This window comes from Xenopus tropicalis, chromosome 3 (assembly GCF_000004195.4).
Source record: "Xenopus tropicalis strain Nigerian chromosome 3, UCB_Xtro_10.0, whole genome shotgun sequence".
NCBI lineage: Eukaryota > Metazoa > Chordata > Amphibia > Anura > Pipidae > Xenopus > Xenopus tropicalis.
This window is the reverse complement of record NC_030679.2, coordinates 43,030,141-43,102,229: the sequence shown is the minus strand read 5'-3', so window position 1 is coordinate 43,102,229 and position 72,089 is coordinate 43,030,141. Positions and strand designations below refer to the sequence as shown.

Sequence of the window (72,089 nt, the reverse complement as noted above, 5' to 3'; positions counted from 1 at the left end):
GAGCGTATTTTCGCCAATTTTTTCGGGCGCCTGCACGACATTTTCGTACGGCGCACTACTTTTTCGTACGCCGCACGACTTTTTCGGACGTTTGCACAAAAAAATCGGAAAGGTTTTACCGCTGTTTACAATTGTTCGGTACGAAAATTTCGTGACTTTCGGATCGCCAATACAATATTATCGTGACTAATACGATTTTATCGTAAGCATTTTCGTGATATTTGCAATCTTACGAAATTTTCGTTTCCAATACGATTTTTTCCCATTCGTGATTCGGATTCGTGGATTAGTAAATGTGCCCCTCAGTGTCAGTTATAATTGGTCCTTATTGATGTCACACCTTATTGATTGTGACACACTTATTGACATTGTGTATTATAACAAAAAAGTTACTTTATTTTATACTGTTATCAGTGCTGCACATATATTTTTCTACCCATGGGTTCCCTAGGGTGCCAGGACCAGTTGTAGCCACATCCTCTGCACATCCTGTAGTTTCAATTTTCCCTGCAAGATGGAAATGTGAAGCATGGCTGCCCAGCCATAAGCTCTCAGCTCACTTTGCTTAAGTGTTCAGTTGACTTTGGACATTGCAGTTTTCACAGTTAACTGGCCAACCCTGCTTACACGGCATACAAATGAAACAGTAGATTTCTTAGAACTGGGCATCCATCCCAAGGAGTTTGTAGTTCATCTAGCTTATTGTCTGCACTAACACAAAGAGAATAACACTCGAGCATTTAAAGTATTTCTTGTAAAATTAAGGGATCCAAGCTAAAACTTAATTTCTAGTAAAATTATTTTAATTATCCTTAATTTAAACAGAACCAACAAAATTGGCACAATGGTAGCTAGCACACACCACTAGTTTCATATCCCTCCTGCACTCCCACCTTTGCCTCCACACACAGACTTATGAGCTCTCTGGTAAGCAACCGTGCAGCATATACATTTTAAAGGCATTCATTTTACAGAGATTACAATTTCACAATGTTTGCTATTACCACACTTGACTATCAAGTATCATTAAGCTGCTATTAGTTGCTGCAGAATACTTATCTAAAATGTAAAAAATAGCCTCTGTAAGTTGAAAAAGCCATTCATGAACCTATCTTGACTGAGTCAACAAAAATCCAATTGCAGTGAGCCAACCACCAACCATCTCTTTTTTTTATTCTAGGTAACAACCCTCCATCCTATTACAGCATAGGATCCTCGTTAGGGTGGATTTTATTTTCATATTTACTTTAAGTAAGCATGTTATCCACAAGTTTAATGGGGACCCATCCCCTTTTACAAAATGAGACTCCTGGGAGCCTCAAAATCCTAATGACAAAGCCTAAATCAGTGACAGGATGTTGAAATGCCTGTCTTATGGCCTTCTTCCAAAGTCCTCTATGTTTAATTTTCACTCTAATATGGCAAGCAACTAAGCCAGTAACTTGAAAGGTGATGCAAAATACCTTCAGTAAATCATTACCAAATAGTTTAATTCATCATGCATGAATTTTTTTTCCTAAAATACTATCCCAATAATGAGGCTCTTAAAACCTGTACATGTCTTTTATCTGTTAAATACAAGAGCTGCTATCAAAATGTACCAGTACTAGATGAAAACTAAGAATTCTGTAACATATTTTGCACCGTCAGTACTCCCCCACAAAGCTGGTTGTCACAGTGATAAGCTGAGAGGTGATGGAGACAATGCTTGTAGTAACAGTAACAGCTGGTAAACTCAGAAACTCCCTAGGAACAATGCCCTATATCCAGCCGAGCAGAGCAAGAAGAAAATAAACTCCAACTTTGGCTTTCCATCTTTTAATGAAAGGTATATGGACAGTTACGAATCATTAAGAAAAAAAAATGGGAACTTTAATTTACTAATTGATATTAACATGGAAATTTTTTTTTTCAGAATCACTTATTTCAGTTTTTTAGGGATTACTGATTCAATAGGGTGTTAGAGCTTAGTACTGCCACTGAGCTTTAAAATCCATGGCACAAATGGCGTTCCCTGCTAGGAGCATGCAGGCTACATTAAGCTATAGAGCAGATTCACAGAGTATTGAACTGGGGAATATTTACGATTAGTCTTTATAGTTTGCTATAGCCCTTGGTAGACCTGAAAAAAAAGTCTGGTGACGCATAAGGCTGATGTCCCGTGGAGAGATTTAGTCACCCGTGATAGAACTCTGCTACCGCTGGCAACTAATCTCTCTGAAATACCTTTCCATTGGCAACAAAGGGAATCGCTGGTGGAAAGGCCTACACATTGATTTGGTTTTCTGCCTGACTTCGGAAAACCAAAGCGATTGGTAGGCGTTTCCACTAGAATTTCATATTGTTGCCGGTGGAAAGGCGTTTTGGAGAGATTAGTCACCTGCAGGAGCAGAGATCTATCAGAGGCAACTAAATCTCTTATCTCTATGAAAAATCAGCCTTAGAATTCATGTCATTTATTCAAAACTGTACAGAATATTCTCCAGTTATGCAGGTTTCAGGTCCCTGCCTATTGGCAACCTAATTATTGTGTGCCTGGAAACTGAATGTTCTACTCAACCCACCCTGTACTTAACCTTCACAGGACCCTGTATAGCAAAAAAATGGTGTTTGGTGGGCAGGTGTAAAAGGATTTAGTGAGTGGGTAGCATGTTACACAAGTGTCAACATTTTGAAGCCTCTCTATAAGAAGGATTCTATTCTTTTGTTTTAAAGCATGTGCCTTACATCTTTAGCTCTTGCCAATCTACAACTCACAGCCAATGACCCACAAAGCTGTCCTTTGGCATGGCATAGGTTAGTGGTTGAATTCATTAGTTAGTACCAAACCTTGCTTATCTATATAATTTTTCGAGTTGCACTCCAAACTCCAAACTGCTAGTCATTACTAATGCCTCACACCTACGCATAAAGGGATGGGCAGTTCATTGAAAATCTACTGTACACAATGAGGGTTGATCACCTAAATATACAGCCTACTGGAATCTCTCATTTGGAGATTTTCCACCTTGCACCAACCCTTTAGTTACTAATTTAGCAAAAGGCACCAGAATGACAGAGCTTAGTGTTTTCTCTACCCAGCTTCCCACGTTTCATTTATCTAAACAATAACAAAAAAGTATGGCAGTTCTTTTTGCCCTCACTTTTACTAGATATGCAGTAACCAAGGCAATATTGTCTGACCTTTAGATATATTATATAAATAAATAAAAATAAAATCCAGTGGTAAAAAAAACACATTACAGTACATACAGTATTTCTGTTCTATTTTAATGATGATACATTGAATGAAAAGGTACAGAAGGCTTAGTTATTTTAAATAGTAAGGTGCACAGAATGCTTTCTGCTTGTGAATGTGTTGGCTGAATAATCATGCTACAGTGCTCAGTGTACAGTAAGGATGGAAATAGCAGGGCTTATTTTAATGGGATTTTTGGCTCTGGGCCCCAGCTGTTCTGCACAGACCTGCTTTCCTCGCTCTGTGAGCCTCTCTTCGGTGTTCCCTCTCCAGTAATACATCTAATGCATTTCCTAACATGGGGTAAAACAGCATAGATGTTTGCTTTAAGACAGCACCAACCCTTGAACTACATGCAGGCAAGAGGATGTTGCTTGAAATACAAACCTCTATTTGCATTTGTAAATTATTAATGGCACGGTGATATAACACTTAGGTTGGTGAACTCATTATTGGCCTACTAGGGAAAGGTCACTCCTGAGAAACTATATCTATATAAATTGTTATAATGCTGTGTGTATTTTGTTGCCAGTTTTATCTATGTTTTTGTTTTGGCTAATTTGTATCCCTCAGTGGCAGTTACACAGTCATCACAAACACAAGGACACCCTGATGCAAAGCATGCAGTCACTCCTATGAAGAAAGCATCTGAAAATGAATTTGTGCTGCTTTATTTCTTTACGAGCAGTCGTGGTGCAGAGAAATTATGTTTCACATAAGTAACCTTGGCAAAAGTTAGTAGAAAAGTAAAAAGCATGGATAAACAAGTTCAGTTAGACTAGGTTAGCAATGATGCACTTCTATGCAAGCTGATGTGTACCATCACTGAATGAGAACAAATTGTGAACTGATGGCACATGCACTGGAAATGGCTGGGTGGTATTGACCATGTCCTGGCACAGGGCCAGTGGGACAGATATATTAAAGATTTTAGAGATGCCACCCTCCTGGCAAGAAGAGACTTGGAATTAGCAGTGAAAAAAGAGACTTAAAGTGAACTATGTAACTATGTAACCCATTATCCAGAAATCTCTGGAAAGGCCATCTCTCAAAGACTCCATTTAAAAAAAAAAAAAAAAAAAAAAAAGATTTCCTTTTTTTTTGTTATAATAAAACAGTACCTAGTACTTCATCCCATCTAATATATAATGAATCCATAGTGGAGGCGAAACAATTGTTTAAATGATTTTTAGCAGCGTATGGTGATCCAAATTACAGAAAGCAACAGTAACACCAAAAAGTGTTTTTAAGTCATTTAAATACAATGCACTGTTGCCCTGCACTAGTACAATTGGTGTCATTGCTTCAGAAACACTAATATAGTTTATATAAACAAGCTGCTGTGTAGCCGTGGGGGCAGCCATTCAAGCTGGAGAAAAGGCACAGGTTACATAGCAGATAACAGATATGCTTGGTAGAATATAATAGAGCTTTATCTGTTATCTGTTGTGTAACCTGTGTCTTTTCTCCTTTGAATGGCTGCCCCCATGGCTACACAGCAGCTTTGTTTATATAAACTATAGTAGTCTTTCTGAATAAAACATACCAGCTGTTCCAGTGCAGGGAACAATGCATTTTACTGTAATTACTTTTATACACTTTCATATTTTGGTGTTACTGTTCCTTTAAATGGACGAGATTGTTTGCTTTTCCATATGTTTGTATTGAGGCCCAGTTTAACCCGGGCTGGGATTAATGTCATTGTCTTCAAGTGTGGGGCTTCAAATCGGGGTAAAGGAATACAAGGCTTTAAAATGTATCAGTTGGTATAGTATGTAACAAACTCAGATTTGTATCTGGAAAGGCAGTATAAAGTTATGTTATCCCATATGATTTCCTTTGAACCAAAAGGCCTTGAATAGGGGGGAACAGATGGAAGGATTGTTTTAGTGAATAATTTTAATACTAGGTTCAGATCACCCAGGAAAGGTGAAGAACAGTTGGAAAAGTTGCACCCAAGAAGGTGCCTCTGCTGCCTATTCCTTGTTCTGGCTCTGATCCAAGGAGCAGTTCATTGGTCTGATATACTTTGATGTTATAATGCTGCAGGCAAATAAAATTGGGATATTGTGCTGACAATATTAAGTTCAAAAGCAAATTTGCCATTACAGTGCAAAATGTGCAGGAACCACCATTAATCAAGGTTTGAATTGGGAACATTTCGCCAGCATTTCTAGTTGGAGAAACAGAACTGTCACATTTATTATCTCTCCACCTTGTACAGAATTAATGTTGCTATTTCAAAACCTACATTTATATTTAAGCAAATGCCATCTGCTTGTGGTGCATGTTATTTAAAGCTAAGCAAAGAGGTAATTAAGGTTGTAATGAAAGGTAAAGTTGTGTGCAGGGCTGTAATCATAACATTATTCAGACAGACGTACCTTTTTTCTGAGTGTGTTTGTTTGTATATTAGCTGAAAAACAAAGTACAAGTGTGTTCTTTTTTAATCCCCTAGGAGATTTTAAAACCGTGTGTGGGGACCATAAACTTTTAGGGTGAGTTTACCATGATCATCTATAATTTTGCACAACAATAGAAAATGGTTACTTAAATAAAATGCATAATTAAATACATTATGTTTCCCACCAGCATTTGGCGCTTGGATGCGCCTGTGGCAGTACAGGCAGATAAAAAAGAATGAATTGCATTTCGGCCTTCACTCCCCTGCTGTGTAACAGAGGAGAAATCCACCACAGGGGAACACAGGACAAAATGCCTATGTTTAAGACACACAGAGATACTTAGCAGCAGCTACTGAATGCCTGAATATACCCTGCCATCGACAATACTGAGAATTGCTTCTGCTAAAACACACGTAGAGACAGTTATCAGTAAATGATCAGCATTGTCTATTTTTGTAGCTGTGACAAGTAGCTGCTACCAGTAGCTTATCTCTTCACCCCCTCTAAGGGCTCTGGCACACGGGGAGATTAGTCGCCCGCGGCAAAACTGCCTGTTCGCGGGCGACTAATCTCCCCGAGTTGCCTACCCCTGCCATCCCACCGGCGAACATGTAAGTCGCCGGCGGGATGGCAGACGCGGTGGCGCGATTTCAGAAAATCGCCGAAAAAGACTCGCAAAAAAGAATCTTGCAAACATTTCTCTACATCGAGGCCTGCCAAATGTCTCTAATTTTTCAGGAGGCAATTCTATTTATACCCCAGGAGAGGCAGAACAAGGGGTGTGGTGTGATTGTTGTACAGGTGTAAAGGGCTGCGGTCAGGATGTGTCATGAGAATGACCAAAAATCACCTGTACCAGTTTCCAGGACAATGATGTTTCTGCACTTGGCCTTATTGTTTTTTTTCCCACTGTTAGTAAAATGTGAAAAGAAAGCTATTTTTCCAATCTTTGATAAATCTGCCCCTTAATCTGAGTTCCCTGAGAAAAAGTTTAACAGAATCTGATACAATATTTTAGACAACATCTGACACTATGTTATTGCTGAGGGTCATTTTTAATAAGTAACAAGAAGAGCACCAACACAATAATAATGAATCCATATTGTTGCTATGAACAGTGGACTGACAACGTAACTGTGTAAGAATCGATAGCAGTGCTGATGGACAGGCTATCAAAGCAGCACCAAGGATCTTGGTGTTGGCATTGCTTAGTGTTGCTATAAGAGCTACCCATGTACTGTAATTGCTGACAGCAGTGCAAACATGCTCTAACATGAGTGCAGAACAGTGCTCATAGAAAGGCTATATATATTCATGTCAGAATGAGCAATTTGTAATTATATATATATTTATATATCACATTGGCACATATATCATTTTGTAATAGCTTATACTGTATATAAAAGCTCCAACATAAATCTTGTATCTCTAGCAGAGTGGCTAAGGATGTTTTTCTTTGGTTTTCATATGATACCTTAACACCAGTGATCTAAAAATAAAATCATCTACCCACAGCCTGTGACCTTCTAAGATCATTCCCTGGACAACAGTTCCACAATCATTTTCCATAGAGATATAAAACAAATGGACTGCTGCTCCTCTCTAAACCCCTATATAGTAATTTAATAGGAGATGTCAACAACCTTTTAAACTATATAGAACAGATAATGAGAGACAAAACTTGCACAGTGTGGGCAGAAATACTCTAATAACTATGTAGTATGCAGATACCCTTCACAAACTAGGGTTGCTTGTAAAAAGTGGGCAAAATTGCCAAGTTGCAAATTCATGTGCAACTGTATTCATTGTTCTACTAGCAGCTGGCTAAGAAAAAAACAGTCACTGATTGGTTGGGTTACAGCCTACATGCACACATGCCCAGTCTTGAATAGATGAGACACGCTGTCTTTATACCTTCTTCAGTTAAAATAAGTGCTATTAAGGATGCACATGCCTCTTGAACATCCTAATGACCTTACATCATACCACCCAATGGTCCCATTTTTTGTGGGATGGTGCTGAATTATGTACCTTGGGGGGCCTTGAGGAAAATGGGTGGGGAGGGGTTGTCAGAGATGTGCTAGGTCATCACTGGGCGTATTTTCTCATTTCAGAATTGTAATTGCAGGATTTATGTTATATCTACCACTACTTATATCTATCACTACAATTACCTGAATTGTAACTTCATTGAAAGGCACTGAACATGAATGTGCATGTGTTCTCCCAACATATTACAGTTAGTTTCAGTTTCTATATATGCTCAGTTACCCTCCTGTGCTGCATGACATCTTGAGAGGCGATATGTCCCTATCTTCCACCCTTCTAGGATTGGCTGTGCTAGTGGCCCCTTAGCCATGCAATTGGCTTTCTTTTATCTGTCACAAAGTAGTGCAAAGGCTTCCAAAGGACAATCCAAAACTGGAGAGAGGAATGGGGCAGAATGTTAATAGCATGACAGTGGCGTAGCGTGGGCTTTCGTCGCCTGGGGCCGACCGGAAATTTGCCGCCCCTCTATTTAGTTATTCTTAAAAAAAATAGACAAAATAAAAAAAGCAGCATTAAATTTTTTTTTTTTTGATTGAATTTGAAATGCGGTGCGCATGTCATAATTGGCAAAAGTGGATTCAGCTGTGCGTCCGTGGCTGCCCATGGTGGCAGGGCCGCCATCAGAAATCACGGGGCCCCTCCCATCAGTACAGGACACACAGACATAAAAAGTATTAGGGTCACCCTACCACAGTGCCCCCTAACGCTATTCTGGCCACGGTCCCCCCATACAACTGCCCCATAGACAGTACCCCCATACACAGTGCCCCCAATTGCCCCATACACATGCCCCCCACACACATTGCCTCCAATTGCCCATAGAAAGTGCCCCAATTTCCCCATAGACAGTGCCTCCAATTGCCCCATACACAGTGTCCCCATAGACAGCCCCCTCCACACAGTGCCCCCAATTGCCCTTAGACAGTGCCCCCAATAGGAAGTGCCCCCATACACAGTGCCCCAATTTCCCCATACACAGTTCCCCATAGACAGTACCCCCCAAAGACCTTGCCCCCCCACAGAAAGTGCCCCCATACACAGTTCCCCCAATAGAAAGTGCCCCCATACACAGTGCCCCCATAAACAGTGCCCCCAATTGCCCCATACAAAGTGCCCCCAATAGGAAGTGCCCCCATACACAGTGCCCCAATTGCCCCATACACAGTGTCCCCATAGACAATACCCCCCAAAGACCTTGCCCCCCAATAGAAAGTGCCCTCATACACAGAGCCCCAATTTCCCCATACACAGTGCCCCCAATAGGAAGTGCCCCCATACACAATACCCCACAAAGACCTGGCCCCCCCCATGGAAAGTGCCCCAATTTCCCCATAGACAGTAGCCCCCACACAGTGCCCCCAATTTCCCCCATAGTACATACCCCCAACAGACCATCGGCGGCGGCTCCTTCTCTCTTACAGGCAACAGGTGCTTCTATAAGGTTGCGCCTCCTCGCTGACGTGTGACGTCATACGCACGGGCGCAACCTTATAAAAGCGCCTGTCGCCTGTAAGAGAGAAGGAGCCGCCGCCGCCCCTTCTGATACGCCGCCCGGGGCCATGGCCCCCTCGGCACCCCCCTCGCTACGCCACTGTAGCATGAGGAGGCACAGGAAAAGTGAAATAAGTGCACTATAAATGGTCTGCTATACAGAAACCATCAAGCAAAGAGAGCAAGGGATTGTGGGAATACCAAAGAGACAAACAACACATCCTTTCTGAGTGGTTAAGAGCCTTTTTTCTACCCTCCTTTCCTTCAATTAACTACAACTCCCAACAAGCATAGCCAGTACCTGAAAGGGAAAGGGAGCCTGATTGTGCCGCTAAGGGACAGGTTAAGGGAAGACTGAGGTCTTGCTGCCTTGGGGAGCAACCCTCTGATAATGGCATCAGCATGATGGATTCCATATTTCAAGCTCCCTTAACTCCTGCTGTAAGAGTTTGCAGCAGGGAAAGGAACCACACTTACTTTTTAGTCACTTCTCTATGTGTATCAAAGTCTCCAAAACAGATCCCAATTCTTAAGGTGTGATATAACAAGCGACTTATAACAGTTCTTTTTGCTGCTAATAAAATAACTTTCCCTGTACAATCTTCTATGCTGACAGCTATTCAGTCCAACGGAGAAATTATGTTGATAAACAGGTTTTCTTTAAAAAAAAAATTGCATTAACACATGCAAGAAATAATAGCTCATTGCAGCATCTCTGCAACCTGACCCCATCATGTATACATGTCCTGCCTACCCCTCCCCCATAAATTGATCTCTGTGCTGGCCAAATGGGGACCAAAAATAGGCTCTGAGCAGGTGGCATCTCTTCTTCCAATGAACAGAGGCTACAGGGAGGGATGTCCCTTGAATGGTGACTGGTTTCATTAAATATTTATTCTGGTTTCTGTTTATCTGCAGTGCACTTAGCTTCATGATTCTGCAAACAAGCTGGTTTACTTTAACTGTTTGCAGACTTGGCCACAACTGAACAAAGAAATATTCTAAATTGGACGTTCCTTCTCCATAACCCTTCAGAAACACACAAAGTATATTGTAAAAAGTGCCCCTGATAATGTAATTTTGCTGTTTTGTGATGACTGGACAGAAATGGGGCAGTTACACAAAATAATTACAAATGCAGAAAGGGACAAAGTTGACCCTTGCATCCTGCAGCACTCTGGGGCATTTACTGTATAATATATACTAAAGCCTACATTCCTCCTGAGAGTGCCAGTTAAATTGCCAGTGCCATGATAGCCCAGTAAACAGAATGCATAATGGCCCTGCTATGAATCTGCTGAATTATAGCTGCATTGTACATTCACAACTACTGGCCAAAGCTATTAGGCTAGTGGCAGAGAGGGTGTATTGACCCCCCACTGCCCTGTCAACAAATGTTTAATAATAATAAGTGCCAACATATTTCACAGCACTGTACAATAAATGGATTTACATACAAAGCAACCAATACAAGAGTACATAATGTCCCTTTCTGCCCCACTCCAAATATTCTATAATGACAGGCTCTGTTTGAGGCACTGCTACATGTGAACCAGCCACGAAACTTGGTGACCATAAAGTCCCATGTGCCATAAAGGAAGAACACACTCGTAATTGTGTTGGGAAATGTTTATTGTACCAATTCATTCCACAACTAATACTTAGAAAATGAAAGAGAATGTGAAAGATCAGTCATCAGAAATTTAGCATGGCTAGCATATAGGCAGTTAGCCTCCACGTTAACACACACACATGCCCCTAAGTCTGTGACTTCCTCACCCACTACATGCCTTTAGGGGAGTGACAGGATCCATTGTGTCCCCCATCTTTGCATGACTGCAAATGGTGTTGTGCTTTGTAAATGAGCCCTCAGATGATGTGAAGGTTCAGTTCAATTTAGAGCACCAAAGGTAGATGGTTGCAGCTGAAAAACATCTGTTGGATCGTCAGTTCCTCTCCCTGTTCTACAGCCTAAACGTTAAAAGGTGTTGTTAAACTGCAACTTCTAGCAGTTTAAATAGCTGGGATCTGTAACAGTAGCAGGACCTCAGTTGAAACGGCCCAGTAATACAATACAAGGACTCCTGTTTATGCTCTCCAGTAAGTATTTATAATCATTTATAATCTACATTTGACATGCTCTGATGTGTAATACAAACTCATTGTGTTTTTCTTTCTGGTTTATTGGTTGGAATTGGTTGACAAGCAATGTAGCCTTAAAAATAAGAAAAGATAAATAAGGTGTTTTATAATAGATTATACACAAATAAATATATCAGGGACATTGTAACAATCCTTATTGTTTTGGTGCTTGCTGTCACACTGCCTATGTCTGTCACCATTCCTGATGTTATGTAAAGGGAAGAGCCCTGGTACACGGGGAGATTAGTCGCCTGCGACTAATCTCCCCGTTATGACATCCCACTGCCGAAAATGTAAATCGGCAGTGGGATGGCATACGCGTTGGCGTGTATGCCATCTGACCGGCGATTTACATTTTCGCCGGTGGGATGTCATATCGGGGAGATTAGTCACCCGCAACAAGCGAGATTTGTCGCGGGCGACTAATCTCCCCGTGTCCCAGAGCCCTTAAGGGTGAAGGCACACAGAGCTACTAGTAGCAGATACTTGTCATGGCTACAAAAACAGACAATGCTGATCATTTACTGATAATTGTCTCTGTGTGCTTTAGCAGAGGCAATTCTCAGTATTGTCTACAGCAGAGTATTTTCTGGCATTTAGTAACATTGACAAGTAGCTCCATGTGTCTTCTCCCTTAAATACTGACACTACAAAACTAGTCTTTAAAATGTGAATGTACATTCAAAGTTCCCTATAGATCATGTTGATCGTTTTTTGCTGATAGGGCTGTGTTTCTAAACCATACTGTTTTGCCAACCTGACTGTCCCTTCTAAACATGTCAGTTATAGCTTCAAATGCTAATGGACTCCTGCTGCACAAATATGGCAGCCCCCTCATAAGCAAATGCTTTTAAGGTAAAATTATAAATAGTATGCAAAGACAGTGCTATGATAGATGTAAAAAAAAAGATTTAATTTTTAATGTCAGTATCTCTTTAAAAAAAGCACACAGAGCAGTGACAAGCAGAGCTCAATGAAAAATGCTTTATCAATGGAGACCTGCTGGTCATTGCTATGCATGCATCAGCCAAGGCACATTGTTTGCTACAAATGTGCAGACGCTGCATGGCTTTCCATTTTGTATCAGAAGTATTGGTGACAAGTGGACTGTCTTCCTATGAGCAGAAGCAGTGGTCAAAACACCCTGTGTGCAACTAGCCTTACAAACATTTGTGTGATGACAAAACTGTGAAAGGTTTTGTGATACAGCGTACCTACTAGACAATGTTGGAAACAAAACCCTGCCACATTGTTTTGTTCTGTTAGCTTGAAATGTTAACTTCAGGCCTAAGGTGGTGGAATATAATGCTTTTATTAAAAAAATAAAGTCACAACTTTAAGGCTCTTACACACAGGCGCTTGCCTTGCAAGAGTTGACTGACACCCGTCTTCTCTATGGGGACTGTACTCATACAAGGGCATGTATATTGCGAACACAAATAAAACTCTGCGTGTCCAGTACAGAGTCGTCCCCATAGAGAACTCAGGGGGTCTGTTATATATGTTATCCCATGTGAGGAACAAATAAAAAAATCTGGTTTGAGCTTGTGATCATGAGGCCTGCAATCAGATCTTAGTAATCATTTGTATATAACGAAGCTTTAAAAATGTGCCATTGATTTTACACAGGTTTTCTGGTGTAAACTTTATGAATAGGCCCCTTTATGCATGCTTGTTAATGAAAAAGTGTGTTGCAGGACTGAAAAGTTTGCAGTTTTCTATTTCATGCTTGTCCCATGACAGGAGGTGTATTTCTATTATGTGTAAGTATAGACTGCAGTTTTTAAAGGAGAACCAAGAGGCTGAGAATGGGGTAGGGTTTAGTTCTCTTTTTAAAAAAAAAAAAAAAAAAAAAAAAAAGACATCAATAGCAACTGCAAAAATAATTTTACAGTACATATAAGACCCATTATCAGGAAACCAGTTATCCAGAAAGTTCCAAATTACAGAAAGTCCACCTCCCATAGACTACATTTTAATCAGATAATTCACATTTCTAAAAATAATTTTCTTTTTCTCTGTTATAATAAATAAAACAGTAGCATCTACTTGATCCTGGCTAAGAAATAATGAATCCTTAATGGAACCAAAACAATCCTGTTGGGTTGAATTACTGCTTAAATAATTTTTATCAGACTTAAGGTATAGATATACAAATTACAGAAAGACCCCTTTCTCCAGAAAACCTCAGGTCCCAAGCATTTTGGATAACAAGTTCCATACCTGCAACAGTAACATCAAACCCAGACCAAATGTATTTGGTATTATTACTTAATAAGCCATGAAATAAAGCTATACTCATAGCATGGAGGTAGTTTGGCCCTTCTCACAGGCACCTTATCACCTCAGATGCATTTTGTATCCGCAGGCCAAGGCATGTTATTAACAGAGCAATTAACTGTGTGTCACAGTCAAACTACAACTATCTAAGACACATGCCCCCTATGTAATAACAGTCACAGCATGTCCAGCAGCAGTAACCCATAGCAACCAATAAGATGTTTGCTTTTAAACATTTATGTTGTAAATTCTACCTGCTGATTGCTATGGGTTACTGCTTCTACGCAAGGTTAGTGCATTTTATTATGTAATCCTCTATATATAATCACCAGTAACATATATGGTATTGCAACATTACTGAATTCAGGAAATGTAAGTGCCACCTTCATTTATGTAAAATTCAGACTTGCCCAGAATCTCACATTCTTCCTAGAAAGCACCCCCCCCCTTTCCATCAAGTAATGTGCCAATAAACTAAAATATAATACCTACCATTCTGATATGAAAGATTCTGATTACTACTGCTAAGAACACCCTGCGTGGCACATATTGTAATGAATGTTCCTTACAGCTGCAGTAAATATTCAGCACAATATAAGGCCGTTGATTACAGTGCAGATGCGCAGGGTCACACTGTAATAGGTCACATGCATAATGGAACAGAATATGTAGCTATGCTCAGCTGTGCATGCATGTCTTAAACAATATTAATTACTCTTGCTGAACACTGTAATTTATCTCCCAAAACTGAAACTACATTAATAGAGTCCAATGAGCAGATGATAAAAGAAATGTTTCCTCTCTGCATTTTCAGGGTCTTAAAGCTGAGCCAGCTAAAAAGCACATAATGTTCTGATGGCAGCACAGAACTTTGCTTTCTGGAAGTTACCCCTATCTTTCTACTACTCTCTACAGCAATAATACTGGATTTTAGGTATTTAGATATCTTGGTGGGCAGAACTGACTGCCTTTGACACTAGACATATGGGCATATAATGCATCACCAACATTTATTATGCCTTAGCAACATTTACACTTCAGAAAATGTAGCATTTCTGTATCTCAATACGAGGTTTGGGGGACCCTGATCAAAGGTTGGAACAGTTGTAACAACCACTGCACTAAAAACATGCATATTATTAGAATTATTTTGATATTACCCATTTAAACAATATATTTAACAATCTGAGATCATGTGACTCCCACCTTGCACACAAACATTATTAATTGTGTTTTATAGATGACGCCTCTTGATATATTGGCTGCACCAGTAAGGATTTACTAAAAGATACTGTATCAAAATTCAAGCAAGTACAGCAAAGCTACTTTGTAGCTTGGTCGCACCAAACTATTAGTGACTCCAGTTATAAAAATGTTTGTAATGTTACTGTTGCAAAGTAGATCAGCTTTAGGATGGGCCCTACTGTCAATATAGCTTTGCTTAAATGCCACTAGAGCAGCGGTTCTCAACCTGTGGGTCGGGACCCCTTTGGGGGTCGAACGACCCTTTCACAGGGGTCGCCTAAGACCATCGGAAAACACATATTTCCGATGGTCTTAGGAACCAAGACACCGCTCCTCTATGGTTGGGGGTCTCCACAACATGAGGAACTGTATTAAAGGGTTGCGGATTAGGAAGGTTGAGAACCACTGCACTAGAGAATAAAAGGGGGTGCTATCTGAAGAATTTTATAGATGACATACATTCAGGAAACACCAAGACACTGATGTGTCAACCACTCATATCAAGTGATTATACAGAGGGAAATTGTATATAAATAAAACAAATGTTAACGCACAACCTGCTGTATTGGCCTTAAAACTTCAGTAAAAATAGTTGTCTCTCCTGGATCTACGGGCCCTAGACAAGGGGGCTGATTCATCAAAGTACGAGTTCGAATCCAGAAATGGGTAAAATTCGGATTAGATACTAACATATCCGATGATCGCAAATGTCACGAAAATGCTTATGAAAAAATCGTATTAGTCACGATAATATTGTATTGGCGATCCGAAATTCACAAAATTTTCGTGTCCGAATGATCGTAAACAGCGTGAAAACCTTTCTGACTTTGAACCTTCAGTACATGATTTTGGAAGCCTCCCATAGGACTCAATGGCACTCTGTAGCTCCAACCTGGCCCAAGGAAAGTCTCCCATAGGGCTCAATGGCACTCTGCAGCTCCAACCTGGCCCAAGGAAAGTCTCCCATAGGGCTCAATGGCACTCTGCAGCTCTAACCCGGCCCAAGGAAAGTCTCTCATAGGGCTCAATGGCACTCTGCAGCTCCAACCTGGCCCAAGGAAAGTCTCCCATAGGGCTCAATGGCACTCTGCAGCTCCAACCCGGCCCAAGGAAAGTCTCCCATAGGGCTCAATGGCACTCTGCAGCTCCAACCCGGCCCAAGGAAAGTCTCCCATAGGACTCAATGGCACTCTGCAGCTCCAACCTGGCCCAAGGAAAGTCTCCCATAGGGCTCAATGGCACTCTGCAGCTCCAACCCGGCCCAAGGAAAGTCTCCCATAGGGCTCAATGGCACTCTGCAGCTCCAACCTGGCCCAAGGAAAGTCTCCCATAGGGCTCAATGGCACTCTGCAGCTCCAACCCGGCCCAAGGAAAGTCTCCCATAGGGCTCAATGGCACTCTGCAGCTCCAACCCGGCCCAATGAAAGTCTCCCATAGGGCTCAATGGCACTCTGCAACTCCAACCCGGCCCAAGGAAAGCCTCCCATAGGGCTCAATGGCACTCTGCAGCTCCAACCCGGCCCAAGGAAAGTCTCCCATAGGACTCAATGGCACTCTGCAGCTCCAACCTGGCCCAAGGAAAGTCTCCCATAGGACTCAATGGCACTCTGCAGCTCCAACCTGGCCCAAGGAAGGTCACGATACCGAAGCTTGAATGAATCCGAAACTTTCCTACTCGGCACAACAAATACCATTCAGTCGCACAAATTATCGCAAAGTACAAAAAAAGTTGCGCAAATTAGCAAAAAAGTCGCAAAAAATATGCACAGTACGAATACTTACAAAAAATACAATTTTTTTTGTATTCGGAAGCGATCGTACTTTGATAAATAGGCCCCTAGGCGTGGGCAGGGACATTAAACAGGCCCTGACATTTTAAAAACAGAGGCCAAAACAACCTCCCACAGGCCTAATAAATAATAACTCTATGGTACCTTACAGCAGCCCCTTTGGCATTTGCCAGAGTCCCCAAATTGCCAGTCTAGGCCTACTCCAGAGTAACACCCAAGCAAGTAATCGGCCACAGCAGGAACTGCACAGATACAACATTTGCCTGAACATAAACACTGCCCTTACACGGGCGAATTCTGTATATTTCTATGCGAGACCAGGGCAATGAACTGCGTTAGTTTTAACTAATCCGCAACTGCGGACCCCAAACAAGTAAATCCTCTGCAATTCCTCCCATCGTAACTGCTGCTGACTACAAACCCCAATATACCCTCAACAGCAGCCGAAGGGCTGGTCCCGGCCTTCAATACCCTAAGGAGCACGACAGGGGGTGACAAGGGCGTCCACCCCCTTTTCAAAGCCGCAACTTGACCTTTTTTAGGCGTGGCATACAAACAAATATGCGGCATTACCTCCTCGCCTTAGTGGGAAGAGATATGATTTACTATGACCTCTATAAGTGTCGACTACGTTTTATTTTACTGTTTGATACGACCTCAATGGGTGGAGCAATTTCAGGGCCGTGCACTCCTGTTTTCCTTTCTATTTTTTGACCTTCAAAGGCGTGGCTTTGTAAAGCGTAAGCGAAGGGCCTCTGCAGCGGCGATTGGCCTGTCTTTGCCGTGACGCGCGTTCTCCTTCTACTCCACGGTATTTCATTGGTTAAAAAGATGTCTTCGAAGGCAGAGGGGCGGTCGGGGCGGTGCGTTGTTGCGCTGAAGCTCCGCCTTGCTCTCCGCGAACCGGAAGCGCTTCTCGCTCCAGCTGGTTGTCATTTCACTCTGTGCTCGGTCCTGACTGGAAGGACGGGGAGGAGCGGCGGAGAGACGGGTAGATACACAACAGGGATCAAAGCAACAACCCTCCCCCTCCTCCGTTCCCAGACCCGAGAAAAGGAAGGCTCCCCCTCATACAAGCAAAGGAAATCTATTACATTCTCATAATTAGAAACATCGCTCCTAATTGACTTCGTTTAGTTTCTCACACACCGGGGACGGGCTACCCACAGGGAAGGGGAAGAAGCAGCAACGCAGGCGAAGCAACACAGACGCTGTAATTTCAGGGGAATAATATCATAACCTTCAAGGCGGAGACCTAATCGCACTAATATATTAAGTGGAAAACAGCTGGTGTCACTGACATGCAGGTTTCATGAGGTAATTATTCAAACGCTATTTTTAATGCTGCTGAAACCAAAATGGCTGATAATTTTTTTTTTGTCTGAATCCTTTTCTAGAGTAGTATTGATTTAGCTGAGGTGGACGATACCTCACCATTAATATAGGGTTTCTGTGAAAAATGAACAGGGAAATGATTGTTTGAGGGCTGCCATGCAGTATATGTCATGTATTAAACGCAAGGTGTAGTCACCATAGGGTTCTCCATCCTGCAGCCCCCACCCCCCAGCTGGGTTTGAACTGGAACTCCCACCATCCAAAGGCTGTGTGTGAATTCTGGGATTTGTAATGTAGTAATCGCATTAAGGCCACTGGCTGGGGATTTCTGATTGGGCATGTCACCTGTGTATATTGTAAAAAAAAAAAAATGGAGATATGTCATCTTATAATTTTTTCTGTCTCCTTTCTTTTTCTTCTTTTAATTGATGTGTAAACTAGGGTACTGAGAGGACAACGACCCAGCCAGCTACAGCCAAGAGGAGATCTCATTGAACCCCCCTATAGCCTGCTTGTTGCCTTTTTACTAGGACTGAGCAAGATAATAAAGCCTCTAAATGACAGGAAAATTCCGATTGATCTCTTTGCACTTAATGGATTGAAGCTGGGGGGAGAGGCACTGGGCAGACAGGCACAACCCAGTTTCTGTAAACCAAAGAATATTTGGTGTATTCCACCCATTTTTCCCCTCCTCCCTTGCCAAAGGAGGCCCTTTATTCTCTGTTAAATGACTGAAGAGGATTGGCATTAGAGAGCTGATTTTTTTTTTTCTGTTGAGAGATTATTTTCATCGTATATTTGGGCTGTATTAACCATCTTACTAACCCAAGGAAGATTATATTTATTAAGCACAATTTGGCTTCACCTAGATATTTTTTCCCAACATTTGTAATAAATGGGGGATTACGGGTTTGGAGTGTTAGTTCAAAATAACACTGGGAACAAGTCAGCCTTTCCTGTCAGATTTCATCCACATCTGCAGCCCCCTCACCATCATCAGAATACAACCCCCAGTCCCGCTGCTTTTATAAATAACACAGCTGCCAATGGCAGTAATGCTGGGTCAGCTTGGCTTTTTCCTGCTCCAGCTGCCCATAATATTCAGGATGAGATCCTTGGGTCAGAAAAATCTAAATCTCAGCAACAACAGGAACAGCAAGAGTCTTTAGAAAAACAACAGCTCTCTCCTAGCCAAAGCCAGGAAGCAGGGATTCTACCTGACCCTGAAAAAGTGAAATCGGAAGAAAACCAGGGAGACAGCTCTTCTGAAAATGGCAACGGCAAGGACAAAATAAGAATAGAATCCCCTGTGTTAACAGGTTTTGATTATCAAGAAGCATCGGGCTTGGGGTCCTCAAACCAGACCTTGACATCTTCTGCATCCCCTCTGACTGGTTTCAGCAACTGGTCAGCTGCTATTGCCCCTTCCTCATCCACAATGATTAATGAAGATGCAAGTTTTTTTCACCAGGGAGGGGTCCCTGCTGCTTCGGCAAATAATGGTGCTTTGCTTTTCCAGAATTTCCCACACCACGTGAGCCCAGGGTTTGGAGGTAGTTTTTCCCCACAGATTGGACCTTTGTCCCAGCATCACCCACATCATCCCCATTTTCAGCATCATCATAATCAACACCAACAGCAAAGGAGATCTCCTGCCAGTCCCCATCCACCCCCATTTACACATAGAAATGCTGGTTTTAACCAACTGCCCCATTTGGCCAATAATCTTAATAAGCCACCCTCTCCATGGAGCAGCTACCAAAGTCCGTCACCAACACCCTCATCTTCATGGAGTCCCGGTGGTAGTGGATATGGAGGCTGGGGTGGATCTCAAGGTAGGGACCACCGCCGAGGACTTAATGGAGGAATGCCACCATTGAATTCTATATCACCTTTAAAGAAGAATTTTGGAAATAACCACATTCAGCTGCAGAAATATGGCAGGCCAAATTCTGCCTTTGCACCAAAATCTTGGATGGATGACAGCTTAAACAGAGCTGATAACATATTCCCTTTTGCGGTGAGGATAACTAAATTTATGTAACATATGTTTTTAAATGTGACAAATTGCATGGATAGTAGTATTATACATAAGGGGAAAACAAGTCGTAAATTATTGTGCTAAAATAAGCACAAACATAATTTGTAAATGTAAAAGCTTCAGTCTCTGCAGTGTACGAAAATACAATGACAGGAATATTCTGCATATAAAATCTTCTTTGGATGCGTTGTGTACATAAATGTGAGCAATAGTTAGAAAAACATAGAATGATTTTCAGAAACATGTTTATCAGTGATTATTTTTACTTGTCAGGATATCTGTTCTTGCACCAGCTTTGCATTAATTAAATGTGATGCAGAAGCTGCGATTAGCCGATAATAGTTAATTTGAACCTATCTTGTCTAAGGGAATTTAGTTGCAGCAGTATCAAAATTATTTTGCGGTAACCCTTTCTTTACTGAAAGTGGTTCTTCTTAAAAATTATAATATTGTGTGTTTGGATGTTACTGCCGCAAAACTGTAAGGTTTTGTGGACAGAGTAATATTTTACAACATATATTTTCATTCTTGAAATATTTTTTTCTCTGGATGAGCTTATTTTTCAGGTATATTTTACTGTGGGATGTATTCACTTTTTTTTTTTTTAATTCCCATGTTTGGGATGTCTGACAAGAAATCCATAAAATATATTTGAATGTGTGAAGCAAAATGAAAATATTTTCTTGCTGCTCGCATTTTTTCATATATTATGGTATTATCTATTAGCAGTTTGTGTAATGCTTGACCTTGAAGTGCTGCAGAGCGCTGTGCTTGCCTTTTTCTCAGTCAATCTATTGGCAAAATATATTGCATATATCATAGCTGTTGCTAGGTCCCTTAAAGGGGTAGTTCACCTTTTTTTTTAACTTTGATTATGTTATAAATTGCCCTAGTCTTATTAGCCTATCAATTGGTCTTTGAAATGTATTTAAATTTATGTATATATTTTAAACAATTAATATTCCTTTTCTTCTTGCTTGCACTTGAAAATGCTATCTACTTGCTGGCATCAACAACCATGGCAACCAAAAGATTCTATAAAAGTACAATTTTATTGTTATTGTTACGATTTTATTATCTGTCTTTTCAGGCCATCTGCAAATTATGTTCCAGTCTGTCATACAAACGACTGGCTGGTTGCTAGGGTAAGTGGAAACCTAGCAACCAGATAGCTGCTGAAATTCCATACTGGAAAGCTGCAGATCAAATAGTTAATAGAAAGGTTTAATCAAGGGGCTGTGTGGATGCCCTGGGCCTTGTACAGTAGTGTAAAAGTTTGTCTTTTACTGTCTGAGTTCTGATTTTATTGCACTGGGGGCAGCTGCAAAGCATTACTGGGAGAGGAGGCCAAATCACTATAATAGAACCCCAGGTGTATTTTTCAGTAAAGAAGAGTGCCAGCTTATGGTGTGAAGCCTAACATGCCCCCATTGGTTAACCCTTTCTTTTTCCTTTAAATAACAGAAAATACCCCAATAAATGAGATTGTGTCAACAAAAAAATCATACTTAATCATTTTTAAGAAGAAAATGAATGAGGCGGTTTCTCTTTATTTTTAAACTATTTTATTTATTTTCAAAGTTTGTAGCTTTTTGTTTTATCTTATGGCATATATTTCTTCCTATTTATGTATAACATTTTTTTTAATAATATTTGAATTAATTGTATGGCGACTGCATCACAGGGATTCACCATAAAACTGTGTTTTGCATAATCAAAGAAAATATCGTTCTGAGTAATATTACCTTATACCTTTTCAGTGATTTTAGTGATTTTAAAGTTGTGTACATGTGTACAACTATTATTTGTTTATCCCTTTCCATTTTCTTGTTCTCTCAGTTGTCAGTTGTCTTCAGGATTTATAAATACAGAGTATATAACCGTTCATTACTGCTTAATATTGCATTTGCTGGTATTATGCAAATAATAGTTTTTGGTGGTGGTCCTCTTGAAATGAGACTTCTTTTTGTTTTTACAAATCTACATACTAAGGGGCTGATTTACTAATCCACGAATCCGAATCCCGAATGGGGAAAAAATCGGATTGGAAACGAACATTTTGCAACTTTTTCGTATTTTTTGCAATTTTTTTCGTCACCGTCGCGACTTTTTCATAGCCATTATGACTTTCGCGAATTGTTGTGACTTTTTCATAGCCATTAAGACTTTCGTGAATTGTCGTGACTTTTTCATAGGCATTACTACTTTCGTGAATTGTCGCGACTTTTTCATAGGCATTACGACTTTCGCGAATTGTTGCAACTTTTTCGTATTGAGCGCTCGAAAAAGTCGCAAAATACCGATCATTACGAAAAAAACGCATTCAGACGCTTTTCGGACGTTCGTGGATTAGTAAATGTGCCCCTAGGTTTGTAAAGTATTTTCAGTTTTTATGGTAATTTGTTTTAAATACACTGGGGAGTTATCTAAATTAATTTTTGCACCAAAAACATTACAAATAATGGGATTTCAGAGTTTTTGTTCCAAGGACCTTTTCTATCAGTGCTGTCATTAAAAGCTGGGTCATCCGTACACCTGCAGCCACAATGTGTACATAGAGAAGTGGGGACCTTTGTTGGCATCTGTGCAAAGTAGCTCACCAGCCTTGTTCTTGCCAATAGTTGTATCCTGCAATTAAATATAATAACACCCTGATGTTCTGTATTTAAGCAGAGACTATGTTGTGTTCTTGTCGCACTTTGTTCTGCTCCTGCAATCTACCTTTATAAATGGGTCTTTTTTCTCTGAATAACTAGAATAAAGGTGACTATATATGGGCCCATTTTTAACTGCCGATATCGGTCCTTTAGACCGATATCCAACGTCGGGCTCCAACGTCGGACCTCCCCAACCGATATCTGGCCTGTAATTGTCCAGATCTTGATTGCGCAGGTTTGATTTTTACTTTGGATCGGGGACCACATTGGCTCAGTGATGCAGTCCCCAAACCAACAGTCCCTATGCCTGCTGTTGTAATTCGATCGTTTAGCCCTAGGACCAATTAGCCCAATATCGTCAACCTGTGTACGGCCATCTTTAATTCTGAATTACATAACTTGCTTTTATGCTGGACAATTGTATCTTGCTTTGCTGGGCCTTCCTGGAATGCAGTTTTTGTTTTAAAGGATATTTGGCCTTCACATAGGCGTGAAATTGACATGTATTTAGTCAAAACATAACATTGCTAACAAATAGTGCAATTTTTGCAATGATGCCTAGTAGCATTCTAAAAACATTAGCATTTTATTTCATTTGAAAAGGTCTTATTCGTATGTATATTTAGGTGTAATATTACATATAGGAGGCTTTTTATCAAACTGTGAGAAAACAGACTAGAAAAACAAAAAAGTGTTCATCAAGCTGTGTATTAATCTTCAGCAATATGCGTTTTGCGTAAAAGCTGTGGCTGCTTCAGTATGACCTGTACACTTTTACTTGCCGCCTGAATTTTTCCCATTGACCTGATTGGGATATACTATACAAATTATGTTTACAATGTGTTACATGTAACCAGAAGGTTAACTGCAACCAGAAGGAAGAAAAAAAAAACTGCAGTATTTTTGCAGTCCCATACAGGCAAGCTGTACTTTTACCCCATATTTAATGGTTTCCCAGAATTCATGCCATTTGACGCAGCCCCCCCCCCCCGGGATAAGTATGTGTAATTTCATTTATATTGTGCTGCTTATGTACGTAGCACTGTACAGCAGAACAATACATTAATGGAACAAATAGGTAAATACAGTAATAACAAATTACTGGTGTATTTCCAGCCATGATCTAAGTAGTGTTACCAGTATACAAATCCCAGGTACCATTTATTGGGCTGATTTATCTTTTATATGCACATGCTCGCAGGTGGGGTGTGTTTCTTGCAGCTTTCAGACTGGGCCTGCAGTGTTTATAGGAAAAACCTTATCTTGTTTTCCTTGGAGCAAGGTCTGCCAATCTAATAGCATGTGACTCAGCAGCAGCATGTTCTTGCTCCAGCTTTCTTGTGATGTATATCCTTGGAAGCAAAAGGGCAATTCTGCTGTGAATGCCAAAACTGCTTATGCATGCCACACCAAAACCCCTTCAATATAATTATTATAATTACTATTAATGTCCTTTATTCATAAAGCACCAACTTATTTCACAGAACATTATAGACTAGAGAAAGACAAGACACTTACAGAATTCCCTCCTGAAGCAGAGCTTGCAGTCTAATTCTCTTATCGGTTACACAAATGCGAGTACAAAATAGGGGCCAGTTTTGCCAGGAGCTAGGTAACCTCCCAGTCTGGATTCAGGGCAGAAGCCACATCACTTGAAGGAAGCCCAGGTAACCACAAAAAGAGAATTCATACTAAATGCAGATGCCACACTTATATTACTTTTTAATAATAATTTAAATGCAGTGTTACTTTACATTTTGTTGTATTTATGTGAGCAAAATTTTCTCTGCCATATTTAGAAAAATATTTGTGTGGGGTGGCTCTGAGCAGGTATGTGTATACAAAATATTGTGCATGCTGGTGCAATAAAAATGCAGTAGGATTAGATGAAACATTGGTGTGGTCACAATCTATACATTCAACATGGGTGACCCAAAATCTCCTCTGTTTGGGTGGAAGTACAGTTGCTTTTACTAATTTATTATAAATACCTGTAATGCCTGTTGTCATTGCAGCTGCGTTAGTGTTCTAGTTTACCATCTGCCTGAGGCATTGTGGATATATCCATACAGGGTCATTATATGCAATCAAGTATATTTTTTGTCTCTTATACGTAGGGGTGACCACTAGTGGTGTGTGGACCGGGCCAAAACCTGCAGGTCAAGCGGGTTCAGGCCTACCTTTGCATAGCAGAAGTGGGTTGCAGAAAGATTTGGGTTGAGCTCTTCTTGCTGCCCTCCCCACCTGTGACCTAACTGATCCCTGTTCCGCCTTTGGCAGCATCTTGTTATAGGCGTGTGCCTGCTCTGCCCCCTCAGTGACATCAGAGATGGGCAGGGCCTATAAATACATGTAGATGCCCAGGTCGGGTTGGCAGCTGGGGGTTTAGTGTCAGATGGATGTCGACTTTTTGTCGACCTGCACATCACTAGTGACCACACATATGTAAGAGAGGATTTCTCAGCATAGTTCTACTGTTAAGTGCAAACAAGCTACTTTGCCTTTCCCCAAATATTTTGTAGGACATGGATAAAGCTTTAGGGAACTTAAATACTTACTGTAATTGAACAGATATTTACATTAGAAGCACTGAAAGAAAGATTATGATCTATGTGTCTGGCTTAGACGTGGGACTAAGTAATATAAGGTGGTTGCGGCATTTTGGGATAGATTTGAAAGAGCGAGTAAATGCTGCTTATTTGCTTTACAACAAGTTGTTTTGATGGTCATCTGCAGTAAAGATGGACTTTATTAAGAGTATACTGCATGTGGATGTATGGAATGTTGGTTAGTGGCATAGCGGAAGAGAGAGGTGGCAATGTGCTTTCCTTGAGGTGATACTGGATTGATCTGATTGTTTGGGCCGAGGGCCAAGGACTGCATCAATGTGCAGATGCATTTCTCATCCTGACAAGACTTTTATACTTGCCTGATCAACATCTGCCTGATTTTTTTATTGGCCGTGTTTGGCCACCTTTAGTCATTGGATGAACTATAAAATACACGTAGAATTCAAGCCCATGTTACACCAATAAGAAGTAAATCTGCAGGCCCTTTATATATTTTATGTTATCATTTATTTTTACATAAATATATAACCGTATTTCCATGTATCCTTTTATATGAATATTGTTGGTCTCTGATATCTACCAAAAGGTTTTTGAGTAATTGATTAGTAGATCTTGAGCCAAAAATTGTCTATGTACAACCTGAAAAATAGCTGCTTGTTTAAAAAGATAGTTTGCCATTAATTTTAAGGCCATGGTCTCACACGCATTTTTTCCTCCTCTGTAGCTGTACTCAATTGGAAGCTGTACTTTTCAGTGCAGATACTGCACAGTATAGATACAGTGCAGATACTGTGGGCAGAACCGGATCCGCACTGGAGCAAACACTGTGTGTGCCCAAGGCCTTATTGTTACAGGGGTATGCTAAGACAGTTAAACAGCTATCTGGTTGGTGGAGTCCAGTCAAGTTGATTTAGATGTATCATGTAAAATGTAAAGTTACTTTTAAGCACTGCGAATAGCAGTAAGCATACAATTGGGATTGCATATTGTGACTAATCTATTGGCAATAAAATGCCAAAATGCCATTCCTTCTTCTTTAAAAAAAGAAAAAATATGCAGCCATGTTCTCCTGCTGATCTGGCTGACTACTTTGAGACTCAAATAAAATGTAACAGTAGTTGACTGTCCTCAGCCTGACTTCAACCTGTATCCTCCAAATTACACAATCCCCTGCAAACAGGATGTAAAGGAATGGAAAATCACAGTTCAGTACCTTGTGGATTATGTAGTTCCTGCAAACTGTGGAGAAGTTGTTACAATATGTAACATCAATATTTTAGTCCCTTCTCCCCTGCGAGGAATTCAAATGATGCAGAAAGAGAAACTGTTTTGCAGCTAGAATTTATTATATAAAAATTGTATTTATTTATACCTTTTGAAGGAGAAAATTACAGTGATATAGGTATATTAGGGGTTTCCACGTTTTGTGGGACTCGCAACAGATTTTGGTTTGGAGATTTGGAGTTTCCCTTTAAGGCATTAATACACTGCTAGAATGTCTCCAGATGGGCTAAAGAGGACTTTTATGGCTGTAGAATGGCTAGTACTAGTACCCATTCATGCATGCACATTAAGGAGCAGCAGAATAAGCAAACCACAATGGGGCCCTTTCCTTACTACTAAAGACTGGACTTGTGGATACAGGATATATCTACTGCAAGGTGCAGAGAGCAGCCATTTTCCTTTGCAGAGCTAAACTATAAGGAAAATTTTGATCAGATTTTATCTGACCCCAAAAGTACTTGCCATGCAACAGTATTAGATTTTCTGATCTGCACAGCTGCAATGTAAAGTTGAATGGTGGGGTTTATTCCTGCATGTACATCCGACAATGTATTTCAATGAGAAAAAAATAGTCTTTCAGGCGCCGTCAGATTTTATCTTGTCTGATGCAAACGTAGCATGCAGTGTATGTGATCTGTTGGGAATCACTATCCTGCAGATCTCTCTGGTGCTTCTTTGTGGCATTAATGCTTTATAGACTTGAATGCTTATTTGCGACTGTCTTTTGCCAGTGATACATTTCTAAGTATACAATCTTCATAAAAATAATTTGTTTCTTTTTCTCATGGTCATGCCATGTATATCAGTCTTCTGCAGCTTAGGTTCAACTGCTCATAATTCTTTTCCTCTTATTTACCAGTTGCTGTCTCAGGAGAGGCTGTTCATCCTGCTACTTATTTTTAGGACCTCATGGATGATATGATCCTGTGCTGTTGTGCCCCCCTGTACTGCACTGCATTTCTGACTTGGGCTGCCAGGGGTAGAGTTGGAACTTATAAACAGGAGAGTAGCTGGCAGTTTTAGTTTCAAGCAAGATTTGGTTTAAAGCAAAATGTTGTTATACATGGACCATTGTACAGGAACTCTTGCCCCTGTTTCTTCATTTAGACAGATGTTAATTGCAGGTCATAGCTGCCTTTAAGCTCTATTATGGATATTGGTTCAGTGACAGATAACTGGTGTTATATGAAAGGTAAAAAAAAAAAAAAAAAAAAAAAAAAAAAACCTGATACAAAGTGTTCTTTTGCTGGTGCATAAACAGTGATAGTTATCAGATAGGTATGCATAACATTTTATTACAAGGATAAGCAAAATGACTTTGCAGTTGCTCAGTTCACAGTACAATGTGAGGCAGACTTCTTGTTATTTCTTGGAAAAAACTATCATTAAGTTGTATTACGTATGCGTACTACCAACGTTTTTATTATTTATTTCAGCTTTACCTGCAGGCCTCTAACACTTTTCCTGTTGGACAGCTACATTCTTGGGTAGAAAGTCTGAGTATGCAAACACAGTGGCACAGTGTATCATGGGGAATAAATTACATCTCCAAGGGATTTTCTGAAAAGGCCACATGAGGCCTTAGGTTTACTAAGTGAAAGAGCAGAGAGATTCCAACCTGTTTATAGTATCTTACACTGATGAAAAAATAGTTGACGATCTTCCCTATGAAATAAGCATAGCTTTCTGTAAATGCAACAGCTAGGTTATTTGTAGTCTCTCTCCATAAACATTCAACAGGGAAGTTTCTTCCATGAGTCAAATTAAGAAACTTGCCTCAGATGGCTTCACCCTGCAATTTGAGGCTGAATATGACCCCACTAACATGGCCTTATATGGGTGACTGTTGTAGAAGTCAGTGCAATAGTTTGGGGTGTTCCTCCTGAGCTGCTAAAGAAATACAGGTGCTACACAAGCCAAAATTACTTGGTAAGCCCCTACTTTAAGAATTCTGTTAAGCAATCAGCTTCAAGGTATTGTTACTTATTGAGAATGGGGTGATGTTTTTGTGTGTGTGTGAGTGTTTTCAGTCATCCAGGTCAGGATTTACTGTACCTAGTAGAGATAAGTCTAAAGGAACTGGACTTGCAGGGTTATCTTGAAAATGGTTCACCACTCTTCAGAACAACACCTTCAGTTTATCTGCCTGCCCAAATTACATTGCAAACAACTGCATTTTGGGCATTTTGCCGCCCTCATTTTAACGCAGTGACAAATGAACCTTTGCCCTAAGAGTAATATAGTCACCAAAGTCATTTTGAAGTGCCATTATACTTATTCAGGTAGGTGTTAGCTGAAACTCACAAAGATGTTAAAGTATAATCCAGTCCCTGTGGTACCATGGATCCGAGGCAGGTGTTAACTTTGTATGTTGCATGACTGGTAGCGTGTATTGTTGTAAAATAGTTGTATGTATGTATGTAAGATTTGTGGTAAAAGATTGTATGTTAAAGACATACATACATACATACATACATAAACAAGCGTGTCGCAGGACCCCTCTTCTGTTAGGCATGGTTATTCCAGTTTTGCAAAAAAAAACCTTTTTCAACTCTTTTTCAAAAGAGTGATAAGCATTCTACGAGGGACAGAAGAACAGGCATTTGGCCTGTTATCCAGAAAGTTCCAAATTACGGATAGGCCATCTCCTATAGACTCCCAAAAATTCAAATTTTCAAAAATGATTTCCTTTTTTTTTAATAAGACAGTACCTTGTACTTGATCCCAATATATAATTGATTATTTTTGGAGCCAAAACAATTCTATTGTGTTTAATTACGGTTTAAATAATTTTTTAGGAGACTCAGGGGCACATTTATCAAAGTACAATTGCAAACAAAAAATTCAAATTTTTTCTAATCTATAGGACTGTGTGTATTTTCTGTGTTTTTTTTTTTGTTAATTTGCGCAGCTTTTTCATACTTTGGGATGTATTTTACGCAACAAAATCGTATTTGTCGCATTGAGTACTAAAGTTTCGGATTTATTAAAGCTTCGTCACCGTGACTTTCCTTTGGCCAGGTTGGAGCTGCAGAGTGCCATTGAGTCCTCTGGGAGGCTTCTAAAAACATAAACAGAAGGATCAAAGTCAGAAAGGTTTTCCTGCTGTTTACGATCGTTCGAATACGAAAATTTTGTGACTTTTAAGATCGCCAATACGATATTATCGTGACTATTCCAATTTTTTCGTTAGCATTTTTGTGACCTTTTCGGTCATCAGAAATTATCGTATCTAATCCGAATTTTACCCATTTCGGGATTCGAACTCGTACTTTGACGAATTGCCCCTTAAGGTATGGCAATCCAAAGTACAGAAAGACCCCTTTATCTGGAAAACCCCTGGTCCTGAGCATTCTGGATAACCGGTCAATACCTGTATAGGTACCATACCTTATGTCTGCTAAAAATCACTGCAACATTATGTAAACTCAACAGTATTGTTTTGCCACTAGTATGAACTAATGCAGCTTAGTTAGAATCAAGGACAAGGTATTTATTATTACAGTACAGGTATCGGATCCCTTATCCGAAAACCCATTATCCAGAAAGCTCCGAATTACGGAAAGTCTGTCTCCCATAGACTCCATTTTAATCAAATAATTTTAAAACTGATTTCCTTTTTCTATGTAGAAATAAAACAGTACGTTGTAATTGATCCAAACTAAGATATAAATAATCCTTATTGGATGCAAAACAATCCTACTGGGTTTAATTAATGTTTTATTGATTTTTTTTTTTAGTAGATTTAAGGCATTGAGATCCAAATTACAGAAAGACCCCTTATCCGGAATACCCTTGGTCCCGAGCATTCTGGATAATGGATCCTATACCTGTACTGAGAAATCATTGTTAAAAAGTAGAGAAAATTATGATATCTTATATCTGTACATCTTATATCTGGCATTTATTTGTACTGTTATGGCAAATAGTATTTCCCAAGTGTGACCTGTCTTGCTTTATGTCAGGGATGTTACAAATACACATGGAACACTTTTCTCATAAAATATGATCCAATTAAAAGATGATCAACCTACTACATTTTAGAAATTAAAAACAAATATCTGATAGGTGACTGTGGGTACATACCAGTTTTGATATTATTGTTTGGAGCTTGGTATGTTAATGCTTCTTGGGACATCAGTTATTATTACTGTATATACTCGAGTATAAGCCAATCCAAATATAAGCCGAGGTACCTAATTTTACCTAAGAAAACTGGAAAAACGTATTGACTTGAGTATAAGCCTAGGGTTTTGCGCGCAACGGATGCCAGACACTTACATCTTCAAATCCATATACTCGAGTATAAGGCAAGTCCTAGTTAATGAACTCACAAAGGAATTTAGAAAATTGGTATATGACACATTACATAAGAAAGTTGATCTGTGGCAAGTTTATCCATTTGCATCCTGTGCCAAATTGGTGAGATTTTATTGCGCGCAACAGATTTCAGACACTTACTTTCAAATCCATATACGCGAGTATAAGCCGAGGGTGACTTTTTCAGTACATTTTTGGTGCTGAAAAACTCTGCTTATACTCGAGTATATACGGTATATCTTTATATCGCAGGATGAGCTGTATGGGTGTGGGTACCATTATATTTATGAAACCAACTTATCTCTCAACTAGAATAGGTTGGCACAAAAATACTGTACCCAAAAGTTTTTTTTATTATAATCAGATTTAGAGGTAGCAGGGTTTTTCTCACATCATTACCTGTTTAATGCTTGCTGTGTGGAGGATAAAAAGGTACTCTTTTCTATGGCCACCAATTCTGATGCTAATTCATCAGGGTAGTTGTCTTGAATTTGCACCAGCCACTAAGTGTTAAATGGCATGATGTGGCCCTCTTCAAACTAGTTGTGAGGAGAGGATACATCATGCAGCCGCTGCTTTGGACACCCATGAAGTGAGGCAGTCATATCATGCCAAAAGACCTTCCTATTCCTGTTGTGTCGGCAAGAGTGATCAGATTGATTTGGTCCAAACCTTACTGAATTTTCTGAAGTGCACACTCCAAACAGAATGGAACTGAGTTTTCTGATAACTGTTGCAGTGAATGCCTTCCTTTTTATACATATGCACACTTGCTTAAGTATTTCTGTTGTTTTTAAAATGTATTTTACTCTAGTCTTTTATAGGTCTACAAGTCTGTATAGATCTATATAGGAAAGCTGGAGATAAAGCATTAAGTAATATGGAAAGAGAAGTGGGAAGGCAGGAGAGGAAGGATTAGTTAGAAAAAGGAAAAAAGGAGGACTGCCTGGTTAGTGAGTAAGAAGAGTTTCATATAGTACATTGATTGCTGTGAAAATAAAAAAAAAAAATTAAGTGAGATTGTAAAGGTGATTGCAAATGGGGTAGATTTGTCGCCCACTGTAAAATCTGTGCTATTTATTTATTTAGTAGTGTGTTTTTTTTTTTTTTTCTTTTTTCCCCAAAGACACTGTTTTTGTTTGATTTGCCTAATATTATACTATGGATCCAGTATTAATTGTATACAGTTTGTAATTGCTTAAGTGTGTGGTTCTATGGCTAAAAATAGATTATGGGAGATTTCACTGAAATCGCGCCGCCGCGTATACCATCCCACCGGCGATTTACATTTTCGTGGGTGGGATGGCATTTTGGGGAGATTAGTTGCCCGCGAACAGGGAGATTTGTCGCAGGTGACTAATCTCCCCGTTTGCCAGAGCCCTTTAAGCCCCATTCATGATAAAGGGAGATAATATAGATCTTGATAGTTTATTACAGGAGTAAAGTGCTTTAATCACTTGATGAATCAGAGATAGGAAACCAAAACACGTCCAGATGACCTTGTTGAATCCCTTTTCTCTGCATCCATTGAAAGGATCAGAGAAGGTGTCTAATTGGCCCAATCAGGGAAGGGGGAAAGATTGGAGCCATTAAGCCAAAACATTTGTGGGTTTTTTTTTTCTTACACTACCTTTTGCACAGTCTTTGAAAACAATCTGTAAATGCCCCACAATAATATCTATATTTGTTGTAAGGAAGTGCGAGTGCCTATGGTCTGTCATTATTTTCCCTCACTAATATCATTGTGCGAGTTGCACCTTTGTGTTAAAAGTGAATGCCTTTTTGGCTTTGTAAGGAGAATCTGAGCGGTATATTAATATTCACTGAAAAATACACATTGAAGTATCTTTCTGTACTAGGAAGTTTTTTTTTTTTCGTATTTTTATTTTGGTAGTACTGATCTAATTTGCTTTTAGTGTGCATTTATATATATTTATTAAATATAAGTGTGTTTTCTTATTGCAAGGCTTTTTTCCTAAGCAGATTTGGTAAAGACAATTTAATTCCACCTTTAAGCCTCTGACCAGGAGGTACATTGGGCATTTATTAGTGCCAGCCATCTGGGAAACTGCAGTTGAAATGAATTTTTAGTCAGAGTATGGGAAATTTTACACAACACTGTGAATGTTACAGTGTATTCTTATTGATTTAACCTAAATGAATGTTAACTGAAAAATGCTTACCTACTCCGAGACCTGGTTAACATTATTTTTAGTAACTGGTCAATTGAAAGCAAGATCAGTATTTTAGGAGCAAGTTTTTCTGAAGCATTACAGTAACCTTATTGGGGACTGGTATAACAATGCAGCTAGAAGGCCTGCACTGAGTAAACTTAGACGCTTCAGTTTGTAATTAGCATAGCAACTTTCATGTATTACTCCATTTTAATCAAATTATTCACATTTTTAAAAATTATTTTCTTTTTCTCTGTAATAATATAACAGTGCCTTGTACTTGATCCCAACTAATGCATAATCCCTTTTCAAGGCAAAACAATCCTATTGGATTTAATGAATGTTTAGATGATTTTTTAGCAGGCTTAAGGTATGGAGATCCAAATTACTGAAAGATCCCTGATCTGGAAAACCACATGTCCCTAGTATTCTGGATAATGGGTCCTGTACCTGTAAAACTTAGATTTTTCAAATGATCTAGTATCCTAATGTTACAGTCTCAAGAAAGATGAAGAATATGCAGTCATTTCAACTTATCATAAGTATCATAAGCGCATAAATAGTTGCTGACATTCGATCTAGCTGTTGCAGATTGTAGAATGAACCGCCTCATAAACTTAAATTGTTGTTTATTTTCAGCTATTAGTTGGCATAACCAAAGGATCAGAGATTTCTAAAGTGACTTCATGGTCAGTGACTATTTGGTACGATATCTGATTATACTGTCAAGTCAACAGTGTTAAAAGGTTCTATTTGGGGCCTGCATATGATATGGCCTTCTATATGATTATTCGCATTTTTAAAAAGATTACAGTGTGTTGTACCTATTACCAAAGTAAGCATTTTAGCAATAGGGGCCAATTAACAAAAATTGCATCTTTGAAAGTTATTTATTTTCAAAAGGAACGCTTACTCAGCCAAAGATGGTTTTAGAGTGACCGGCCATACACTGGCAGATTTTACCTGCCGATTTGGGTCCTTTAGACCAATTCAGCAGCTTTTTTAAAATTGGCCAGATCTTGATTTTCCATTGGATCTGGGACCACATCAGCTCATTGATGTCCGATGGCATTGATGCCCGCATGGGCATATGGGAAGAAGATCTTACCGTGTATGGCCACCTTAAGTCAGGGCAGTGCAGTCTTCTAATGCACATGCCTGGTTCTAACTAACTTTTATTAGCATAGCATTAATTGTGTTGGCTAGCAATACAATGTATACTATGTTTTAAAATCCTCATTGTCCGGTGAAACATGATATTAGTTGTCCAGCACAGACTATCATAATGATTCTTAGACTAGGGTTCAGGACTTGTATTTTAGTGTGATTGGTTCCATTCACTTATGCAAATAAAGGTAATTTAGCAGGAACGTTGCTAACCTATAGGTGTTTGATTTTTATATTAGGACATTTTAATCATGCACCTAATAAACAGGTTCCTAGTCGTCTCTTTCTCTGTCAGGGTTTTTGTCAGTCTCACTCCCTTTTGTCTGCTATAGTAAATCACATTGAACTGGTTGATGGTCTTGGCCCCGCTATGTGGCGCTCTCCTGAGAATCTCTCTCCATATGGTTGTATGAGCCTGGTGATCTTAATTAGCACATAATACAAATATTTCCTTTGTCAAATTAACCTCTGGGGCTGACTTTAAAGTTCTATACAAATTATTTTATTAAAAGGGTACAGGTATGGCATCTGTTAGCCGGAAACCCATTAATCAGACCATTACAGAAAGGCCATTTCCATTATAAGCAAATAATTCAAATTTTTTAAAAATGATATCCTTTTTTTCTGTGATAAACAGTATCTTGTATTTGATCCCAGGTAATCTTTTTGGTAATCTTTTTGGTAATCTATTTGATCTCTAATAATCTTAATTGGAGTCAAAACAATCCTGTTTGGTTTAATTAAAAGAGAAGGAAAGGCTAAGTCACTTAGGGGTGCCAAAATGTTAGGCCTTTTACCCCGGGCTGGTGCCCCTGTTAGGAGCTGCAGCAAGTGCTTCCTCTTCCTTCTTTTGTCAAAATCCCTGGGCTGGCTTTTTTATTAAAGTTTGGCCTTTCCCTCTACTGCTCATGTGCAAAGAAGGAAAAGGAGACCACGCTCGCAGCTACCCCGTGCTGGTGCGGTTTTCTCCTAACAGGGGCACCAGCCTGGGGTAAAAGTAAGCAATTAAAGTCACTTGGCACCCCCAAGTGACTTAGCCTTTCCTTCTCCTTTAATGTTTGAATTATTCATTAGTAGCCTTAAAGGAGACATATTGGATAAATGGGAAAAGACAATATTTTGTAGGCAATTATGAATAATATATGGTGCTGGTTTCACTTTGTGCTAAAAATTAATCCTGTCTGTAAAAATGGCCCCTTTCTTGGAACTTTGTACAGATCCTATCAGTTCTGTCAGTGTTTGAAATGAGGGGTGGGCGTGTCCTAACGGTCCCTGCCAGAAGCACAGGCAGAGGGGGACTAGCCAATCACAGCCCTGCACTCAAACAAGCAAAGATGGGCTTCAGTTCCCTATTAGGTCAGCCTAGCTGCTGATTGGTTCCTATCCTACAGTGCAGTGTACTGAGAGCCACCGGCCTCATGCACATCCAGAGAATTCAGCCAGCAGGAAGTGGGAGAGATGGGCGGGACTAGTGAGGTTTTGGGGGAATTTCTCAATAAATCAGCGCAAACCACAACTTTTTTTTAAGCACATTCCTTCTAAATCTAGAGGAGTATAATTCACTGGTACGTTCATAATTTTTATAGGATAAGTCTCCTTTAAGGTATGGAGATCCAAATTATGGAAAGACCCTTTATGCAGAATGCTTAGGACCTGGGATTTTCTGAATAACAGGTCCCATTCTTGTACTTTTGTTATATTTGCAAGTCTCTATAAACTTATATAACCTAAAAGAACATTTTGTCATATAAGTAAAGCCAAAAGCTCAATGGACAGCATTTTTACAGCTCCAGCAATCAGGTCCATGAAGGACAGCACTGTAGAATTTATGATTTATGGTTAATCTTTACCTTTTTAGGCTTAAATATTCACTTAATTAGATATCACTTGAACATTATAAACACAACATTAATAGCATTGTTTTTTGTTTTTGTAGGATCGTACAAGGGCGTTTGACATGCATTCATTGGAAAGCTCTCTAATTGACATAATGAGAGCAGAAAACGATTCCCTAAAAGGTAAATGTGCAGTGCTAAAGTTATTAAACACATCCGTTTGTTTGGCAAGTGAAATAGTGTTTGGGCAATATAAATATAATGTATGTAAGGAACCTAATAGGAAATATACAGTTTCTAATGGTTTATCTAACCTGTTATCGAACAGGTTTATCTAACCTATTTAACTAAAAAAAAATGAACATAATGTTGAATATATTCATATTTACTTCTTCATGACCAGCATGGTTGTAAGGTAAGAATTAACCAGCCCTTTGAAAAGTAATAGAGGATCTCCTACTGCTACATATTTGCAAATATGCCCCTCTGCGCACAGAAACAAATGTGTCTTCATACTTAAAGAGACCATTTAAAATAAATTCCAGTTTAAAAATATGAACAATTTTTCCCTTCAGGTAAACACATTTCAAATACCTACTTGGTGTTTTTAATTGGAGAGTGTTTGATTCTGCAGTCATACACCTGAATATCCAAGCTTCATTTGCCACACAAGTGCTTGCATTCTCCATTTATTTATCTTGCGACGACATATTTTCAAGCAACGTGCTGCGTAATATATTGCTTGAAAATATGTCGTCGCAAGATAAATAACGCCAAGAACATCGCTTCTTAATTATGACAAGTGTCCTTTTAGTGAATCGAGCGAAAAATAAGAAGTGATAAGATTTTTAACGCATGCTATAAATAGCACTCCTTATTTCGGACTTTAGTGAATCGGGCCCATTGACTTTGTTAGGTACTAATCTTAATTATTCAGGCTCTTTAAATTTTATATTGATAGTACTCCAATGCGATGTTATGGTAACTGACTCTCTTACGGTGTAGAAGCTTAATTTAAAGCGACAAACACCTTTATCACAGAAATTACATTTCTTAAAGAATATAATTTACATAAATTTGGGGAGGGAAACCAACCTGAAAGAAATACTCAAAACGTATTTATGTTCTATATCACTTTACCCTACAAATTGTTTGTGGAGATGCTAACATTCAGCTCTTAGTCTGCACTGTATAGAGGCTACAAGATGTTAGCTATCAGCCTAGGCTATCAGAAGGCTTTGTTTGTTAATACATTTTATTTTTATTAAACCAAAACTTGCCACATAATAACCATTGGGAAACTGGGAGCAACATCCAAGATGTTGCTCACGAGTGACAGGTTGGGGATCAGGCTTACACAGACTAGAGATGCTGTTTAGGTGTATACTGCAGCCTGTTGAAACATGTAAGCAATCACTTGAAACGGATAAATCATGTTTACATTTTCTTTTCTGTTGTAATGTATGATTTATTTATTTATTTGCTTTTTACTTTGATTGTGTAAATCCACTAATAACTTTTAATAATACACCCTCCACTGGTCAAGAGCTTGCATTCTACTCCTGCTGTTTAAAAAGCTAAGAAACGACTATAAAGCTGTAGACATTCAGGAGTGTAACATTGATTTTTCCAATATATTATACTAACAGATGTCCATCTTCCTATATCAAAATCAAGCAATATGTGTCAAAGTAGGCTATGAAAAATACACAATAAAAAGATTATTTTGAAGAGGAGCCCACACTGGAGATTTAAAGGCTTTGTAATGTGTAATATCTAAACCCATCAGAATTATTTGCCTTGATTTGCATTTACCTAACATTTTAAACAAACAAACATACATGGAAGTATATATGGAAGGATATTCGACAACAGAATTACAATGTTGATTAGATTAATCTGTTTTAGGAGAACTAAAGTAAGATCCCTGGGGGGAACCAATTTGCACTCTGCAGTGACTAAAATCACTTACATTATACCCAGGGCCTTAGTGCTTTTAAAAAAAAAAAAAAAAACATTGGCCTAGGGTACTTTCTAGGGGGAGTTTGCTCAATCCTTGTACCTGCTCTCAGTTGTCCCTTTCATGGCGCATGCACAGTATCCCCCTGCCCAGTGATTTCAACATTGAGCTTGCTTTAATTCATGTGAGTGTTACAAATATATATTTTCACTTTACAGTGAATGTCAGTGAAATTCACCAATAATAATAATTCTTACTAGCATGGAAACCACCCCCCCCCCCCCCCATAGGGAGCCACAAGAAGGTTGGCATGGGAGTAATGGTACACTGGTCCATTGTGCAGCATTGGATCTGCATGGAAAAGCCACCAGGAGGAAACCTTACCTCACAAAAATGTCCAAGTATGCAGCACAATGCAACCAGAATCTTTCTGGGGCAAAGTGCTGTGGTCTGAGGAAAAACAATGGTTTCTTTGGCTTAGGGATGCACTGAATCCACTACTATTGGGTTTGGCCGAACCCCTAATCCTTCGTAAAAGATTTGACTGAATACTGAACTTAATCAAATTCTTCATTTGCATATGCTAATTAGGCTACTAAAAGGTTAAGTAGAAGTGTGTGCTAAAACTTTTTTTTTTTTTTTTTACTTCTTTGTTCATGTGACCAAATATTATTTTTTGGAATCGATTTGTTCAGACACTTTGATTCAGCTGGATCTGAATCCTGCATAAAAAGGCTAGACCTTGGCCAATTCTCATTTTTTGCAGTGTAGTATTCTCCATTAGACACTTATTGCATTGTGAATTTTAAGATCTGCTTGAAGATGGCGTCATTTTTGCAGCAAACAACTTTTTCACTAAGCCGTTTTATTAGATACACTGTACACTACCACAAACTAATTCACAATCTTTTTTTACTGTCAGAAGTGGCCTGCAAACAGTTTTCAGTTTTGCAAAAGCTGTAATACATATTTGCAAAGGACAATATATTTGCTCAGAGGCATTACATTGTTGCATTGCGGATATATTTTCTGTTACAGACATTCACCCCTTCTAGTGTGTGACAGCCAGTGGCGCAGTAAGTATTGTGCAGGTAGATCGAAGAATGGATTGTTTTAAATCTGAACAAAGCATGGGAATATATTTCCCACTGTCAGTGAAGAAACCATTAGTGAGAAGAAGTTGGATATTACAATAAGACTGTGAAGCAAAACAGAACTCAAAATCAAGTACTTACAGAAACAAAAGCATCTCATTGAAAATCGTGGGCGGTTCTCTTAGATGCTTTGCATGCAAGATGACGTAGGAATATTTCTGAACTAGAAGCTTTCCTGCAAAGAAGAGCTGGGAACAATTCACAAAGCAAGAATGGAAAGACTGTTAGCTGGCTACAAGAAACATTTGGGGCTGCAATTCTTACTAGTGGGGGTGTTAAACACTCACAGGGTTCCCAAAACATTTGCATATGCCACATTTTATTTTAATAACTGCCGTACCATTTGTTCCTTGAAGTTATTCTTTTCCTCAGCAAAATCAACAAAACACAGAAAGTGACATTTGGTGCCAACCTTTTGAACAGAGCTGTAGATAAAATCTACAGAACTAGTAATTTCAAGTGAATATTTAAAATCCAAAGTGCATTTTCAATTTTTTTTGGGTGACCATGTGTTTATCAATGGGTGAAAGAGTTCAGCAGCTGATAAATAGGAATCCCATAGGAATGAATAGAATGTGGCCATATAAAAACACAAGGCCAAAGGTAACGATTATAACTGTTGACATACACTCACACACAATCATTTTTTTTTTCAGTTGCTTTATTTATTTATTTTTTTCAGGTTTTCCAAAATAAGAAGTAGAAGACATACCTTATTTATTTATTAAAATTTCTTATTGCTCCCAGTAGCAGCTGAGTTAGCCAGATCACTGTTTCAAACATTTACAGTATGATACATTAGTAGATACATTGCTTAACAGCAAACAGAATCTTTAGCCCTTGCTGTGCCCCTTCCCTAAAGACTGTCACAGAGTTACTGTTGCATTTGATACATTTGTTGTAGGTATTTTTCTAATGCTGCAGAGAAATATCAAATTGTAACAGTTTTTGAAGCCTTAAGCTTGCACATACATTTTGAGAGACAAAAATAAAACAAACAAAAGGAATTCTGGGAATGAATTCCAAACTCTTAAAAAAAAAAAATAATCCCATTTACATGGGTTTATCCTATAGGCTACAGCTCACCCACTGGGTTTGAAGCTGAAGCCAGGACAATAGCTGATCAGATTATTTGTTTGTAGAGACAAAAATGAAATTGAAAAAAGTCATTATTTCAATATTTGTGATCTGTTATATATTTGTTTCATAAAGGTGAACTGCTCCTTTAAACTATGTGTAAGAAAAAGCAGGTTTTATTCAGTTCTGAAAAACTCAAACCTCTCTTCAGTGTTCAGCTCAGGATGAAACCTCTGACCCATAAGGCTTACACTGAGAGCCTGTTTGCAAACCTTTGCTGTAAATTGGAAGAACAACTAGCCGTTCATTATGTGATGAATGTTAATTGCCACATAGAAGTGGTGTCCTAGGATGGAGGACAAAAACAGCTTTCACATGACTGCCAAGAGGCGTTGCTGTCCCAAGAACAGCAGACAAGGATTTTGAGATGGCCAGCTATTTTCAGCCTACACAGTGTACCTTGTAATTATTTCAAACTGCTTAGTGTTTTCAGGAGCTTATGCATTTGTTTTTACAGTTTTGCAATTTATATGCATTCTAATCCTTATCAGAAATGGAAACATTGGCTGTTGATGCATTTTTTAATACACAATTAATCTTTTTGTAATAAATCCGGGACAAAGTTACGTTTCGGTCCCCGTCGGGGCAATTTTGTGAACCTTAGTGCATCCCAGTTTAAATCTATGCTATGTCAAGAGTGCTGTAAAAATAATGACTTTTTTTAAATACACTGTTAGCTCTTTCTAATTGTTTCTTTTATTGTAGTGGGACTATTTAAATAATCCATTATTTGTATATAGTTATATTTTGCCTTTCAGCATGTTGGTCTTGTCCAGAACAAGGTCTTACCATACTATTCCCTGTGCCCCAACCTGTAAGCAAAAGTTTCATTTTTATAGTGAATCAGTGTTGTATGCAGGGGTGCTGCCGTGAGTTGAGACTTTGGCAGCAACCCCAAAGTGGTGGCAAAAAGCCAATCCTGGTAACTATAACAGGCCAATTAGCAGCTCTGCTAATGCAGAAAGCACAAGTGCGCACTCTGCACTAGCATTGCCACCTCCTAAATCCCCCCCTAATGCAGGGAAGGTAAGTGCTGGGGGGAAAAGGGGGCCACATTGCAGGAGCTGCCTCAGGTTGGCTCCAGGATGAGAATTGCCCCTGGTGGCACATTTTGTCATTAATGTGTACTTGCACTGGGCATGTTAGGTCTGGGAATGGTTAAAGCAGTAGTGCAGGATGGAGGACCATTTCGGTATTACATACTATTGAAGGCAGTGTACTAGGGAACCTATGAGGTATATAATAGCATAGCAATGAAATTTCTTTAGTTATTACCTTTTCTGTGAAGACATTAAAAAAAGCCAGTAAAGCCTTGGGCAATTTTATGATTTCATGCATGTGAAGTTAAGAATAACTGCTCACATAGTAATCTGAGGCCTGCACAAGGCATAGTTTTGTTATGGAGTAATATTTTACAGTGGTGCTTGAAAGTTACCACAATAAATAAGTAAATGAAGCATTATGTTTTTGACTAATTTTGTTAATTGGGTTGTCATGATATAACATCACATTTCAGGTCATATTTATGCAGAAATATTGAATTCCAAAGGCTTTACACAGTTAAGCACAGTAAAATATATACTGTACTTGAGCACTTCTTTGTCAGGGGAAGATTAAGTTAATCATTTTAGGGCCTATTGCTCATTAGGCAGTTGAAGTGTTACTGTGCTGTGAGTTAGACCTGTGCTGGTTATACAGTGAAGTGTTCACAAATTCTTTGCTGCTGCAAGGTGCTAAACAGTAGCCAGGGGTGTACAAATGTATACTTTATTTTTAGGCCAAACCATTACATTTCTTTGTAGTGTTCTTTGGACATGAAGCTGTTTCCTGTCTGCAGTGAATTTCAATCCCATGGTGTGCATTTGTTCCCACTACACGTGACGTATTTTTTTCAGAGAATATAAAGTTAGGAGAGATGCAAAGTGCCATATTTTTTTTGCCCATAAGCCACCACTTTATAATATCATGCTGCTGCTATTGTTCAGTATTTATCATAAAACGTTCTGCCTGACACAATTTAAATCCAGGAGGCACTAGTGGCTTTGCTTGTGGGCTATTTATTTGGTTCTAGATGATGCCAGTTTCTGCTAGGCTTCTGTAGGAAACAGTTTAGTTAGCACAGTGTAGGCAATGTTTGTTCTTTGAGAGGAGTATTCATCTTGATTTAACTCTTCCCAAGCCTAGCACTCCATACATAATGCTGCTAAAATGTAAGGAAACCTTTGCCTGGCACTGAATATACAATGCAAATTAAATAGAATGTAAACCCCAAAATACAGTGTTTCTAAATAAGTATGTGTATGGCTGTCCCATTTTGAATGAATGTCACAGACGTTAGCTAGTGACTGAATGAGCAGTGCAGAAAGGGAAAGGCGGATACTCCCGACAGTTGTATTTACAAATAACTTAAAAACCTCGGAATTATTTTACTTCAAATGTATTAGAAAGTTGCTTAAAATTATCTTTTCTTTCATTAGGAAACATTTTATATTTGGGTTTATGTTACCTACAAGAATGTATTTTGATAGCAGTGACCTTTCATCCTCTCTCAAAGCTGGCAGAGAGTTACTCCAGCTACCTAGCTTCCTGGGCTGTGTTGTTTTATTTCCCTGAGAACTAACCTTGGTATCAGTTACCAGAGAAGTGGTTAACATAACATATAGATGGTTTTTCTACACGTTTAAATCTGCGTATGGTATTTGCTTTTTACATTCTGAATGAAGATATTTGATATATGAAATTTAGTTTGAGAAATACATAGTCTGCAGTTATTTTAAAACGGGTAATGAGCTTCTAAATAAAATTTTTGATTTTGTGATAATATTGTCTGAAAGGATCTTTTCTTTTTTTGACACGCAGCAAGGACATATGGTCGAAGGCGAGGTAATATCTCTTTTACCATCTTCTCATTGTATGTAAAATGTTGAGGCTAAATAGCAAATTGGTGTCTTTAACAACATTGAGAGGGTCTAAAGCCTAAAAAAGAATCTGCTTGGAAGGCTGTTTTAACCTACTGAACTTACTTTACAAGCCCAGAGGTTCATCAGCCCTGTAACATTAATGATCCTTCAATGTTGTCCAAAGCAGCTTTCCAACTTTTGATTTTGCTATGCCATCTTCTGAGTGTCAGTGGCACTGCACATGCCCAGTGTACTGTGGGCTGCCTATCAGAATCTAAAATTAGGGGTCATCAAAACACTACCAGAAGGTGAGGTTACATCTGTTATAGAAGTTGATGCTACAGTCATTTCAGGGCACAGGGCACATTTTGCTGTCAGATGCAATGGCACTGAAAGTTTTCCATGTCCAGTTGGAGTCCATTTCCAGTGGTTAGAGTGATGAGTGCGTCCAGGTCTTTAGAATCCTTGCACTGCACCTATTGACGCAGGGTGCTGAGGGAAAACTGGAGCTACACAAAATTAAACTGATTGAAAATATTACAGCAACTGATTTTTCTGTGAAGCAAAGATGGATGTATCTGTAAATGTATTTCAAAATCTATTGGATCTGTTCATTGCTTACATATTGTCCTCAAACCTAAATTGCACAAGATGTCAAAAACAAGGACTAAAGTCTCCATGTTTCATTGTTTGTTTCTCATAATTTATTTGTTACGACTGAGAAGATTGCGAGAGAAGGTATAGGTTTTTATAGGCGTTTCACAGTTCACTTAGCACAAGTGGAGCGCTAAGTTACCTTTCCCATGCCTGAATATTATGGTTAATGTCATCTGCATTGTATCAGTCAGCACTATAGTGTTTTTTATTGTTCAGAGTGTGGTTATTGACATGAACATCCTGTTAGATTTAAAGGAGAAGGAAAGGCTTACCTGAAACCCTCAGACAGTGCTCCTGTTAGTTTTCTCCCAACAGGGGGACTGGGCAGGGGTTTTAAGTAAGTGAATACAATCACTGGGGGCTGCCTAACCTTTAAGGAAAATTAATAAATGTATAATTGTGTTGGTCATTGCTGTGTCCTTAATAATCAGAAAGTGTTTTTACTTGAATGCTGATTTTTTTCATGACTAGATATTTGTTGTTGTTTTGTTAGGGTTTCAATATGGTAAGCATAATATGTTACAGTGTTTGCCTAGTCTGGTCCACTCTTAAGTTTAACTGATCTGATTTATTTTAAATTGATATTTGCCTGGCTTTATAGAAAAGAGATTAGTTTGGAATCTTTTCTCTTTGCCAGCTGGGAGCATAGAGGGCTGTTAATGTTTTAAGAGATGATAGTGAGAAATATGCAAGTACCGCCACTTGTAGGGAACATAATATTTTATATTATATTTTTACATTTCTGAAATAGGATTTCATGTTCCTTTTATATTCAAAAATTCTATAAAAAAAATGCTTGTGTTAAACTGTCAGAACAGACAAGTGGTTAGGTGGTACTAATGCTTTCCTATTTAATTTCTAATAATTCAGCTCTGAGCAGTTCATTTTTATAAGGGCTCAAAATCCTGCACTGATGTTATCAGTGGATTTAGAATAACAGTAATCTGAAGGCTCTTTAATGAAAATAAAATCTCAGCCGTGTGTTCTTTTATGTATGAATTAGCCTTCGTTCTATTAGTTAGTATCCCACAACTGGGCCCAACCTGGGCAGTGGTTGAGAAGGGCTTCAGAACCCATGCCAACATCTCTGACATGATCTGAAGGGGCCGACTTTAGGACTGACCCGCACTCCTCTGTTAGCCAGACGGAGTAAAAGCATGAATGCATGTCAATAGCATTGCAAGTAACAGTGTGTGTATCTCCTATACTAGCCACCTGTTGCTGGAAAATGTGGTGTAGAAGAGCCCCTCACTGTACTTCTATTTTGTAGGGTTTTGAAAATCATCACAGCAGCCCCCAAACATGCATCAGACCTTGTGGTGGTGTATTACATTTTATTAGGCTTTCACCTAATTATATAACAAACGTACTGACAATGAACTTGCCAATACATTTGTAATTCTTTTCCTTTCCGTGTCAGTGTTCTGACACTCAGCTTACTCATTTAAACCCTCTATCCCTGCTTGCTGAACTGCCCCTGTTCTGCCCATTCCCCTCACATGCAGGGAGGTACCATTATGCGGGTGTCAAACCTATTTTGTGAGAACAAGGAAATAATTAAGAATTGATTACAAATCGTTATGTATGATGAAATGTTAGAAACCTGTTGAAGATAGTGCTCCTTTTAAAAACTTTTTAATGCAAACCGTATCTGAACTAAGAGGCATATTTATCAAAGTGTGAAATTAGAGCTAACCAAAGAAAAGCTCACCTACTTTCTGTACATTCCTGTGGGATTTTTAGAAGGGGTCTTATTTAAGTGGTGAACTGTTACTTTTCACCTATTGATCAATATGTTTCTAAAACTCTCCAAGGAATGAATAGAAAGTGAGTGAGTTTTATATATCTGTACTTTTTACACTTTAGCTTTCTCTAATATTAAAAACACAATTTTATAAATATACCCCCCCCTTCCCCCTTTGGCCAGTGAAAATAGTGGCATGTCCCCCAAGTGCTCCCCATCCAGTTTTCTGTTTCTTAATATATAGAAAGGGGCTGTTTGGTAGTGGTATTTTATATTAATAACTTTTGAAGTTTTTTATGGTGCACTGACGAGCTCACCAGAGGCTTACCTTGCAATTTACAATTATGAAGGCTTATATAAATGTAAAAAAGTATTTATTAATTAGCAGCAGATTGCACATCTAAAGTGATATGACTTAAGGATCATGGTGGCTTTTATTAATCATTCTGTGTCTCCTAGGTCAGTCCTCTCTCTTTCCAATGGAAGATGGATTTCTTGACGATGGCCGAAGTGATCAACCTTTGCACAGTGGCTTGGGGTCACCACACTGTTTCCCTCATCAAAATGGAGAGCGTGTAGAGCGTTATTCACGCAAAGTGTTTGTGGGAGGTCTGCCTCCAGATATAGATGAAGGTACGCTGTTATGTTTCTGTAAGCTTTGTAAGGGTCTGGCATCAACAATGTATGTATGCTGCTAGGTACCTTTTGATATGTAAAACTGAATGTGAATATAAAAAAATATAACTCCCTCAAAGCTTAAGGACTGGTTTGGAAAATGCTGTGTTCATTTGCTTTTATTTTGTTTTATTTAATTTGGCACATATTGTGTAGCACTTGCAAGCAGACCCCCTGCCCACTTTTGTAGTAATATCCAATTGTAACTGAATCATGTTTGAAAAAAAGTATTTGTCTGTGTATTGCTCTTGTTTTGTATCACTTTTGGCTGATGCCGTACAGAGAGATTAGTCGTCCACAGTCAAATCTCTGCTACTGTGGGCGACTAACCCCCTCCCCCCTGAAATGTCCATCTTCTTGCAGTAAATTGAATCAATGGTGGAAAGCCTTACACGTCCGTTGTTCCCGAAATCACAGAGTTTCCTCCTGCAGGCAAGTTCGAGCGAATTCGTAAAAATGAAGCAATACATAGGCCTTTCCACCAGCGATTCACTTTATTGCTAGTAGAAAGTCATTTTGAGCAGATTAGTCACCTGTGGTATCAGAGATTAACTGCGGGTAGCTAATCTCCCCGTGCGGCATCAGCCTTACTCTGTAAAGTGCTGCATGAAATAATCAGAATATTCTGACTCTCGAACAGCCATTATTTTTGTACATGTAGTTTGAAGGCAGTGGTTTACAAAAAAACTTGTTAAAACATTCTGTTGCATGAAAATATATATCTTTTATAAGGATATAGTTATCCATAATATACCAACTGTAAGAAATGAAGAATAATGTTCAATTAACTGTATTTTGTGGTTGTTTTGCAAAACATCCGCCGTAATGAACTGAACTAGGAGACACACACATAGGAGACACACACTTAACCCTTATTACTGAGATCCACAGAGTGTGACCAGCAGCAGATTACTGTTTCAGCAGATAACCCACCCTTTGTTGGATGAAGGGAGGGTTACCCCCCTGAAAAAGGTAATTTTGTGGTCACACTCTGTGGCTTTCAATAAATGGCTTAACCAACATTTTTCCTGCTTCTTTCCAGTGCCAATATGAAAATGTGATTTAAAAAAAAAAAGATTTTAATATCTGTTTACTTTTAAATTTAGCATAATTTTCAGTATTGTTAGAATGATCTAAATAAGGCGGCAACTTCAATTCATGAGTGTTTTTTTTTCTTGTGTCTCTTTTGAAGGGACGATAGTGAAGAACTTTGGCTGTTAGATTATTACACAAAGGGCTTCTTTTAAGATATTTTTTTCCACATTGAAGCAGAGCTAGTTTTTCCCACCTTAGTAAAGAATTTGTGCCTGTTATCAAAGACTTTGTTTGAGAAGAGGTACTTAAAGGAGAAGGAAAGTTATTTTGGCATTTTACTGCCAATAGATTTGCCACATTAGTGCCACCTAGAATACTTTATTTATTCTGCAGAAAGCATTACCATACCTGAGTAAAGATCCCTAGAAGCTATCTCTGTTTAATATTGCAGCTGCCATTTTAGCTTGGTCTTCATAGCTTCCTGCTGTATAGTTCTAGCCCTTATAGCTCAGATCACACATTCCTGAGGGTGTGGGTAGTGAGTTTTATGAATTTTTATGGAAGGGGGGAGAGAAGAGAGAACTGCTCAGACTCTGGCCCCAGGAATGAAGAATTTTTCTGAGAAAGGAAGTGATATACCCTAAGAACATGTCTACAAAAAAGGAGACAAGAAATCCTGTGTTTCTTTTGATAGAGGATTCAGTGCAGCGCTTCTGTGAGTGCTTACTTAGTTTTTACCATTCATTTTTTTAAGGGGGCATATAATTATGTATACTCTGTATACATATATAAGGGAACATATTATAATCTATTTAATGCTTTATTTACCAGTTGGTCCTTCCAGCAGACACACCGATTAGAGGTTCTGTTAAATATTCTAAAAAGGGTTTTTTTTATTTTTACAGTGAGAGTTGTGGAATTCTCTCCCTGAATCAGTCGTACTGGCAGATATATTAGATAGCTTCAAGAGGGGGTGGATGGCCTTTTAACATGTGAGAAAATACAGGGTTATGGGAGATAGCTCTTAGTACACGTTGATCCAGGGACTGGTCCGATTGCCATCTTGGAGTCAGGAAGGAATTTAATTTTTCCCCTCTGCAGCAAATTAGAGAGGCTTCAGATGATTTCTTTTGCCTTCTTCTGGATCAACTAGCAGTTACACAAGTTATATAAGCATAAAAGTTTGAACTTGATGGTCATGTTTGCACAAATGGTATTTCGGTATATCTAGGAGTAGCTGACACTCTAGAAAGGAAAAGAAAGACATAGGGCCTGATCTACTAAAATAGCAGCTATACTTGTACCAGTGCAGAGGCCCACAGCAACCAGTGAGAGCTTTGCTTTCATTTTATAGTAATAGAGTAATGGAAGCTAAAGGCACTACATACAGGCAGGTCGTGTACGCGCTGCGACCAGTCTACCCAAGGTCCAAACAGACAGAAAGCATACAAAGACATGGTATGGCCGACTTTCTATTTTTTTATCGTTTGTGCAAAGAGCATGAACAATCGGAACAGCAGGAAATAAATAAGTAGCTGCGGCTTCTCTTCATCTGCCAATGATGGAATAATGAAGCCTGCCCAATCTCTGAACTGGTACATGGATATTAATCAGGATGGTTGGACCACCATACAGTGTATCTGGACATAGGGGCGTGTTTACTAAGATTGGCAATAAATATCTCTGGTGATGTTGCCCATAGCAACCAATCAGCAATAAGATTTGAACAGTCACCTACAAGTTAGAAATCAAAGCAAAGACCTAATTGGTTGCCACAGGTAACATCACCAGTGATATTTATCTACATTCTTAGTAAACACACCCCTTAGAGGGAATGTGTAAACAGGTTACGTATTTTTGCTCTGTAACACATCATGCCCTGCTTAGAGTTGATATCCCCTTTATCTTGTTTATTAGTTAACTACTGTACTTGTATTAGTGCAAATGTTGTATTTCTCTTCATATGCGTGCATTTGCAGACATATTTGGCTTTTCCCCTCTAAAGATAGTTCCAGCAATATTTTATTCCCTGCATCACACTGCTTTCTTTCTGTTTATTGTGTATTATGCTGGCTTATGATATACATGTTTCAATTACATTTTCATGTGAGATATCTTGGTTCATACAGGGTTCTATTTATTGCTGATAAATCCCTGCGTGGCAGGGTACCTTGCTTGTCACTAGAATATATAGACAATAAGAATTCTCCTATTTAGTTATCAGCAAGGTCTGGTATATTGCTTAGGACCATGATTTTCAAACCTGAATAATGTGTTCTTTTATCAATATTATTTTTTTTATTAGAAGAATGGTGCATGATGTCAATAACCTTGAGTCACAGCTAACCCTGTGGCTAATCATCTTGGGCTTTATGTGTAAATAGATTATACAGCAGAGGTAGATCTTTTCTTTTCAATAGAACACATCCAAGTATTGCAATGTATATATTAATGTTAATGTATCTCTTATAATGTTATACAGATTTGTAGCACTTAGTGAACTATTTTTTGTCAGATTTTGAGTAATGAGTGTCCCTTAAAGGAAAGTCAATAATCACTGGGGGTGCCCCTTCCCCCCAGTGATTGCATTCACTTACCTAATTCCCCAGGCTGGTTGTCTGTTAGCAGAAAATTGACTTTTTTTCTACTCTACTGTGCATGTATCCGCCATGGGATTTGGAAGAAAGCACAGGGTCACTTTGTGGGGCCCTGGTCTGGGTCAGTTTCTTGTAACAGGAGCACCAGCCCAGAGTATCGGGCAAGTGAATTCAATCCCAAGTGTTTGTGACTTTCCAAAGTTCACAGAACCAAATCCTGCCTGTAGAGAAACAGGATTTCTGCCAAAGAGTGAGCTGTAAAAGCTCTTCTAGGCTAAAGGTCCCCATACACGGGCCGACTATAGCTAATCGGCCTGTGTATGGGGAGAGCAGAGCGGCCTGGCCGATCGATATCTGGCCTGAAATTGGCCAGATCTCGATCGGCCAGGTTAGAAAATCCGGTCGGATCGGGGACCGCATCGGCTCGTTGATGCGGTCCCCGATCCAACTGCCCCATTGCCGCCCACATAATCCGATCGTTTGGCCCCAGGGCCAAACGATCGGATTTTTTTTTTTTTTACCTAAATGCTCCCCGATATCGCCCACCCCTAGGTGGGGATATCGGGGGAAGATCCGCTCGCTTGGCGACATCGCCAAGCGAGCGGATCTGCTCGTGTATGGCCACCTTAAGGGTGCAAACTCCCCCAAAGGATGTATTAGACCTAACTGTCAATTAAAACCTGGCTCCACCTACTGCACAAAGAGTGCATGAAGAGAGACAGATGCTTAGGGAGAGAGTGAAAAGTAATTTGGTTATTTCAGAAACCCCCCTTAGGGCCGTTATTTGCTGGGTTTCCAAGCTAAAAAGGTAAGACTGTATTTACTTTGTCTAGCTACATGTCTTTACTGTGTGGTTGCATACAAAGTTGTAACCTTTACTTCCCCCCCATAGATGAGATCACCGCTAGTTTTCGGCGTTTTGGACCTCTTATAGTGGATTGGCCACATAAGGCAGAAAGCAAGTCTTATTTTCCACCAAAAGGTATTATTTCTTAATTTCTTGTAAATTTGTTTTCAAAATGTATTCCAAAAATTATGCCAATTAGGGGTTGCATATTTTAGTTTAATGCATTTTTAAGTAATCTCACAATCTTTTTAAAGATTGTCTGTAAAGGTTGGAAGCAAAATGCTAATGCCGTGGATGTATTTAATTTTTATTATCTGTTATTTTTAAGACTGCCATATTTACATAGTGCATCCTGTACCTAAAGATCTGCTCATTTGGCAGAAGGCATACATAGGATCCAACTCTCACTGCACCCAGGTGGATTGCTGTGGGACAAAATGTGGCTCATATGTGCAGTTATAGGGGGGATCCCATTTATTCCTGCTACTTTTAGTTTTTTTTTTTCTTTTAGCAGGGAAAGCATCATGTGACACTGGCCTTAAATAAGCAGTGGAATGATATTTTAGTACAGTGGGGGTGGGTCTGTATGAATGGATGACCATGATATGCTTATCATGGCTGTCCAATGTGACACTCCCCAACTGCTGTTGCAGCTCCCAGCATCCAGTGACAGGGAACATCTTAAAATATTAATATAGGATCAGTTTTAAATAAACCTAATGTTTTTAGTGGTGGGTTTTGTGTTAGTGATGCCGTTAAAGTTACTACCATTGCCTAGTATATTTTAGTAGAAAAAGGGAAGAAATCCAATTAAGAGACAAAACAATTTTAAGATGTAAAACTGTTATATCTTTGAAAGTTATGTGAAGAGGAGTAACTGGGCTAAGTAAACTGTACATAAGTGTGAGATTTTGTCGTAAAGCCATGTCATTTGTCTTGTAAACTAGGTTATGCATTCTTGCTGTTCCAAGATGAAAGCTCTGTACAGGCTCTGATTGATGCATGTATTGAAGAAGATGGCAAGCTTTACCTGTGCGTGTCAAGTCCTACAATCAAAGACAAGCCTGTAAGTTTAACCCTTGCCCTGCTTTGGTCTGCACCACAAGTTAAAACTGACAGAGGCATACTAAGTATTTTTACTGTACAATGCCCAAGATAGACAAGGATACATGCATACAAAATAAAATATTCATTTACAGGTGAAGTTGTCACAAACGGCTAGAAAGAAAGCAGCCCAGCGAATAATTACCCTTTGTTATTGACAAATACAAAGTCCCTGACAGTAGGTTTTCTTTAGCCACTTTATGAAGTTCCTCTATTGTTGTACAGGTTCAGATCCGTCCCTGGAACCTCAGTGACAGTGACTTTGTGATGGACGGCTCACAGCCTCTTGACCCTCGGAAAACCATTTTTGTTGGAGGTGTTCCACGACCATTACGAGCCGGTATGTTTATGTAACGCTGCATTTTTAAATTCTGTTGTATTTTATACTCTGGATTTCCATTGCTTTCCCTCCTCATGCAAAGCATAATGCATTTTTTTCTCATAATACTTTTAAAAGTAAATTTATAGTTCTGCAGCAGTTGTTCAAGGGACATTTCTGCCGTTCTCAACCCGAAGATGTCAGCAATAGGTAGATTGGTGTTCAACAATAACTGAAGAGCAGTAGCTATAATTGCAAAATATCAACTTGCTCAGTTGTAGTTCTCTGTTTATAGCAAAGTTATTTGTTTACACTGCTGGCACCGATAGCAATCTAATATAGAACATACAATTTCTGACTCTGAGAACAGTGGAAATATCTAAGAGCCTGGGTGTATTTGAATAGGAATCCACTGCAGCCCTTAAATAATGTTGCTGCCATGCTCATATACTTTAGCAACTTCTACTCCTTTGCTCTGCTTCTCTACTACTTTCTACATTGCCTTTCCCTTTTCAGGTAAAATTCAAACTAATGACCCTGACATTCAAAAGCATTTTACAGATCTGCTTTAACCAAAGCTCCTTGCTGATGTCATTATTTATCAAAATAGTGGGTAATAACCCCAAGAAGCTATATTGCTGTATTAACATTGAAACATTAGATGACTTGTCTTGCTAAATAGATTCTTCTGTTTAGGGAAATAATTGAAAGATCGTATTAGAGATCACTGCACAATGGCCGTAACATAGGAAATAAAATACCTCATTAAATATGTAAAGCAAACCCCATGATTAATTTAAGAAGGCAGTTGATATGTTGAATTTTCTAAAACAAAGGCTTTCTGCGTGAACATGGTGACAGCTTCTACAGAGATGCCCAACTATTTAAAGATGTATAATGCTGGGTCTTTCAAATTATTTTGCATTAAACAGTAATCATTGTGTTTCCCATTACCAAAGTTAACACATTTTTTTCAATTTCAGGAAAAACTGTGTGGTTAGTTTTTTCCTGTCAAGCCTTAGATTGTTTTGTTTTCTTGAAAATATATAAAATAGTCTGTAGCATGAATATATCTCTTGTCCAAATGTTGCTTTTGCATAATCGATGAAAATGTAATTGAAGCAGCATTTCTATATGTATATGAAATAACAATTTTCAATGATTTTACATTTATTAAAAAAAAACAGTATCTGTTTGTTCTTTACTATTCTCTTGACTGCTTGTAAGACTACAAAAACAGTGCTGCAGAAATCAGCCCTCCCTCAGCCAAGACTCTGTTTCCAACAATACCTTGCATCTTTGTGCTATTGTCCTTCTCAGGTCTGTTAATCATAAAACATGCAAGGCATTGTGGGAATTGGAGTCTCTAATGGAGGAGAGCTGAATACAAGTGAAAAAGTTTCAGTGGTATGAGTAGTCAGGACAAGTAGTGGATAGAATAGCAAGAGACTGATTCAGCTTTTAGTTGCAGTTATATTTATATGTAACTTTACAATAATTGAACGTTTTAAATGCCAAAACATAATTTGCATGGACATTACATTTCAGGAAGCTTTATATAAAAAATAATAAATAATAAAGTCGGCAAATGATTCCAGTGCAGAAATGTATTTTCTGTTGTAGTTTTTTTTACTAGAGAGTGTGAATTGCACGTTTTTATTTAGCCTTAACTCTACTGGAAGTCCAGAGTATACAGGTATGAGATCTGTTATCTGGAAACCTGAAAGTTCCAACTTATGGGAAGGCCATCTCCCATACACAAATAATTCAGATTTTTAAAAATGATTTCCTTTTTCTCTGTGATAAAAATAAAACAGTACTTGTACTTGATCCCAACTAAGATATAATTAATCCCTGTTGGATTTAAAACATAATAAATGTTTAAATTACTTTTTAGTAAATTTAAGGTATGGAGATCCAAATTATGAAAAGACCCCTTAAGACCCCGAGCATTCTGGATAACAGGTCAAATGCCTGCATTAATCTGCACTCACTGAACCCCTAGAGGAGACATCCTAGTCACTTGTACCAATGCGTTTGACTTTTTCTTTAACATGAATTTATATTTTTTTTTTCAGTGGAATTGGCCATGATAATGGACCGGTTGTATGGAGGAGTATGTTACGCTGGCATTGACACTGACCCTGAGCTAAAGTACCCAAAAGGAGCTGGGCGTGTTGCCTTTTCAAATCAGCAGAGTTACATAGCTGCTATCAGTGCCCGATTTGTTCAGCTGCAGCATGGAGAAATAGATAAACGGGTGAGATTTTGACAATTGTTTATGTATTGCTTCATGCAGTTCAGTATTGTCCAACTTGTTACATACAAACTTTAATGGTGATGTTGCTCATAGCATCCAATTAGATGCTTTGCTTTTATAACTGTTGAAATCTAATTGCTAATTGGTTGCCCTGGGCAACATCATCGGTAATGCTTCACTCCACTTTTTACACAGCATAATAAATATACCCCTAATTTACTTGGAGTTGCTGCTTATTCATGTGTTAGATTTCCTAAGGCAGTTGAGTGCTGACATGATTGTTCAGTGCTGATTATCAGTAATCTTAGAAATCATTTTCAGCAACTACTACTTGCCAAGCTAGGAAGGAAGTTAGCGTATATTATAGCAAGTACCTAATAATTTTTAAATACACTGCAGTGGCTTGCTGGAAACAAACAGACAGCTCTAAGAGATAATAACATAAGTCATTTCTAATATGAGTATTTTATATTGAGTAGATTTTGGTTTCTCAACGCTACTTTGTGTTCAGATCACAAAGTAACTATAGGCAACTAGATGGGCCACTAGGTCTGTAGTTTGCTATAAATTTCTTTGTTCACATATACCAATTCCCTTTATTTTATTTCATTGTCCACCAAACCAGAAATATATTATTGCATATTAATGCCTTGTGTTGGTATGAAGAAAATTAAAGTTTTTTTTAGATTGTCTTGTTGCTAAAGACTTCTCTCATAACTGTGTTAGTAATGTGTGTTCCTGTAAAACTGATGTTTGCCGCTTACTTCATTATTCATTTTTTTGCCAGGTGGAAGTGAAGCCATATGTCTTGGATGATCAGCTGTGTGATGAGTGTCAAGGGGCACGCTGCAGTGGCAAATTTGCTCCGTTCTTCTGTGCTAACGTTACCTGTCTGCAGTATTACTGTGAATATTGCTGGGCTGCTATCCATTCACGTGCTGGCCGAGAGTTCCACAAGCCACTGGTGAAGGAGGGAGGAGACCGCCCGAGGCATATTTCATTCCGCTGGAACTGAGCAACCCATTGCTTAGCTCACTTTGCAAGCATCCAAATAAGTGCACTCTTCTGTTCTCTTAATCTCTCTCCCTTCTACCATCGTTAGGAACGCATGTCCTCTTGTTGTAGTCTGTATTTTAACAATAGTATAATGAAAGAATGACCTACACCATAGGTATTTTGTAGAGTCTTGTGTCATTGAGAACTGTATTGGAACGCCTCTTGTCCATAACAATATCACTCTGATGCATGCAAGTTTCATGCTGTCCTTTTAAAATAGTAGGGGAGCAGGGGGACTGCAACAATTTATCATTAATATATTATTTTTTTTATATATTATTTTAATGGAGAGGAAAGCTTAAAGCGAGAATACTATTGAGCGAGAAATAGAGTATTTTTTTTTTTAATTAAATTATTGTTAAATAAAAAGTAACGTAAGAATACTGTTAATGTAACCATGCAACCACAATAACACTATGGGTTTGTTGAACAGTTTTTTTAATATATATATATATATATATTATTGGAGGGGATTTTTTTAGCATCTATTTATTGTTTGTATTTTTCCAGACTTTATTAAAAAAAAAAAAAAAAGTCAGCAGTTGCCTATTAAAAGCATTAAGCAGTAAACAGCATGGGCGAACGTGAAGCAACATTGAAAATTTACTTTTCCGGTCATTCAAGAAGATCTGAAGGTTTAGAAATGGCAGATGCCTCCAATTTTTCCACATTTTGTTTTTAATTTCTTTTATGTTGACCTCTTGGAAACTGGCTAATTCTCCTTAGAGCTCCAAAGTCTTTTAATCGTGAGCTATTTGCATTAAGCTTTTTAAGAATGTAAATGTTGAGTGAAGTTACTACTGAGGGGAGTGCACTTATTTATTTTTTCAGTGAAATTAAAAAAAAACAAAACTTTAAAAAGTTTTAACATAAAAAAACACATAAGTTCACTCATAGCCCCCTTATTTCCTCCAAAATCCTACCAAAGCTCAGTAAAATACGATAAATATCTGAAGGCAGGAATTTCCTCTCCGAAAGAACAAATGTATAGATTTTTATTTTTTTGAAGCTTAATATATATCTCTATAGTTCTGATTTACCTAAACCTACACCAGGTGCCAGCTTTTGTGTTCTCCATTTTGACACACGAAACTTGAACTATACCTCCAGGGTGGTATTAAATATATTTCTTAAGCAGTCTTAAATCTGGACTGGAACAGGGGGAGCCTTCTCTTATGCATAAGCCTTTGACACCTTCGTTGAAACGTTACTGTGAATGGCAGCGATCTTTGTTAAGATCCCTACATCAGTTGGGGGTGGGGGGTTCTTTTGAATCCGTTGGCTGGTTAGGGGCTAGTTAAGGCTCCCCTCAGCATGAAGTCACTTTATACTTCTGCATTGTTTGTCCACCAAGGGACGTTTGCAGTTCAGATTGCAGCGCCGTTTTCATCTTTGTGCAGTGAGCAAGCAGTGGAAACTGGTGCTGTACTGTGGAGCTGCCAATGGGCCATAATTGCTTTGCACATAGTTAAGAAAGTGGCTCTCAATGCAGAATTTCTTGTCCGCTTTATTTTTCATAATCCCTATCCCATTCTTAAATATCCATTTTTTGTCTTTCTAAAATTAAAGCAGATAGTTGTCATGTCCATGTACAGTTAACATGGGTTTGGAAGTGAGATTGTTAAACAAAGCCCAGACTAAACCTACTGAGCGTTAGAGTAATGGCACACATTTTTTGATTGCTGCGTTGGTGTTAAATGCCAAAATACGCAGGACCCAAAACCTCCCTATGTGCCATTGTCCTTTAGGGGTGCAATACTAATTGCCATATTAAGCTGCTTATACCAGTAACAAATCTCTCAATGCCTTAACCCGCTTAGTGCCAGAGATTTCCCAATTACATTGCAGTACCCTTCTGAAGAGCGAGCGCTATCGCTTAAACACAATTTTATAAAGTTTCTCTTGAATACTATTCGGCACGCTATTCTGCCCCACTCACAAATTTGTGTTGGGAAGGGAATACAGATCTATATGTATCCATGTGCCGCATTGGCCTTTATTGACAGCAACACATAAGTCGCTTTTTATGCAAGTGTATAACGAGACTGGCATGGTTTTGGAGCAAGAGTCGTGTTTCTGCATAACAGATGGCCATGCTGCCATACAAGGCATGGTAAGGCCTTATAAAACCATAGATAAAGAGAATGTTACATGGGTGATAAATATCTACTTTCTGTAAAAATAAAAAGCAATGCTTTCTTAAAAAAAAATCTGGTTTTGATACATTGAAAAACTATATTGATTCTTCAAGCAGTTGCTTTACGGATTTTAAAAATATATTACGTAAAGAGCTTCTTTTTGTTGTGATGTCAAGGCCAGATGACAGAAATAATCTGTACAAAGTTCTTGGATTTTAAACAGTGAGCTTAGTGTATATAATTAAAAATGCACCAAAAATTGAGAGGCATTGCTTCTAAGCATGCTAATTTAACAACATAGGTTGAGAATACCAAAGACTCGCTGTGTAGTGTTATACAAGTCTTAAATGTGGAGCCCTTTTGTGATAACCCCAGTAAACTTAGACCTATGACACACACAGAACTAAGTGGAGTTACTCAATATAGATATATATATATATAAGAACTGGTTGAAGAAGACATGGCAGTTACAGGTAGACCACTGCTTAGAACATCAAAGTGTTGGTCGCCATCTCTGCCTTGGACAGCACAATTCCTGTATGGCTCTATAGGAAGCAGTAACAAGCAGGCAGGGGCTCAGCCTGAACACAGTGGATATAAAACTACCTTGAGGGCCAGTTTGCTTAACCCTGTAGAATCAACACTGTACTATGCGTGATAACTATTGCATGGAATGGGGTTATGATAAAATAAAGTTCAAAATGGAGACATTTGCTGGAGAATACTGAAGTCTAGGCAAGGAAGCTGCTTTTAAACCCATCCCTTAACTATTAAAAAAAAAAACGAAAAACAAAAAAACTTCTATAGTGGGTGCTCTTGAATTCATCTGGTCAGGAATTCTCTCCGATCCTGAGAGATTGTTAAAAAGCTTTTTATGCTTTGGATACCTGTATAGGTGGCACTGGGGTGTGCTAGAGTGCCATTCCTACCAGTAAACAGTGGCAATGATTTTAACCTTTTCACTGCCAAAAGACAAGCACCACGTTACATGCAAAGAAATGGACCACATTATGGCTGGAGGTGGCGGTTGCCTTACCTTCAGCATGGAAAAGGTTAACCCTCCAGAATAAAACAACAGATAACACTGTTTGGAAGCTAGCTTTGAAGAATATTTTCCTTTAATTTCCCCTTTGTACATGACCTGCTGAATTTCGGTACAGTGTTTTTGTAGCTAACTTATTTTTGTCATGCACATATTGTACACTTGTTATGCACTAATTTTATATATATATATATATCTTATGTTTCCAGCAGTGAGCATTTAGGCCCACTTTTCACTGGCGGGATATCTCTTTATGCAATACCTCAATTTTTCATATTGCAAAGAGTAGCTTTTTGTACTTTTATTACGGAGAGATCTTCATATAATTCATTTTTTAAGATAAATAATTTTAATAAATTTTTATTTTCTTATATTCTGCTTTTTATACATTTCAGTGCTCTGCATACATACGGTAATGATGGATGTGGCGCACTGGTAATGCTACTTTAGAATCTGCAGAGATACAATAACACGCGGCTTCCAACATCCTAGCCCTGCACCAAGTTTTGGTGGAAATTCTCATTCAGTGACTGACTTAGACCTACTCGGAAGAGTTTAAAACACAGCATGACTTTGACAATTTAATCTCATCCTTTCGTCCCTTGGGAAAACAAAAACCACACACACTAAATAAAAAAAAAAAAAAAGTAGCATAGAAATGAAATAGTAAAGTAACAACCAAACATATAGTCAACTTCATATGTTTCTTTTTTTTAAAGAATTTAATATATATATATAAATAAATATATATACACACAAACAAAATCGCAGACTTTTTTCGGTGAATGTTTAGCCATTTTCAATATTAACAGAACATTAATGTTTAGGCGTTTTTAAAGCAGATGTAAAACTGCAGTTTGGGAAAAAAAGAAAAAGACAAAAAAACTTGATTTGGGAAAAAACAAAAAACAAACAAAAAAAAAAAAGTCCAGTAAATTTTTAAAAAGCCAGCGCGTTCTGGTTCCAGATGTGTAATGTTAGTATGCATGACTAATATAAGGACAAATATTGTTATTCTACTAATATTCACTTGTTGTTATTGTGTGAAAAGCGTGTTTACAGATAACACTTCAATTTACAGCGCATAAAGTACCATGAAATCTCTCTGCACTCAGCTGCCATTACATGGATATGTGGCTTTCGTATTATAACGTATGCTATTAGATAATCGATGGCCGCTGTTGGCACCTCCGTTTATTCGCTGGGAAGAAGCATGTGACCTATAGCATAATCCCTTTTGAGTCTCTTCGGCATAACCCAGAGTTTTTTATTTTTTTTTTTTGTTGTCCTAACACCCACTTTCAGCTGAGCGGAACCCGATTTCTGTGGCCGTCACAGTGGGCAGCGGAGGTTCCAACCGTCACATCCGGGGGGGGTGTTAACATGGTTCTTTTCTGCACTGTAAAGCAAACTGTGTTACGGATTTGTTTGAAATGTGATGAAGTACCCTCACTGCCCAGTGCTTTGGCCCTAGTATATATCTACTTCTCCATACACAGACCTCTGCATATTGCAAGTTAAACGTTTGCAGTGAATGACTAGCATTTTAGAGATAATGCTGTTGGAAAGACTTGATCCCACCTTTTTTTTTTCTTTCTTTTTTTTCTTTTTTTTTATATTGTTTTGAAGAGTTTAAGCCTTCTGTTATAAGGTGATTTAAAACTTGAATGTGATAATAAATTGTGGTGAGTTGAACTTTCAAGCTGTTATGTGCAATACTTATTTCGGACTTTTGGAAGATCTTTGCAGTGTAATTCTTCATTGTTTTTAATTGCAGGCATTTAAAAGATGTTTTCTACTGTTCTAGTAAATCCTCTTTCTTGCTGGTGTTTCTAAAGAAAAGAAATCAGAAATCAATCTTTCTACTAATGTAAAACTGAAGATTATTTTTTAAAAAAACAAATGGAATAAAAGAAGTTTTGGTCATTGGCGTTATTTTGTTACCTTCTTTTAACCTTTGGCGCCCTGGAAGAGCCCCGATCCGCTCGCGCTTATCCCGCTCCTGCAGAGGCGCAAAAGGTTAAAGCTACTGTGATTGATAACATTGTAAGAATTGGGACAATATTGTATTTCAATTGTTTTATTTTTTATATTTTTAAATTTGAAAGTATAATTAGTTTTTATAATTTTCATCAGATTCCTTTTGTTATATTTTTTTGGAAGTGAAACTTATTAACAAGTGGGTGTCTAGTTTTTACTAATCCCTAATGTTCTCTTATTTTTTTTTTTTTTTCCCCAGTGTATTGCTCATTTATCAGAAGGAAAAAAAAAAAAAAAAAAGACAAAAAAACGTTATTTAAGTATGTCAGTTAATTGTACCACTTGGCTGAATTTACACATAGTTTTTACTGTGTATGGGGAGGTTGTAGTATTTATTATAGCATTTTAAATAAAAGTAATTCATTTTTTTATTAAAGTCATTTTCACGTTTAAGTTCATATTTTTGTATGTTCTACTCTAATTAAGTTATATAACACAAGTTCCTTTTTTAAAGAGTTCATTTGTTGAAGTGCTAGTGAAAAAAAATTAATGTTATTAAATAGTTTGCAAATGACTATTTATACCAGTATGCATATAATTTTTAAATATTTGTAATGTGAGATGTTGAATGAATAAAACTTTTAACTCTAAAAGAAATCATGTACGTGCCATTTTTTGACCGTTTTGAATGAATTCTAATGCTTCGTACAGGTAGAGCTGGCCTTTAGGTGAATGGCACATCCAGGGGTGCCAGTGACAAACAAAACACCCATTTGCCTTTCACTGCTTCATAATGTTCTTTAAAGGGGTGGTTAACTTTTAGTATGTTATAGAATGTCCTTTTCCTAGCAACTTTGCAATTGGTCTTCATTATTTATTTTTTTATAGTTTTTGAATGATTTGCCTTCCTCTTCTGACTTTCCAGGTTTCAAATTTAGGGCTGACCCCAGCAGCCAAAAACTATTGCTCTGCGAGGCTACAATTTTATTGCTGTAACAGGTATAGGACTTGTTATCCAGAATGCTTGGGACCTGGGGTTTTCCGTAATTTGGATCTCCATAACCCAATAGACTTGATTTGGCTCCAATAAGTGTTAATTATATCTTAGTTGGGATCAAGTACAAGGTACTATTTTGTTATTACAGAGGAAAAGGAAATCATTTTTAAAAATTAGAATTCATTGGTTATAATGTAGTCTATGGGAGATGGCTTTTCCGTAATTCAGAACTTGATAATGGGTTTCCGGATAAGGTATCCCATACCTGTATTACTTTTTATTACTTATCTTTCTGTTCGGTCCCATCCCTATTCATATTCCAGTCTCTTATTTAAAGGAGAAGGAAAGGTAAGAACTAAGTAAACTTTATCAGAAAGGTAAATATAGCCATAAGCACTTACAGAAAGGCTGCAATGAGTTCTCTGTCAAACACAGGATTTCTTTTCTCCTTTTTTGTAAACATGTTCTTAGGGTATCTGACTTCCTCTCTCAGAAAAATCCTTCATTCCCGGGGCCAGAGTCTGCACAGTTCTCTCATCTCTCCCCTCTCTTGCTCCCCCCTCCCATAAGAATTCATAAAACTCACTCCCCCACTCGTAGGAATGTATAATCGGAGCTACAACAGCTAGAGCTGCAAGCAGGAAGCTATGAAGACCAAGCTAAAATGGCAGCTGCTATCTTAAGCAAACAGAGAAAGCTTCTAGGGCTGATTACTCGGGTATGGTAATGCTTTCTGCAGAATAAATATAGTGTTCTAGTTTGTACTAATGTGACAAATCTATTGGCAGTAAAATGCCAAAATGACTTTCCTTCTCCTTTAAACCATTGCCTGGTCACTAAGGTAAACAAGACTCTAGCAACCAGGTAGCTGCTGAAATTCCAAACTGGAAATCTGCGGAACAAAAAAAACGAAATAACTGAAAAAACACAAGAAATGAAATCCCATTGTAAACTGAATATTGATGTCTATGACATACTGAAAGCTAAGTTAAAGGTTTGTGCGTCAGCCAGTGCACTTGCCTTTAGAGAACAATAGGAGCGATGAAAGGCAGAGAGTGCGTGCCAGTAGCCTAAAGGTGTTCTTAACTCAACAGTGACACACCCTTTGTTCAGTTATTGTGAGTGGTGATCTTCTGCAGCACGTTGCCTCATTATAATGCCAATATGCTTGCATTTTTATTTTCCTTATGGTTTTGGCAATATTATGTGCAGGCATAATGGGTTTTTCCTTCATTTAAGCCTTGATTAATGTTAAAGGCACACAAGGCATTGTGTCCATCATTGTCATCATACAAAACACCTAAAAATATCCATGTAAATCCTTGCTAGTAGAATTGTTATGGTGCAATAGCTTCCTTTTGCATTTGGCTCAGTAATGCAGTTCTTCTTGCAGTGATAATTCCACTTCTCCCATTTGTGCATATTTTTTCTCGTCCACAATTTCCTTTGGGCAACAAAGCACCCTGTGTGCCATTAACAAACATGGTCTTACTGAAGCTGACCATAGGCTACTTTTTTTCTTCACCAGGTTTATTATGTTTATCACTGATAAATGGTCAATAATTGTATTGTATAATGTCGTAGGAGCTATTGGTGGACTATAAATGGCACTTTTTATACTAAGGGAAACAACCTGGGTTTTCTTATTGCCTATGCAGAGAGATACAATTATTGGATGTTAGGGGGATAATGGGGCTTTGCTAAAAGGAAGCTTTCCCTGGCCGTACTCCATATCAGCACTATCTGGGATATCCCCGCCCCCATGCCCCATCAGAAGGATCCTCCCCAAAGCTTTAAAAGCCACCCCCACCCCCTCTATGGCGTCTTTTTTTCCTTCTGCTTTCCTTGCTCCATTGGAAGCAACATTTTTGCTTTTTAGCCTTGGGAAAGCATTAGGTGACCGGAAATGGCACCTAGGGACTGGGGTTTTTTGGTCCATGAGATCTTTTCCCCTGCACATTACCTCATATCCTGGGATCTTCGGCTCTGTTCTGCTTGATAAGGTAGGACAATGCTGTTTGGTATATTTGATCCCATGTGCCTTTCTGGTTTGTCATAATGGCATCCAATGGCAAGTGCTAGTCCCCCCATCCGTATGCCCTCCCAGGCCGTGAGTGTCTGGTGGCAATGGTGTGTGGCCCGACACACTTAATATTTTTGCGGATGGGCGAGGGAGGTGGAAGTTAGCAGTCCTCAACATTTAGTTAGTGGCCTGAGTCTGGCGATCTCCATATTCCTTTTTGTTCTACTGTGTGGAGAGATTTTTTTTTTTAATAGAGCCAGAGTTCAAAGCCTACTGCCTCCCTCACAAAGTCTTTCCTAAGGTTTTGTATTAAGAGGTGTTTAAAAAAAAAAAAAAAAAAAAAAAAAAAGGGCCTGACACCCCACTGTCTTTAAACATTGGGCTGCATTATGTACTACAAATGGGATAGTTTGCCTGCTAGTTGCTACATACCTGGATAGCTTTAGCTGAATGTAACCAGTCAAATATTATGGTTACTTGCAGACAGATTGGGTGTTTCATTGAACCTTTCAGTTGCTCTGGATTGTGTTACAGTTGCTAGGGCAGAGCCATGTAGTAACCTTGGGAACTGCCTAATGAAATGCATTCCTGAGTAGCCTCAGGTGAATGTGATTATGTGCTAAGCTACACTCTACCTGAGCTTTCCAGAGATTGCAGCAGTCCTGTGTCATGGCTACTTGCTGATACATGGGGTAATGCGTCAACTCCTTTCAGCTGCCTGCATTGTGTTATGGTTGCTAGGGCACTGTAGTGTAGTTACTACTAAGAACTGGCTAATTAGATGCATTCCTGAGTAGCCTCAGGTGAATGTGATTACGTGAACAGCTACACTCCAGCTGAGCTTCCCAGAGAGTTGCACCAGTTCTGTGTTATGGCTACTGCTACTACACCAGGTAATGCACTAATATTTCACTTACTATGGAAGGTGTTTATAGTAGTCAGGGCATTATAGAGTTGAAGTACCTCTGAGATCTGTATCTGCATTAGCTGGGTATAATTATGTGTATGCACATGGATCCAGTACTTTGCCATCACGATTGTAGCCAGATTGTATTGCTGCATTAGGGCTGAAGTTGTTCAGGTGCCTCGCTAGTAGTAGCCTGGCTAATTATGTTTAAAACTCTGTATAAGGGTCTGTAGTATAACCCTACTGGCTAATAGGGGTGTAACCAGAGTAACCTCTGCTGAAGGTATTTATGTAATTAGCCAAAGGTGTTGTGGCTCTCATTCCAATCCTGAGTTCCCAGAGTATAGCACCATGGGCTGGGAAGGTAAGGTTCTGTATACTGATTTTGTTTGCTGGTTTCCTATAATCAGTCCTCCTTTAGGAACCTCTTTCCAGTTTTTGATGCCTAAGGTAGGCCATAACTATTGGCTTAGAGAGCTATAGTATTATAGAAATCGAGAGCCCTTTATTCTGATCACTTAAAGATGTTTTGTAGCACACTGCAGAGGGCTGTAATCCTACCTTGTCAGCTAGCAGCAATTATTGGCCGTGCTTTGGGGTCCCCAGGCCAGGCTTGTGTTGCTACCAGTAAACTAACACAATTATTGATTTGTGATTAGCATTATCTGCATATGTGTTAATAGTGTATTGCCATGTAGTTTTCTTTCAGGCTATGCATGGGCACATTGCCATTAAGTGTTCCTATACTTATGCTGTATGTTTCTCTGTACAATAATCACCAGCAGATTTTTTTTTTTTTTCTCACTTTTCTAAGGTTTAGAACCCTGTATTATGCATGCTTAAACTGCAAATGTCTGGGTACCAGATAATATTCATTAGTTTTTCAGCAACCATTGGCTGGTAACAATTTGGGCAGTAAGCATACCTAAAGCTTTAGCTGACTGAATGTTTGCTGTATTGGGCAATGTGCATGTTCATGAATCTGCAGCCCAAACAGAGTGCATCTCTAGCATCTCCAAATATGTGCTATTAGCATGCCTAAAGCTGCAGCACAATTCATGGTTCCTGTATTATGCATGCTTAAACTGCAAATGCCGGGGTACAAAATAATATTCATTAGTTTCTGCAGCAACCAGAGTCTGGTACCAGTTTGGGCAGTAAGCATACCTAGAGCTTTAGCTGACTGAATGTTTGCTGTACTGGGCAATGTGCATGTTTATGAATCTGCAGCCCAAACAGAGTACTATCTCCAGCATTTCTTTTATCTGTGCTATTAGCATGCCTAAAGCTGCAGCACAATTCATGGTTCACTGTGTCCTATTATTAAGCTTCATAAGCTGTTGCCAGTTCTGGGTTTTGTAGGCCTTTTTTGCAGTACTTCTAAGACCAGGTAGTATGTATGGGCCAAGCTGCAGGTTTCATTGGGCCCTGTGGGTATGCAAGCGGAATGCATTACGGTTATAACTACATCTGAACCAAAAGGGTTATGCTCACATGCTGTAGTTCAACTGTGGGGCCATTGGGCCTGTAGTAATTATTGAGCCTGGCATAAAACCATGATCCATAATATGCTGCAAAACAAACATTCCTCTGAGTTTGCAGTTATTCTAGAGCCCAGCAACATGCGTTCCTTTGTGCTGCAGGGAGGCATCACTTTAGTAGTATATACACTTGGTGAACAGCATCTGACTTGCATGTTCTACAGGGCTCTCATGAGTTTGATCTACATGGTAAGTCAGTCCAAAAACATTAAATAGTTAAATAGGGGCTGGCTCCATGACCGGTTTGAAGCAAACCCATCAGTGTGTTCATGAATCTCCACATTGCTAGTGTATAACACTAGCCTTTTTTGAAAGGTGCCAGTACACTTGTTGGTATTGCCTCTTGGGAGCTAAAGGCTGGCAGGTTGCAGCCAATCTCATGGCATCTGCGGGATCGCAGTAGCTCAAGCAGGGTAATAAGATGGCATGTACATTACATCTTAATTATGTTGCTGGGTATCTTCTCTGCCTTGAATAGCTTTACAGCTAAACGCTTGTTTTCGAAGCTGTTTTTTGTTGACAGGGGTTAGGTGTTTTTTGCCCAGCAAGCAGCCGTTAAATAGACTATGCATTACCTTGCTAAGCTATCATTGTCACTTCTGTTGGGTTTGGAGGGTCTAACCCTTGCATTGAATTGGCTGTGGGATTACAGCTGTTTAGGCATATTGTATACATTCTACAGGGCTTGAGAATATATAAAGGTTCACCTGGCTTCCAATTACATGCTGTAAGTAAATGTTTTGGGGTAGCTGCCATTCCATACCTAGTTCCCCCAAGAGGACACGTGTTTGCTCTTTGGGTTTTCTGTTATACACTGTTCTGATTGCAGGGCATATGGCAGGGAATGACCTGGTCTCTCAAGGGATGTGTCACATTCGCACTGCTTGGGATGACCTATGCTTTCCAATTTATGGACTGTGCCATCATAGTCTCTAGAGGTAAGTTCTACCTACATCTCCCTGCCTAGGGCCCAGTTATCTGGCCCATAGTATTGCCTGCGCAACAGTTAATTACTTGCCCTGAAGTATTCTCCCTTGGGTGAGGGTGCCTCCAGCTGGGAAGCTTGAAACAGGGTGTTTTTGACTTCCATCAAATTAGTCCGGATACAGGGCATACACACACACTGGTTAGGTCTAGAAGCTCTAACCTTAACTCATACTTGAAAGACATTCCTTATTCCTACCCAGTTGTCTACATTGGCTGGGATTGTCTTCCTGTTCCTATGCTATATATTAGTTTAGCGGCATGGTGGCTATGAGTATGCCTTCCCGTCCAGGGTATATCATATGTAGTGGCATTGCCGTTCATGTCTTCTGTCATGGGTTGCCCTGCTTGTCTCATTTTATGCTAGTCCCCATAAAGGGACAGCATATAGCCCAAAAATTAGGGACTGTTTTGTCATTGCAGTACCTGAGATTCCTGGAATTAGGTTACTCTTGTGGAGGGTTATCATTCTAGTATGTGACCTCGGCATGAGAGCAACCTTTAAAGATTGTTATGGGATAGAGTGCTACTAGCGGTCAAGAGGTCAGCATAAGCACATATAGGACTCATAAAGGTCTGACAGGGCTCACATGGTTTCTGCCTATAGTACTTCCTTCATGATGCATATCTTCTACCTTGTAATGTTCATGTTGCATTAGTTCCAGATACTGATATGTATAGAGACCGGATTCTCTGCTATGGTTTAGCAGGTATTTTCCACTTGCGGTGAATTTCACAGCTGTCAAATGGTATGTCTCTAAATAGTTTTGTGAAATTCTGGGAGTTTGTTCTTATGGTGTGTCAGGCACTGTCCACCTCTAACCAAGTGGCGATGAGATGGTCAGTTTGGGGTCACACTCACTGTGTGTGTTTCTCTGTGTAGGTCTGGGTCCTAGCAGGATCTTCTTTCCTTAGTATCACTGTTCATTCTTTCTCCTGGTTTGGTTTGAGATCAGCCAATCCTATTAGAAGTCTTCAATACATTGCTAGGTTCTTTTCCTGAAGTTGTTAGCATGACAATGGATAGGTTACTATGACGTTCAGCAAAGTTATTGCAGTACCATCCAGAAGTCTGCCAGAGCCTAGTTTCCCTCCCAACTGGGTATTAGCTTGCTATGTCCCAGATAGTGCTGATATGGAGTACGGCCAGGGAAAAGGGAAAATTGTATCATACTTACCGTGATTTTCCTTTCCTGGGAGTACTCCATATCAGCATGTTCCCATCCCTTATGCAATGGTAGTCTTAAAGCTCGTAACAAAGACGCCATAGAGGGGGTGGGGGTGGCTTTTAAAGCTTTGGGGAGGATCCTTCTGATGGGGCATGGGGGCGGGGATATCCCAGATAGTGCTGATATGGAGTACTCCCAGGAAAGGAAAATCACTGTAAGTATGATACAATTTTCCCTTTTCTGTGTGACCTGGGGCAGTTCATTACCCTCATTAATTAACCCAATATGGGTGGGGAGCTAGAAGCCACAGAGAATGATTTGGTAATCAGTAACCACTAGCAAACTTTCATACAGATATTTAAACGCACATTTATTTTTAAGATGGTGCTAAACTGACCAATTAAAAAAGGTATGGGACCTGTTATTCCTGTTATCCAGAATGCTTGGGACCTGGGGTTTTATGGATAAGGGATCTTTCCGCAATTTGGATCTCCATAACTTAAGTCTTCTAAAAAATCAATTAAATATTAAATAAATCCAATAGGATTGTTTGCTCCCAATAAGGATTAATTATATCTTAGTTGGGATCAAGTACAAGGTACTGTTTTATTACAGAGAAAAAGGAAATTGTTTTAAAAATGTTTAATTATTTGATTAAAATCGAGTCTATAGGAGATGGCCTTCCCATAATTTAGATCTGTCTGGATAACTGATCCCATACATGCAAATATATGTGGGTTAGTGCTTGGCAATTTTGAGCATTATTCTCTTCCTGTTTGCTAAAAGTAAGTCACCTAAGAGCCAATCAATAGCACCCACCCATTCTACTTCTATGGCATCAACAGGGTCTTGCAGATAAAGATGCACAAAATAGGGGTTTCCTTGCTGAGACATTTGCTCTCCTGTTTTGTAGCTTTTTTCTTTTCTGAAGAAAATTCTGCAGCTTACCTTATTCATCTTTTCATTTCTAGGCCACTGGTCTGACCAAAATATGCTTAAACATTATTTATTTGACAAAATACACCATCGATAATGTTTCCTCCTGTCTTTTGTTCTGCTTTGTTCCCGCATGTTTTGCTTTGCCATATGCACATTCCCAAGCAGGAGGTGATCAGAGCAGCATTGAAATGATGAAACTCGGGATCACAGAAGCCTACATTTAAATCCAATGTCCGCTTTTAGATTTAGTTTCTTCTCCCTGGCCCAATTTGTTTCCCATTAATAGACCGTAAATGAGAAGTTCATATCTTATGCTGGAAGCGTGCCTTTCTTGCCTGTTTGTATTTATTCAAATGAAATAAGGCCATAAATATATTGCATTGTTCTTTTTTGGTCTTTGGAGAATGCCTCTGCTGAGGAAAGCAGGAAGTCAGCTCATATATTATTGGAAATATGCAGATAAGGAATGTTCCAAGCATATGGCAAGCTAAGCACAATTTACTCTCAGTTTCAGGTAAAATAAATGGGCATTGCTTTTACTCATGCAAAGAATATATATATATATATATATATATATATATATATATATATATATATATATATATATATATATTGTATATATATATATATATATATATAGATAAATTCTTCTAAAACCTTTCTTGTCCTTGTTTGGTCTCTGTATTTTATATTCTTTGTATACTGTATTATACACACATATATATATATATATATATATATATATATATATATATATATATATATATATATATATTTTTTTTTTTTTTTTATACAAAGAATTTAAATATTACAGAAACCCAACAAGGTCAGTAAAGGGCCAATCTTTAGGTCACAGATTATCAAACAATTGAATGGATATTAGTCACAGTTCGCCTGTGCTGCTGTGAGGATATACAGAAAATATGCACTGCCAATGAGCTCTACAGACAGGCTTGGAAACAACTATTCCTTAGGTAACCTGTACAATGCACATAGTAATTGGCAAAAACACCTTATCCAAGTCACGGGACCCTCAAATGACCATTTGTATATACAACATTCAATTTACCCAACACAGTTATCAATGAGTAAGGTACAGTTTTAATATTGTGCAGGATTTATATCACCTGGCATCTCTGGGGACCCAAATTAAGTTGGTAAATCGGCTTTGCACTTCAAATATTGGCTTATAAACAGTCATGTACCTTGTTTTCATTACTATAAAGTAAAGGGGGTAATTGCATTTTTTGAGTTAAAGGGGTAGTTCTACCAAGTTAACTTTAAGTATGATGTAAAAGGTAAAATTCTGAGACAATTTGCAATTTTTTTTGGTTTTGTGGATTTTGAATTATTTAGCTTTTCGTGCTGCAGCTCTCCAGTTTGGAATTTAAGCAGCTGGTAGCTAGGCTCCAAATTACCCTAGCAACCAGGCAGAGGTTTAAAGTAAAAGATGGAATATGAATAGGAAAGAGCTTGAATAGAAACAGAAGTAATAAAAAATAACAATAACGATGAAATTTTAGCCTCCCATAGAAATATATTTTTTTGGCTACCGTGGCCAGAGACCCCCTATTTGAAAGCTGGAAACTATAAAAAAATATTAGAAAATGAAGACCAATTGAAAATTAGCTTAGAATTAACCATTCTATAACAAAGTAACAGTTAAATACAAGGTGATCAACCCATTTAAGCTGTGATGATTTCTATACAGTTATATGAGTCTGAGTTGCTGAGTTCATGGTAGATTTAGGCACAATAGGTTCATTATAACGTGTCTCACACGGACAGTGTGTGAAAAGTGCTAACTGAATGTACTGAACGGAATGCTGACAAGGAATGGGTTTGAGAGCAAATAAAAACAGGTGCACAGAATCAAATAAGGTGTGTATGGGGGCATGGGGTCCAAGATATTGATGTTTAACTGCAGACGCCTAGAAAAGAACAGCAGCACTTGGTTCCTTTTTTATATGTTCTACTTTACCAATGTGAAGGAGCAGTATCACACATTATTTTACAGAATACTGGTATTCTTATTTTCTAATTACCAATATTAAAGTGTTCATCTTAACTGCTAGCATTTGCTTGCCTTTTTTATGGGAACACGGTGAAAGAACGGTGCCCACTGAATGAAATCCTCGCTCAGTCAGACCACTGTCCCAAAGCCATTCTGCTGGCCACAGGAAATGAAAGTGGAATAAAAGCTCTTGATGGCCCCGATGAAAGAAGCGGATGACATCATGTCTTTCACCGCATCAAATAAATAGACACAGCTGAGCTCACTCTTTTCGTTGGCAAAAAACCAACCCCTTGGCTTTCGTTCAATGCCCCTTTGTGCCAGTTAAAATGGGAAATACAGTGAGATAGGTGAAATCAGTTCCAGTTGCACAGTTTACTGTTAGTAGTATATATTTTCCTAGGTTCCTAACATGTCCCTGGTTCCTAGTGCAGCCCTGCAGTAAGCATATCTCATCACTCACTGTTACTGATAATAAAGGGACATCCCACTCCTGGCAACTAATTATTATTAACGTATTTATAAAACGCCAACATATTCTGTAGCAGTCTACAATAAGAGTTACATACAAATTAAGATACAAAGCAACCTATACAAGAGGTGGAGGCCACTGGCCAAAAGAGCTTGCAATCTATAAGAAGAAGGGGTTGAGACACAGAGTGTTGGAATGGGCAAGATTAAAATTAATGGGCAGGGGGTATGGATTTTAGCAGCACACTGTAGTTGTGCTAAATGTAATGTAATGTTAAGCTTCTATAAATGTGTTTTTAAGAGATCTTTTAAAGGTAGAAAGATTTGGAGGAAGTTGGAGAGAACATGGAAGAGAATTCCTGAGAAGGGGCACAGCTCTTGCAAAGTCTTGACTGTGACATCCAAGTAGAAATAGC

General features: G+C 38.7%; 1 protein-coding gene across 4 annotated transcripts; it reads left to right on the top strand.

The window, feature by feature from the left end:
- The first annotated feature begins 17,512 nt into the window (after positions 1-17,512).
- cpeb4 (cytoplasmic polyadenylation element binding protein 4) lies at positions 17,513-60,574 on the top strand. Of its 4 annotated transcripts, XM_004912844.4 has the most exons (10): positions 17,513-17,957; positions 18,417-19,995; positions 36,125-36,206; positions 43,134-43,157; positions 46,035-46,208; positions 50,775-50,864; positions 51,677-51,795; positions 52,059-52,173; positions 54,231-54,412; positions 55,200-60,574. In XM_004912844.4, the coding sequence occupies exons 2-10, from the start codon at positions 18,871-18,873 to the stop codon at positions 55,425-55,427; spliced, it is 2,139 nt and encodes a 712-aa protein (XP_004912901.2). In that variant the 5' UTR covers positions 17,513-17,957; positions 18,417-18,870; the 3' UTR covers positions 55,428-60,574. The 4 variants fall into 4 exon arrangements, with proteins under 4 accessions (XP_004912901.2, XP_002936745.3, XP_031754681.1 ...); XM_002936699.5 differs by lacking the exon at positions 43,134-43,157 and having other exon boundaries at positions 17,514-17,957; XM_031898821.1 differs by lacking the exon at positions 18,417-19,995 and having other exon boundaries at positions 17,519-17,957.
- The last annotated feature ends 11,515 nt before the right edge of the window (positions 60,575-72,089 follow it).

Bases quoted from the DNA above. Each gene is read 5' to 3' on its own strand.
- cpeb4 (XM_004912844.4), top strand. From the start codon at position 18,871: ATGGGGGATTACGGGTTTGGAGTGTTAGTTCAAAATAACACTGGGAAC. The intron at 50,865-51,676 runs GTATTATTTCTT...CTTGTAAACTAG, and splicing joins GTCTTATTTTCCACCAAAAG to GTTATGCATTCTTGCTGTTC. The intron at 52,174-54,230 runs GTATGTTTATGT...TTTTTTTTTCAG, and splicing joins TCCACGACCATTACGAGCCG to TGGAATTGGCCATGATAATG.